Source organism: Prunus persica, chromosome G8 (genome assembly GCF_000346465.2).
Source record: "Prunus persica cultivar Lovell chromosome G8, Prunus_persica_NCBIv2, whole genome shotgun sequence".
Taxonomy (NCBI): domain Eukaryota; kingdom Viridiplantae; phylum Streptophyta; class Magnoliopsida; order Rosales; family Rosaceae; genus Prunus; species Prunus persica.
The window spans coordinates 18,597,585-18,658,788 of record NC_034016.1 but is presented as its reverse complement, the minus strand read 5'-3'; the positions used below and the strand labels follow the sequence as shown (position 1 = coordinate 18,658,788).

Sequence of the window (61,204 nt, the reverse complement as noted above, 5' to 3'; positions counted from 1 at the left end):
AATCCTTTTTCATTGATTTTTTGTCCAAAGATTTATGGTTTTATACAAAACAATTCTCCAAATGACAAAATTGGGCCTTGAGATTAGATATACTTCATTGAGGTTAATTTTGTCATTTACATAAGTTTAAAAAAAAAAAATTGAAATCAACAATTTTTGGACGATTAATCAACGAAAAGGGGTTTTGTGATAACAAATTGAAACCTCAGGGGGTGTTTGTGTAATTTTTGAGACTTGAAGGAATTTTGTGAAAACACAAGAAATCTCATGTTAGTGTAAATAACTCCTAAGAAGATCAATGTAAGGTGTCAAATTCAGGGCTTTTAGTCAATGTTTATAATTAACTTCTTATGGGATATAATTAAATGGTTTCTATATGATTCTATGTGTCAAAGATACATATACAAAATGTACCACATAACCATACTACTATAATATTTTATAATCACTCATTCAAATGACCCTGTGTGTCAAAGGTGAAAAAAAGGTAACCAAAGCACAAGGCATTTCACTGAAAATTATGCATTCTAGTCTCCTACAAATGGTCTCTTTCCTAATTCCCCCCTTGAAATTCAAAGGTGTCATACAAACCAATGGGCAGGCATTCAATGCAGGATGATCTCTGGAATCTGTTTCACTCCAACTGCATTGACAAAATTGTAATTAATTAGCATGCATTGTGACATTATACATGCAGGGTTTGGACACAAGTGTCTGCATAGCCTTTAGCCATATCCCCACAAAGTAAATAATTTTTTGCCTCAAAGTTGTTTCTAGCCTCAGTTTTCTTCTTCTTATATATTCCTTCTCATTTTACCATTCACAACTGATCAGCAACAAGCATATCACCTTTCCCCAACTTTTCTTCTTTTGGTTCATTTCTTCGAACCTTAGGGTTGATCATTTTGGTAAGTTCATCAGCCCACACCATCTCATGTAATTTGCGGTACAGATCGTAGGGAAATACCCACATCACCTAACACAACCCAAATTATATGTTTTCTACTCTGCTTCTTCTTTTGCAGAAACTTTTTGTTCTTCACTTTAATTTTCTGGCTTCTTGGTTTTGCTCATCATCAGCTGCAGGATTTTTCACTTGCAACTGGGTTGTTTAGAGATGAGTATAGAGAGAGATCAAAATGTTTTCAACCAGAAAGAAAGTGATGATCAATTTGTTGACTGGAAAGGAAGAAAGGCAAATCCTGGAAAGCATGGTGGAATTACAGCTGCTGCCTTTGCATGCGGTAAGTTGCAAGTGCAGGGATCTTAACCCTTTGGTTTTTTCCTTTAATAATATGAAAATGATACTTAGGATCTTTAATTGATGGTTAAATGGTCCCTTTTAAAGAGTAAGTTTTTTTTGTGGTCATTCCCTAGGGAGGGGGAGCGGGAGCGGGAAGTAATATATTGGGTTGCCTCAAGATTGTCGCCTAAGATTTTAAGTTCATGACTTTATCTCACTCAAATTCAAACCCTTTAACCCAGGTTCTGCATATATACCAGCCTATTTTACACTTTTCTTTTCCTTTTTTAGTTCATATTTTACAAACTAAATCAGGGATGCAGAAAAATTTTGATAATCAAGAGAAAGAATGTTCTATTATGAGGTGATTTGGTCATAATTTATTTTTTGTGTGCAGTTGTTGAGGTGTTTACCAACATGGTCTTCTTATCCAATGCCATTAACTTTATCACTTACTTCAATAAGTCAATGCATTATCCACATGCTACATCAGCAAATATGGTGACCAATTTCATGGGGACTTCTTTCTTGCTCTCCGTCCTGGGAGGCTTCATTGGTGACTCAATCTTCACAAGATTCACAACCTTTATCGTCTTCTGTACAATTGAGTTGCTGGTATTGTCTATATATATTGTTTTTGGGTTAATAAGACCTATCTTCGTATCAGTATGTGACATGAAATTGAACAAAATTTTTGGTACCAATTCTAGGGGCTAATCTTGCTGACAATCCAAGCTCAAAACCCGCAATTTCGACCGGCGTTGAATGAAAAGCCTTCTCAGTCTGAAGCAGCCATTTTGTACACTGGCCTTTATAGCATGGCTGCTGGTGTTGGTGGAATCAATGCCTCCTTGCCTGCCCATGGTGCTGATCAGCTTGATCACGGCAACCAGAGGCTCATCTCGGCCTTCTTCAATTGGTTTTTCTTTTCCCTCTGCCTTGGGGGCCTCATAAGCTGCACTGTTATGGTTTGGGTGGAAGAGAACGAAGGCTGGAACTGGAGTTTTACTATAACAGCCATAGTCTTGAGTTTGGCACTTTCAATTTTCATCAGTGGGAGCCCATTTTATAGACACAAACTTCCTGGTGGAAGTGCATTGACAAGAATCATTAAGGTAAAACTATACTTAACAAAATGCAATTGAAATATATATCAACTAGACTGCTCTGTTTGGATTTTAATTTATTTCTTTTTGGTGGTGTCAAAGGTACTAGCTTCTGCTGCTCGAAACTGTAAAGCCTCACCGGAAGAGAGAGTCGAAAACCAGTATGCAGTATCTGCAATCAATCCAAACACAGTTGATGGAAAATCCCATAACAAGTTCAAGTAACTCCTTCTTTTCCTCTCTCAATTAGTCCCTAATTAGTTAGGTTATTAATGTGTGGCAAATAGACCTACTATGAGTGTTTAAAGTTTGAGTGGGATTAAATTATAGTGTCACACTTTTGGACATGTATAAAGTAGTCCTGGCCTACCATATGAGACCACTCAAATTTTGAGAGGGAAGAAACAATAGACTCCGTATACCATTTTCATGTACTTTTGGTCTAATAATGCCTATAATTTCTCAGGTTCCTAGACAAGGCATTGATTGACAACACAATTAGTGAAGCTCACGTTGAGGAAACAAGAACTTTTCTTGGCCTTCTACCAATCTTTGCAAGCACAATCATGATGAACTGTTGCCTAGCACAACTTCAGACATACTCAGTGGTGCAAGGGGTCCTAATGAACCGAAAACTACACAATTTCAAAATTCCAACTCAGTCACTAAGTGTGCTCCCCCTCTCCATTATGCTTGCTTCTATTCCCTTATACGAAAAATTCCGACGAATCTTAAGTTCCAAGAAATCAGAAAAAATCCACATTTTCCAACCACTTTGGAGGATAGGCTTGGGGCTGGCTCTTGCATCAGGATCAATGGCTGTAGCTGCCCTAGTCGAAGCTAAGAGGCGCGAGGCGGCTCTGGACAATGCCACATTGTCTGTGTTCTGGCTTGCCTGGCAGTTCCTTTTGCTTGGAGTCTCAGACATGCTCACACTTGGAGGCATGCTTGAGTTCTTTTACTCAGAGGCACCCGATAGCATGAGAAGCATGTGCACTGCCTTGTCATGGTGCTCAACTTCCATGGGCTACTTTTTGAGCTCTGTGCTGGTGTCCATAGTAAATTCAGCCAGTGGAAGATTTGGAAGAGAATGGCTTGGAGGAAATGACATAAATCACTCACGTTTGGATCTTTTTTACACCCTTCTCAGCATTCTCAACACCCTCAATTTCCTCAACTACATGTATTGGGCTAAGCAGTACTAATTAGGAGTGACAAACTTTAATTAAAACTGTATGTAACATCTCATTATGAACTTAATTAAAATTTTAAAGTTTAAACCAAAGTTTAATGGGCCTCCCCCATTTTCTTCGTCATTGATTTTTTTTGGGGTCCTTGTGTCTTCAATCTGGTGCAGGCTGGGTTGGGTGTGTCAACATCATAAGTTGTAATCAAAATGGCTGTTGGGTGTGTTGAGGATTTGAAGTTGATGTGTTTTTGTTAAGGTCAAACACAATAATCACGGAAATATGCTCCTGGAATATGTACAAGGTATATCCACCTACCGGGACTTGATACGTTGTCGTTTTCTTCTGCTCGTTTTCTGCATGAATTTCGATCCTGTTTCAGCTGTCAACTCTCTAGGCTCCTACCAGTGATTCAACAAATCATTGTACCGTTTACTAGACTAAAACTCTTGGGTTTGAGAGTTCAAATTTTGAACGTCTTCTTATGTCACCGAAGTAAGTCGGCAATGATAACAAAACATATCAGACTGTTTTATCGATAAAATTTCTCTCTATTTTAGCTTGGCTCTTGAACAACAAGGATAGGTCCTTGTTTCCGATGCGTTACCATCAGATTCAAAACAAGAATTCTAGATAAAGCTTTCGCAATTGTCAACTTAAACTATTCACTGAATCTTATCAATTAGGAATCATTTTTTAATTCCTTGATCTGAATTGAAAAAACTAAAATGAATTCTTTTCTTGGCATCATCAAGCAAACTATTTGAATCCACTTAGCGGGAGCGATCAAAAGGCTAAATAGATCTTAATCTAATCTGCTTTGACTCAGCCCTCTTCCCTTTAAAACGTGCAAGTCATATAATTTTAAAGACAAGTTCCTTGGCCTGCGGGGGGTTAATAACTTAATGATGTTACTTTGACCATAGAAAGTTGTTTAAACTTCTCGAAAACCATAAAACAAAATAAATAAAGGAAGATAGTTTATTTGAATCAGACAAAAATAAGAGATAAAATCAGTAGAAAAAACAACTGAGAATGCAGAAATTAAGGTATGTTATTTTATAATACTCATTCTAAAAATAAAATAAAAAGATGTAGCATGGTGAATGAGGTGGTATACATCTCTCTTAAGAGCGATCTTTTTGTTATGGTAACAATGAAGATTCTGAACAACTCATTCTTTTATCGGTGTAAGCTTTTAGGATAGACTCCGATTACGTGTTTTAAACATACAAAGTTTGAATTTACAACTAATACATGATATTGCGATATTTAGAAAGGGGGAAGATATTATTGAATTCCATACCAATAATAGATTGGAATATATACAAAAAGAAGAAGAAAAAAATCCCAAAGATAATACTCTTTTGAGAATAATGACACCTTTGTCATCACTTGCAATAAAAAAACAATATAATACATTTGGAACCATATTGCACATTAATGACATTGATAGAAATAGTTTTAGTGGATGTATGTAGGGAGGGTATGTCTGATTTTGAACCAAATTAATACCAAAAAGGCAAAAACATACCTCACACAATCAAGAGCTTGAAAAAAAACCTTATTTTCTCTAATAATTTTGAGACTTGGGACACATCATGTTCAACTGAGGACAACATTTTGGTCCTCCCATAGCCATTTTGAGGAGCTTTTAGACTGTGACAACACAGAACGCCCATTCATATGTGGCCTGTGAAAAATTCACAGTGGAAATTGAATCAAATTCCAATTCCAAGTCTTTCCATGGATGTAAAGTCGTCTCCAACCTGAAGTGGAGAGAAAGCAAAGACTAAAAGAACCAAAAAAAAAAAAAAAACAAGTAATTCAACCATTCCCATTCACCAACCCAAAAGAAAAAGAGAGCTAATACATATGGCTCACTGCTCCAAGTGCCTCCCCCATATAACGGTACACTTTACATGTTGCACGCAGCCCACATGCTCCCCCAATTTTTTATTTCCCATTTTCCTTTTTTTTATTCGTGACCCATTTTTTCTTTATTTTTACAATCCTCGGTTGTATACAACTGTGTATTCATTAACTGTGATATGATTAATTATATATTAGTCTCTTTGTACTCGCTTCTATGTTTGCCAAAATTTTTCTGTTTTTTTAAAATTTATGTTATAATTAAAAAATATAATAGTTAGTTGTGTTTCATAAAAATATGATTCATTATTTGATTTTTCTTTTAATTTTAATTTTTTTAATATAAAAAAGTGTGAATTTACTATATTATTTTAATTTAATTAAAATTTTCAATTCTTAATGTTTACATTAATTAGTGACATTTTTTGATATTTTAAATGTTTCACAATTCTCTGCTTATTATAAATTTATATATATGAGAAAATTGATTGCATACAATTATTACGGGTTTATTTAGTTGTATGCAACCGGTTATAGCGAAACCATACAATCAAAACCGATACAAAAGAGAAATTATCTTGTACCTCCGCGGTATCAACATGACACGTGATGTATCGAATGCATCTAACAAATTTTTTTTCAATATATATTCCCCCACAACCTTTACATTCAGCAGAACATCTCTTCCCCTTTTTCTTTTGACAGTCACTCTCTCTCTCCATATTCTCCAATAATGGCTTCCTCTCTTCATCCCGTTCTTCTTGTCTCAGTCTCGTGGATCTCCCTCCTGGCTCTGCTAATCTCACCCGCGCAAGCAGCCACCTGCACCTCACAGACATTCAAGAAAAACAAGCTCTACGCCCACTGCAGCGACCTCCCCTTCCTCAGCTCCTACCTCCACTGGACCTACAATGCCTCCAACTCCTCTCTCTCCGTCGCCTTCGTGGCGAAGCCGGCCAAATCTGACGGCTGGGTCGCGTGGGCCATCAACCCCACCGAGACCAAGATGGCTGGGGCCCAGACCCTCTTAGCCTACAAGACCGAGAACGGGGCACCAGCCGTCAACACATTGAACATCTCCTCGTACAGCTCCATCGTGCCGGGAAAACTCTCGTTCGAAGTCTGGGACGTCAGCGCGGAGTTTTCCAACGACACCTTCACGATCTTCGCCACCGTCAAGGTCCCGAAGGACGCGGCATCAGTGAACCAGGTCTGGCAGGTGGGCTCCGCCGTCAACAAGACCTCCGGTTTCCCCGAGAAGCATGACGTCGCCCCACCCAATCTCAAGTCGTTTGGCACCTTGTCCTTGGGGGCCAATTCCACTACTACCACAAATTCCACTACGGGCACTCCCGCTGGTACTAATACCACTACCAATAGCACTGGTGGTGGTGGTAGCGGAGCCTTGAGGATTGGGAGTGGAGGAAACATGGGATTGTTCTCTGTTTCGCTTTTGGTTCTTGGAGCTCTCATTGCTCTCTAAATTTAGTTTTTTTTTTTAATTTATAAATTTTTTTTCTTATTGATGAGTCCAAGTGGGAGATGGAGATGTCAACACTTTTAGGTGGAAATATTTATTATATATTCCATGATATTTATGATTTCCCCATTGATTTAAATTATCTCTCCTCCTCATCTGCATCTTGGATCGATGAGAGAAAAAGAGATGGCTCTAGTTGGTCATTAATTAATAGGGTGGATCTTGATGAGAGGAAATGCTTGTACCATTTAATTTAGTTTAATATTTTCCTTTATTTTCACGTTGGTCTCTTTTTTCTTTCTTTTAATATTTGACATTTTGTTTTTAATTATAAAGCAAAATTTTAAATTATTATAATGTACCAAGAGGGGAATTAAACTCAAGTGCTAGACGCAGGTAGAATACTTTACCAATTCACCTAACCTTCGTCCGTCCATTTTTTAACATTGTTACTTGAGTAATTTTGGGGCCTCATTGTACCTTGATTTTTAAAAATAAAATAAAAATAAAGATAGTGATTATTGACAAACCAAAAAGGTCAATTAGATTAGAAAGGGAACGTTAAAGGGAAATGATTGCCATGTAAATATTTCGATCTTTATGGTATTTCAAAAACCAGTGATCTTTCCATTCGCATAATATTCACATGACAGTCAAATTAACACTATGCATGAACGATACAGACTTTGGGATTTTTTACCTTTGAGAAGTGTGGATGCTTAGTATCAATAGTTAAATTCTAGCCGACTATAAACGTGTGGACGACTCATGCTAACAAAATAATTTATTAATACTTGTCAATTAATTAAGCAGGGGTTTTGGGTCCGGAGTCTTCCACTAGTCCCACCGCCTTCGCTTTTGTGTCCTCCACGTACCCCACCTCATTTATCTTATAGTTAAAAGAAGGCTTCTTGCATAAATAATTGGAAAGCACAAAAACGACAAATTTTTTTTCGCGTTTTTTACGGGTTTGGTTTTAAACACCAAGATCATGTTTGGTATGCCTCATTGCATTGGATTGGGTTAAATAGCACTCGAAATCCTTGTTTAGTAAGAGACATGACTAACTTAAATGAGACTGTATAGGCCAATATTGAAAAACAAGTCTTACTCTCTCATCTAATATAGTGAGCCTGAAAAGTGGTTCGCTAAATAAAACACATGAGTCTGACGCCTCTCTTTAAAAAATATCATAATTTTATTTGTTTTCTTTTAATTATTGTTTTAGATCTTTGAATGGTTTTTTTTTTTGCAGCATTTATTTTTTTTAAAGATTAAAATCCTTAATTAAATTTAAATATTACAATAATTATTTTAAAATTGCATTTGGAAAATCGAACTATAGTAATTTACAAATGTTTGATTTTTTTTAATATTCAAACAAGTTTAATAATTCATGATGTGATGCTTTCTTTATCACAAGCAATTTTTACCTTGTTAAATTATATTTTTCAGTTTAAAGTCAAAAGTCAAATATACAAAAATTATACATATACATAAATATATAAAATTAATTATTATTTTACTTGGTCCCCGAAAAACTTAAGATTAATCTTGAGAAGTCAAAAAATAAATATCATAATTTTATTCTTCATAAAAAAAAAAATTATTTGTTTTCTTTTTATTATTGTTTTAATTCTTTCTTCTTTTTTTTACCAGATATTGTTATAAATCTTTGAATTGGGTTTCTTTATAGCATTTATTTATCTTTTAGGTCAAAACCCCCAATTAAATTTAAATATTATAAGAATTATTTTTTAGTCCGACACATCGCCAAGGTCTTCACTATTTTTACAATCTAGCTTCTTAGTCCGACGCAGCACTAAATGTAGGTCAGTACTTAATCCAGCTTAGGCCAATCCAAGCTAATATGAGACAGTCACATGATTTAGTCCAGTCCATGACAGTCCGCTATGCCAAACGACCCCTAATATTGTAGAGAATGTGGTACCAACCTTCGAACCCAAGACTACTAGGAATTAGTGCATGCGCACTTAACCACAAGGGCAGGTAGAAGGACAGTTTCAAACACAAATTTTTGTGGAGCAAGACATTACTCTTTAAAATTGAGGAGGAGTTTCTTTTTAAAACTAATGGAGTTTTGACATTTGTCAAAATTTGGCAACATTGACAAAATTTCAACAAAAAAAAAAAAGAATATTAAAATAATTTAACACTCGTCAAAATCACATTAGTTGTAAGAGGATCTCCTCCTCAATTTTAACGAGCCAAATTTTTTCTGTGTTTTCTTTGTTCCTTCTGGGCTGTCAATGTCATCATCAAAAATATATAATTCATTTGCAATTTGCACGAGGCAGAGTTGTACCCTATCTACCGGAAAAGAAAGAACTAATCTTTTATTATGAACCCTACGTAATGGAACAAGAACAACCTCAAGGGCATCAAGGTTCGTCTTCTTCTACTGGTTTTGTTTTTGTAGCTGTAGGTGTTCGATTTACGTACGCATATATTTGTACTACAAAAATAATATACTTTTCGTTTTAGAACATTGCACATGATTGAATAAGGTCGTATGTATGAGTAATCCTAATCTTATGAACACGTTGTTGTTTTTTTTTCATTGACTTTAAACAAATAATACAATATAAGAATTTTTTTTATCGAAATAGTTCCTTAACTTATACTTTCTTAATTTTTTATTTCTCATTTAGTGTGTGTGACTTATTTTTCTCCATTTTTTTCATCACTCGTTGTATACAACTGTACTGATTGACTGTGATATAAAATGAGCAGTTGCATATGAAAAAATGGGTTGCATACAACTACTATTGGTTTATTTACGTATAAAAAAATAATTGTATGCAACCGATTACAACGAAACCATACAATCAAAACCAATATGTAGAGAAATTATCCTGTACATCCGCAATATCAGCATATCACGTGATATATCGAATACATCTAACAATTTATTTTCAATATAAATTCTCCCACAACCTTTACATTCAGCAGAACATCTCTCTCCCTTTTTCAATTCACAGCCAATCTCTCTCTCCATATTCTCCAATAATGGCTTCCTCTCTTCATCTTCTTCTTCTTGTCTCAGTCTCATGGATCTCCCTCCTGGCTCTGGTAATATCACCAGCACAGGCAGCCACCTGCAGCTCACAGACATTCAAGAACAACAAGCTCTACCCCAACTGCAGCGACCTCCCCTTCCTCAGCTCCTACCTCCACTGGACCTACAATGCCTCCAATTCCTCTCTCTCCATCGCCTTCGTGGCGACGCCGTCCAAATCTGAAGGCTGGGTGGCGTGGGCCATCAACCCCACCGCCGCCAAGATGGCTGGGGCCCAGACCCTCCTGGCCTACAAAACCGAGGATGGAGCCCCAGTCGTCAAAACATTCAACATCACCTCGTACAGCTCCATTGTGCCGGGAAAACTCGCGTTCGACGTATGGGACGTCAGCGCGGAGTTCTCCAAAGGCACGTTCACGATATTCGCCTCCGTCAAGGTCCCAAAAGACGCAGCGTCCGTGAACCAGGTCTGGCAGTTGGGCCCCGCCATCAACAAGACCTCCGGCTTCCCCGTGAAGCATGACTTCGCCCCACCCAATCTCCAGTCGTTTAGCACCTTGTACTTGATGGCCAATTCCACCACGGGCACTCCCGTTGGTGCTAATTCCACCGCCAACAGCACTGGTGGTGGTGGTAGCGGAGCTTTGAGGATTGGGAGTGGAGGAAACATGGGTGTGTTGTCTGTTTCGGTTTTGGTTCTTGGAGCTCTCATTGCAATCTAAATTTAGTATTTCGGGTCGGGTTTTTATTCTTCCTTAATATTGTGATTGATTGTATCAAAGTGAGAGATGGAGGTCTCAGCACGTTTAAGTGGAATAATATTTTTATATATATATTCCATGATATTTATAAATTCCCAATTGATTTATAAAAAAAAAAGAAGGTGATAATTGACAAACCAAAAATGTCAATTAAATTAGAAAGTGAACGTTAAAAGGAAATGCTTGTCACGTCTAAATTTTAATATTTATGGTGAAAATCAGAGATTTTTCCATTGACACTATTCCCATAACCGTCGCATTAAAAGCGATTTCTAACCATTAAGACGTGTAGACTAACATTAATAGTTAAGTTTCGGATATGAAGCGTGTGGACAACTCACACTAGTAAAATTCTTTTTTTAAATAACTTAGGGCCTGTTTAGTATTCAACTTGAATTGAACTTTTTAAATTCAAAATAGAATTTGAGTTCAAAATAAAGAAAACTTGTTTGGTAGCCTTATTTTTAAAAACTCAAACTCAAGAACAACTAAAAAATACCCCAATTATTAAAAGCAAAAAATATATGTTTTTTTAGTTTTTTTTTTCTAACAACCCATAAGTTCTCAAATTTTTAAGATTTAAAAATAGTTTTCAAGTTGCATACCAAACAAGTTTTTGAACTCCTTGTTTTTAAGAAAAATCAAAGTTTTCAAGTTCCCTAATTTGAATAGGATACAAACGCCCCCTAAATACTCGTTTGTATTTAATTAGGCAAGGGTTAAATATGTCAAAAATAAAATACAAATTTGTCCGGTCCCGTGTCAACCACTGCCCTTGCTTTTGTGTACTCCACACGTACCCTACCCAGATAAACTTATACTTAGATGGCTAGCTACTAGTTCTTGCCCTCTTGCATAAATAATTGGAAGGAACGCACCAAAACGACACTTTCTTTTCTTCCCTTTTCACGCGTTTGCTTTCAAACACTCATTTTTGTGTGTTTTTTCTTTTTCTGGCCTCTCGTCATTTAAAAAAAAAAAAAAGGAATTCCATTTGTAATTTGCACAAGACTTTTCGTCGTTACCAGTTTCAAAACAATGACGACAAATCTGTGCAGAGTTGTACTCAATCTGCTACAAAAGAATTGAAGAAAGCATCTTTTATTATGAACCCTATATAATCGAATCAAAACGGAACAATCTCAAGGGCTTCGTCTTCTTCCTCGCTTCTATTTTTTTTTTCCTTTTACAGGTTTTGTTTTTGTAGGTGTTTGTTTCCTTGTTTTCGTTAGCTGTCGTTTTTGGTTGGGCTGTTTGTTGTCTTGTATATATTCAGATTGGTTTTTTTCGGTTTCGCGGTATAAGTAGGGATACATTCGTTTTAAGCATTGCACATGATTCAATAATGACGTATAAGTAATACTTAATTTTTTCAACATATACTAAACTCGTATACACTACACGGTACACGGATGCTTAGACTCGAACTAATACTTCCTAATAACTTTGATTTGTTAACTTATTCATCACCAATTGAACAATTTGTATGGGAGAAAAATCTGTCGCAATTTTATTTTCCTATACATAGACACAAGAATATTGATGTCACCATGACACAAGCCTTGCATCATCTCATCCCAGTCACATCTGGTAGGCCAAAAATCACTTTGGTTGGCATATAATTCCAAAATCTACAATTATAATCAGCCAGATTCTTTAGTAATAATAAATCCAACCGTGCAAAAATGGATAGGAAATTTGCAATTTTTCATTTTTGGGATTTTTTTATTTTCCCCAAATTTACTCCATTATCTATAAATAAAAAAATCTCCATAGTTAAAAATGCACGTTGCATGAAAGTGGACATGTTTACGGAATTTAAGCGAAGATTAAGTGAACATAATCCATTAATTTTTGTTGCTGATCTGTTTTTTATTTTGTATTAATCGTGTTTTCGTTCTCTCATGCAATCTCCATTCCTTTATTATTTAACGCGTCCATCACATGGTTTCTAAAATCCATTGAGTAGATCCACCCGCAAGCGATAATTACCCTTTGCTTCTCTCGCTGTCTCACTTCTCTCTTTATAAATTCCGCCAAAAATTAGTGGGAAGCCTTTGTTCTTCATCATCAGCATCAACTACTTAGCAGTTACTCATCTTCTTCTCCGTATTCATCCATGGCTTCTTCTTCTTCTTCTCCTCCTTCTCTGGCATTTCTGGGGCTAACGCTCGCTCTGGTTTTGTTAATCTCACCCGCGCATTCACTCACCTGCACCACCCAAACCTTCACCAACAACAAGCTCTACTCAAACTGCGTAGACCTCCCCACGCTCAAATCCTACCTCCACTGGACCTACGACTCGTCCAACTCCACTCTCTCAATCGCCTTCGTCGCGACTCCAGCCAAATCCGACGGCTGGATCGCGTGGGCCATCAATCCGACGAGCACCGGCATGAAGGGGGCCCAGACCCTGCTCACCTACAAGAAATCCGACGGCTCCATGGATGTCAAGACCTTCAACATCAGCTCCTACAACAATATCGTCGAGTCGAAGCTCGCTTTCGATGTCTGGGACACCAGCGCCGAGTCATCCGGCGGCGTTTTTAGGCTCTTTGCGAAGTTGAAGGTGGAGGAGATGGAGAGCGTGAACCAGGTTTGGCAAGTGGGGCCCTCTGTTTCAAATGGGTTTCCGGCGAAACATGATTTCAACACAGACAATCTCCAAGCCAAGGGGAGCCTGAGCTTGACCGGAGGCACCACAACCCCCACAACCACCACCGGAGACTCCAAGTTGAAGAAGAGGAATGTGAGTTAATTTAAATCCCTCTGAATTTCCATTTTCAAAAGTTGGGAAAATTAGAAGGAAAAGATAGTTGCTTTGCTTCGTTAGTGGCTTAAAGGTTAAGACTTTGAGTAAAGGGGAAGTGGGTATTCGTGAAAATTTGGTTTAAATTTTGTGCAAATAGTGGAAAACAGAACTGGATTTGAGATGGGTTTTGATCAAATTTGATAAGGTTTATTTCTTTTTTAATTGTGTTTGTGGGTTTGTTTCAGATTCATGGAATTTTGAATGCTGTGAGTTGGGGGTTGCTGTTTCCGATTGGGATCATCATAGCAAGGTACTTGAGGACGTTTCAGTCTGCGGATCCAGCATGGTTTTATCTTCATATATTCTGCCAGGTATCTGGTTATGCCATTGGGGTCGCCGGCTGGGCTACCGGAATTAAGCTCGGAAGTGAGTCCGAAGGGGTTGTATACTCTGCTCACCGGAAAATCGGAATCACCCTGTTCTCCCTTGCAACTGTCCAGGTAAATTCCCATCCAATTTTACCTACAGTAACTTCAAGAAATAATTTGATCCAAAAGTAACAAACTTTGATGTGCCTAAATGTTTTTTTGTTTTTTGTTTTTTTTGGGTGCTGTGTGATAAAGGGTAACTGGCAGTTTTTAATTATATACAGTACATAAACTAAGAATTAACATCCGAATTTAGCACATCTGTTGTTTGATGCCATCTTGATTCAATTTCGTATGAATCAGTCCATATTTGCAGTTACTGAAGGCATCATTGTCGAATCGAACCGAGGCTGAATATTTTTCCGTGGTATTTAATTTTGGATTGTTTTGTTCTAATGGGAATCTTCTTCTCTGGATGATCTTGCAGATTTTTGCATTGTTCTTGAGACCGAAGAAGGAGCACAAGTACCGGTTCTACTGGAACATCTACCACCACACCCTCGGATACGCCATTCTCATCCTCAGCATTCTGAATGTGTTCAAGGGCCTGGACATACTAAATCCTGCCAAGCATTGGAGATCCACTTACATAATTGTGATTATTGCCTTGGGTGCAATTGCCTTGTTATTGGAAGCAATTACTTGGGTTGTGGTCTTGAAGAGGAGGTCAACCAAGTCCACCAAGCCATATGATGGTTTCAACAATGGACAAGGCTGAGAAGCCTCTTAACATATTAAGATCGAACCCAACTGCAGCAGATCTCCTCCCATGGCAGATACCGATTTTTGTAATATTCTTGTGATCTCACTGGTTTGAGATTCCGAGGTTTATCTATATCACCAGCCCTCTCATTTTTCTTCTCTTGCTTGTATAATGGTTTTGATTTGTTTTCAGGGTTCTTGTTTAGTATATATACATACAGAGTGTTAAATTCCCCAGTTTGTTTAATTTATTACCTTCTCCTGGGTATTGAAACCAGAAAATCATTCATCGTTTATCTTAACAATTTGTGCTTGTGTGTTACGGTCATACTGAAAAATTTCTTGCAGGATCCGACCCAGCCTCGAACACTATGATAAAGACTTCCATAATGTGACATGCTTATTATGCTTATATGACTAATCACTCTAGTGCTTGCTAATTGTATTTAATCTGATCTGATAAGGGAAACAAAACCATCAGGAACACAGACATGATTTAAATTGTCAATTTGTTAGTAGGAAGTTTCTCAGGCTTGTCGAGAAACTATAGATGTGTGACTAGCTGATTAGCAAGATTTAATTTCTCCATATAATAATTAGTATCTCCGTGGATAAGGTCATCAGTGACACTTTGGCCTCAAGCATTATTTACCACAGCAACATTCAATTTAGAATCAATTATCAACTTGACTTTATTTAGGAGGGTCCCCCCACACCCCATGGATTGCTACTAGTCCCCACTGCTCTCATCACACTTCATTATTAATCATATGCTTTAATTTGTTCTCTAATGCAGAGCTGTTGTGTATGTCCCATGTGATGCATGGATTCTCTCTCTCCCTTATTACTTGGGAAGGAGATGCCCTAGCTAGCTTTTGCAGGGACAGTTGGCTTCTCACTAACAAAACATTATTATGATAATTCAATTTAAAACGGGCTTAAAAAAATAGGTTTCAAGAGTGTTTAGAGGAAGGTTCTTAGGCGCTTTAGCAAGGTTTTTACAGATTTGAACCGGTTTAAATGGGATAAATAACTTTTAAACTTACACATGCAACCCTTCATTGTAGATGTGAGTTAGACCAGTTGGTCAATGGAGTGTGCTTGCTCATTGATAATTGGCCAAGGCAATATACATGCCCCTTCACACGAGTTCAATCTCTTTTTCCGTACATTAAAGTTGATTTAGAATATTGATTTGTAAAAATAAAATAAAAAAACTTAACCCTCCATCACCCTCATTGAAAGAATAAGTAAAAGAAAAGAAAAGAAGGACCATTGTTGTTGTGGGTTCTAGATGGGCAGTTAACATTGAATTGAGGATCCACAAGCAAGGGTGAAAGGTAGGTGTGATTTATCTTAGAAAGCGCGGCGTGGAACTGTGGTTGATAAAGCAACGGTGACGCGAAAGTGCTTTTGCCCTGCTTTTTTCAAAAGCAACGTTTGATGATGACCAATGACCCACACGTAAAACGACGACTTCTCTCTCAACCTTTACAATGAGTCAATGAGCAGGTGCACACGAAAACGATCTTATGAAAATTCCCTAATAATAAAAAAATAAAATAAAATAAAATAAAGCTGAGTTTACTTAGACTGTAATTGAGTACACATACAGTTAAGTGGAGCATGTGAGTAAATTTAATTTGTGGAGCTCGTTTTTCGCTTTCATTCAGATTCTTCCATAGTTTTCTAGTTTCATTCAGATCCTTCATTTATTCGGACTGACAACGACCTAATATTCTAATCTGGCAAATTAAATAATCAATACTAATTTTGCATGGGGCATGTCATAGTGATGCAATGATGATTATATAAAAGAAATAATAAACCTTGTTCAGAGAAAAATATATAAATTAAGATCTCAGTATAAATTACTAATTATAATTAACAAAGTCTTGAATTAGAGTGTAATTCATGTCAGGTAAATGGTGACTTTTCGTCCATGCAGTTTGACGAATTTTATACTTTTATCTTTGTAGTCTCAATTATGACAATTTGGCCTATGTAATTTTTTGGTTAATTTCTTAATAGAATAGACACGTGTCTTTTATGTGAAAGGGTATTTTAGATGTGTTTTTGAATTGCGATAATATCAAATTATAAGAGTTAAATTGACAAAATTAAAACTACAAGACCAAAATAAAAAAACCGACAAACTATAAAGACCAAAAGTAACATTTTCCCTTAATGTTAATTAGGGTTTATGTAAATATAACATTGGTTGATTGAAGAGACGAGTCTCCCCTAGTGGTGAAAATCACTTGTGGATAAAAATGGTCCCTTTGCAAATTGCTTGGTGGGGCTTCTATCTTAGATATTACGACTTCTGGGTGTGTTTGTGCCACTCAATGATGTGCAATGTCATGAGTGTATATATATCTCTTTGAATTTGAGCCCATACATACCACAAAGACAAAGCTAGCGCATGCAATGATGTCAAACTCAATTCCCCCAACTTCCAAAAAAAACTTGGTGTCACCACCTTTCTTTTTGTTTCTTTTCTATATAGTCGGTGACTCACATAGAGAAAAATTGACATATACGCCAGCATAAATAAGTTCGTTTGAAACCCATAAAATAAAAGCTCTTACATAAACTATTAGGAGGAATTGTAATTAATATAGTAAACAAAGTAGCTAAGAGGTACAAAAAGAGGAAAAGAAAAAAGGGTTTCTATTTGAGCAATGGAGGGGGGGGGGCCGAAAGAACTAGTTGGTTGGTGCCATATTTATGTGATGAGAACAACTTAAATGGGGACCAACATGCAATGCGAGAAGATTAAATGACATGTCTTGTTCAATTAAAATATATCGCGTATTATAAAATTTTAATTATAAATTAAAATTATTACACGTGCTAGATTTTAACTAGACAGTGCTTGCCGCTCAACATGCTATACTAGGTATGGAAGTTCCTACTCGAAAATTTCTAGTATTTACATTAGCTCGTCCATTATCGACCACATTTCGATCACATATTAATTAATTTCCGGTATTTTTGTTAAAAGTTGTCAAACATTTCAGCCAACTTTTGGAAGCAACATTACCGAAAGAGCAGCCCATTCAATTTGGGTTATAGGATTTGAAATTTTCTAGGTCCACCGACACCGAAAGAGCAGGCCATTAAATCCAGCCCGGTTAAATTGCGTGGGCTATGGCTTACCTACCTACTTATCCAAAACTCAACCGAAATATTAATTATATCTAAACGAAGGTTTGCAAGAAAAGGAAAGTATATTAAGATAAATTTTCCATGAAAAAAATTAACTAAACATTTGCTAATTTCGCTTCTTCCATTTCAGAGATACAAATGGTGGTTTGCTAATCAATGTATTTTATGAGTTTAACTGGTTTACTATAAAGATTGTTTTGGAAACTCTTGCTCGTTTTGGAAATATTAATTTAAAAAATCAGAAAACTTTGTGATAAAATTTTCCCAAAGTTATAAATATAGCTCACAACATTTTATTAGGAGAATGGGCAACAACAGGGTGATTATAGAATAGTACGGTTACCTGATACATTTTGTACACGTGTTATAATATAAGTGACTATTTATTAATATTATTCTCTAAAAATATGAAAAATAAATCATATCGTCTACCCATATTATAAAATGTATACAAAATATACTATATGAACGTAGTATTCTATGATTTCTAACAACAACAATACTTGACTAGGCGAATGTGCTAATATTGTGAAAAACAACACTTGTTTAGGAGAATGTGTGCTAATCTTGTGAAAAGAGTAATCTAAAGATTAAAGAATAAAACATATTTAATTTTTAAACTTTCCTTTATTCGAAAGAGAGACCACTTTATGAAATAATGAAAAATAGAAATTAAAAAGAAAAGAAGAAAATATAAAATTGTACGTGTCGGATTCCATAGCATATGCCTTTACAGACCGGACACGATTCTCTCCCATACTCTATTTTCCCAAATCTCCGTTTAAATTTTTTGAGTGATAAAAATAAAATAAAATAATAATAGAAGAAACCGCCTCGTGATCTTCGTCGTTTTATGACGAACGAGCAAAAGAGCGCGATTAGCAAAGCGCAAATGGAGACGATACAGAGCCGAGTGGAGGCATGGATCAAGGAGCAGAGAGCCAAGCTCCTGAAGGTGTCGTGGGGCCCACTGCAGTGGAGGATGAAGTGGCCGTGGGTCGGCGGCGACGGCTACCGGGAACATCGCCGGAGGATCCACCAGGAGTACGAGCGCCGCCGCAAGCAGCTCCACGATCTCTGCGGCGCCGTCAAGGCCGACTCCGTCTCCGACCTCCAGGACATCCTCTGCTGCATGGTCCTCTCCGAGTGCGTTTACAAGGTCAGTGAAACAAGCTCTCTATCTCTCTCTCGTATTTGATCGAACATGTTGTGTGCAATGTTAATGTGTGTTGGATGCTTCGTGTAGAGACCTGCTTCGGACTTGGTTCGCGCTGTGAACAAGTTTAAGGCCGACTTCGGAGGACAAATTGTATCTCTCGAGCGTGTTCAGCCTTCTTCGGATCACGTTCCTCACAGGTGTTTGATTTTTTTGTTTGTTTGTTTGGGGTGTTTGATTCGAAAGTTTGTGTTCTGGGTTTGAATTGTTAGCTGTTTTGCGTTTTGGTGTTGCAGTTATTTATTGGCGGAAGCAGGTGATACGTTGTTTGCTTCCTTCATTGGTACGAAGCAGTACAAGTAAGAGAGCCATTTGAATTCGATGCAATTCAATCAGCATTGTTATCTTTGATTATTGTGAGTTCATTTATTTGTTTTTGAATATCATGAAGGGATGTGATGACCGATGCGAATATATTTCAAGGTGCTATATTTCATGAGGATGCCGTGGAGGTTACTAATGGGACCGAAAATAATAAATCAAATCGACCTCAAAATGGAAATGGAAATGTGGAGAATTTGTGGAACCCTCTTGAATCGAAATCGAAGCAAGTGAATGATAAAGCTAAACCGGCTGCTCATCGGGTATGATTGCAGTCCCAAGCACAAATGCATGTGCTCTTGTGTGCGCGCCCAAATGATTATCTAACATGCTATCCTTTCAAATTTTTATATTTAGGGGTTCTTGGCTCGTGCCAAAGGTATACCTGCTTTGGAATTGTACAGGCTTGCTCAAAAGAAAAAACGCAACCTTGTGTTATGCGGTCACTCACTTGGTGGAGCAGTAAGTTTGATTAGCTTCTTTGCTTGAGTGTCAGCGGTTGCTTTACTTGTTATTGATTATAATTTCATAGAGTCTACGTGCTTTTGCCAATGTAGGTGGCAGTACTAGCTACCCTTGCTATTTTAAGAGTGGTTGCTGCTTCTTCTTCTTCACTAAAGGAGAATGAAAATGTTAAAGTCAAATGCATAACATTTTCCCAGCCCCCTGTTGGGAATGCAGCTTTAAGAGAGTAGGTTTCTGGTCCTTTTTTCAACTGACTTTCTGTGGTCTTTCATAGTTAGTGAAGATTATTATTATTATTATTATTATTTTCCTTTTATCTTATTTAAACATAACTAAAGTCATATTTCTTTTAATCTCTTATAGTTATGTTAATAGAGAGGGGTGGCAGCATTACTTCAAGAGTTACTGCATTCCAGAAGATCTGGTGCCTCGCATCTTGTCTCCTGCTTATTTTCACCATTATAATGCACAACCTCCTTTAGTGCCCGCTGAAACTGAAAGTACTAGCATATCCATGTTAAAAAGTGAGGAAGCAGTAGGAAAACGTAAAGAGAATGAGGGGGAACAATTGGTTCTTGGTTTGGGACCTGTACAGACTTCTATCTGGAGACTTTCAAGGCTTGTTCCCTTAGAGGGCGTAAGAAGACAATTTAATAAATTTAGAGGAAAGAAAGTTAATTCTGTTGAGACATCTTCTCTGTCAGATTCTGTTGCAACAACTGTAGTAGATGATGACATTGTTGAAGCACAGTCTCTTGAAATCCAAGAGGGTTCTGATGGTATATCTCTTAAGCCTATCTCTGAAACTGATAAAGAGCCACCATATGTGTCACCAAATGAGAAGTCAGCTAAAACAAGCACTGCTAAAAATGGGGATGGCAGGACATGGCGTAGAGTGCCTTATTTACCTTCATATGTACCATTTGGGGAGGTATTGCAATACAAACTGGTTACCCTTTTGAATGATTTTTGAGCTTAGGGGCATGCATGAGAGGTTGGAAACTAGTCCAAACTTTACAATGCCTGATGGTTCTGTATGCTTATCATCAGGCTAATCGTTAAGTTCTTTATAGTTGCGAGCTCATCAGAAACTTTTTATTTTGTGCCAGCTTTATCTCTTGGAAAATTCATCAGTGAAGTCACTATCAGATGCAGAGTACTCAAAGTTGACATCGGTATGAGCTTCCTTTGCATGACCATCCCTTTTTTTGTTTTTTGAACTTTTATATTTTCTCCCGCATAAAGTTTTGGCTTTTAACAGTTTTTCTTGCTCAGCAGTAGTTATAAGTTGTAGTGGTGTCTGGAATTTCTCATTTTATTTGCTTTCTTTTGGCAAAGACATTTTCAGGTCGGATCTGTGATTGCGGAACTAAGGGAACGATTTCGATCGCATTCAATGAAGTCATATAGGTTTCGGTTCCAGAGGTAATAAATGAGATACATCCAAGAGTTTTTCTCTTTAATGCGCTAATCCCATTTTGAGTTGTGCTTCTGCAATATCCTTTCTTCCCAAATTGGTGTTACGTTGGTCTGAAGGACTTAGGTTGCATATTTCCGACCCATGATCAAGTCTTCAATAATGGTATAGATCTATCCAGGAATGAGACAAGCTGTTGTGGACTCTGCTCAGTGCATTTTGTTTGAAATCACTTCTCGCGGACTTCCTACCTGGGAATTCACTGTTATTATGAATAGAAATTGGTGCTTTCACATCTAGGCAGTCTCCATTACACTATCCTTGAGATAATATACTTTTTAAAATCTTCATAGTTTCTTGATGTGCCTGCTGAAAATAACGCCCTCAGAGATTGAGTTTTACCGGATCCTGCATCATGCCTTTAGATTAGCCATAACTTGATTCACATGATACCCAAATTTTGCAATCTTGGGCCATTATGGTTATTGAGAAGATACGCCCAGAACTTGTAATTTCTCCAAGTATGCTTTGAAAAATGAAAATGTTATCTCATGTACTTCATTCGCGCATTATTATCATGCAATTTTAAGTACTGTAAGTTTCTTACCTTATCTAACCTTGTTTCCTCTGCAGAATCTATGACCTGTGCATGAGAGATGATACCTCACCTTTTTCAGGCATAGAGCAACTGCAGCAGTTTCCGCATCTGCAGCAATGGCTTGGCCTTGCAGTTGCAGGAACTGTGGAGCTTGGGCATATTGTCGAGTCTCCAGTTATTCGGACTGCTACTTCAGTTGCTCCTCTTGGATGGAATGGCATACCTGGTGAGAAGAATGGAGATCCACTAAAAGTTGATATCACTGGTTTTGGATTGCATCTTTGTACACTTGTTCATGCCCAAGTGAATGGCAACTGGTACTGTTCTTTGTAACAATCTTCACGGATGTCTCTGCTCGCTGTGCATTCAATTCTTTTTATTAATGTGATTCCATATCTTCATTTAGGTGTTCAACAGCAGTAGAATCCTTTCCTGCTACCCCAACTTACTCTTCAAATTATGGAGAGAAGGTGGACCTACAAAAAATGCGAGTCTTAGTTGGAGCTCCGTTGAAACAACCACCAAAGCAACAGATGGTAGCAGATTCATTTATGCATGTGTTTCCTATTGATTCCAACACAGCTAATCTTAATAGGGAGCACACTTCAGGACCATCTCCTGAGGAAAAGTCCATCCGTCCTGAAGGATTAAGTGAATTTTTCATATTTTGTACCAGTGATTTTACCACCGTCTCAAAAGAGGTTCATGTGAGAACTCGTAGGGTGCGGTTACTTGGACTTGAGGTATTTATGTTTTAATTCTAGCTTGAAAACTTTCTTTATATATATTGTTTGCCATCTAGTGTGTAGCGACTCACATGATATATTTCCCATGTAGGGTGCTGGCAAGACTTCACTTTTTAAGGCTATATTATCCCAAGGCAGAATAACCAATATTTCCAATATTGAGAATCTGCTTCCAGAAACTGATGTCCAAGAAGGTATTTCTCGTGGTTTATGCTTCTGTGATTCAGCAGGGGTAAATTTGCAGGTATTTCCTCCTTGTTAAGGAATGTCCATATTGGCATGGAATATCTTATTCTTTCTCATGGTTTAAAGTCGTATATCTGGAATTCATATTACAGGAGCTGAATATGGAGGCCACTCGTTTCAGAGATGAACTATGGGCAGGAATTCGTGATCTTAATCGAAAGACAGACTTGATTGTTCTTGTTCATAACCTGTCTCATAGAATACCACGCTCTAACAACTCAAATGGATCCCCGCCAAAGCCAGCCCTTTCACTTCTACTGGATGAAGCTAAATCTCTGGGAATTCCTTGGGTTCTTGCCGTAACAAACAAATTTTCTGTCAGTGCTCATCAGCAAAAAGAAGCAATTGGTGCTGTTATCCAGTCATACCAAGCATCTCCGAGAACCACTTGCGTTATCAATTCCTGTCCATATGTCATGCCCAGTGCTGGTGCAAGGACTGGAGATGCTGATGAGAGGATGAGTGCTCAAAAGCTTATTTATGCTCCCATAAATCTTGTTAGGAGGCCTTTCCAGAAGAAAGAAATCATTCTCCCAGTGGAGGGTGTCAACTCTCTTCGTCAAGTAGTCCATCATGCGCTACAAACCCATGAAGAAGCCGCCTTTCAGGTAAACAAACGTCTCATCATCCTTATGTCACAGTGGCTGATGAAGGATAGTATTATCTTTTTGTTCTAAGTCTTTCATTCCTTACTGCTCTCTAGATTTATTGGCTACTGTTTCACTTCCATATTATAAGTTGTGGTCTCCAGTTATATCATTTCATTGTTGATGTGCTTTATTTGCATTTTTAAGGAACTTGCTAGAGATCGGCTTTTGGTGGAAATGGCACGAGAGCATGCAATGGCTATGGATGCAAGCCGCGATTCTCAAGCTAAGGCAAATTCACTTACATCTGCAGCTGTGGGTGCTTCCCTTGGAGCTGGCCTTGGGCTTGTCTTGGCTGTTGTCATGGGTGCAGCATCTGCCTTGAGGAAGCCTTAGAGAGCTCACTTCTGATATCTTCAACATTATCAGTGGTTGGGTATAGCATCTGCGTTGTTTCAAGTTACTGGTAGCGGATTACAGGCCATTTTTTCATTCTTGTTCTGTTAAATTTTCTTTTTTAGGCAAGAAAAATAGGTCTTCTTGTAGATGGGAAATGTTCCTGAATGCTTTATTTTCTTAGCTTGTTTTATTTTTTCTTATGTATAGATAAATTTTCTGGAACAGATATTTGGTTCATGTAACATTATTGTACAACTCCAATAGTCTTCTTGAAAGGGAAAAAAAATTATAATGCTTCAGATGATATATAACTATATATATGCTTTTGCTGATAATGATCATGCCAATTGGCCTCCAATGAATTTTTAAGGGTTAATCTCAATTTTGTACCTTAAATTCTCACCCAGAGCATTCACAATGGGCTTCCTAAACCACCTCCTTAGACAAATTTTAAGGAAGAATTGTAAAAATGCAACTCCATGCTCCCTATCCACCGCCTAAAATAGGGAGTCCTCTAGGAGCTCCTAAATCTGAGAGGAGAGAGAATTCTTAGTAGCTTCTTATAATTTAATGCTGTTTTATTTAATGAGTATTTCAAACTTTTAATTAATGCTAACTATTTTTTGTTTTATTTTTTAATAGTGATGGACTAATCAAAAAAGAGTTATAACATTTATGACTCTCCAAATTAGATAGTATGGTTGGAGTTGAAATTTTTTAGAGAGCTCCTAAAATAGCTTCTTATATTTTTTGCTAAATTTTAGCTAAGAAATAGAGAGCATCATTGTGAATGCTCTTAAGGCATTTTTGCTCATGAACTCTCAATTTTAACAATAATGCACCCCAAACTTCTCAATTTTTTGCAATTTGATTCTAACATTAACTTCACCATCAAAATTTTCATTAATTGCCTATGTGACATGTTTGGGTCCCAACTATTCACTTCTTTTGATGTTCGTTGAAGGGTATTTTCGGACAATTGGTGTCTTCCCGTCCAAACTTGCAAAAAATGTATCGTAGGTTTTTAACAACAGTACTTGCAGAAGACATCAATGACCCGAAAATACCCTTCAACTAAGATCTAAAGAAGCGAATAAGTAGGACCCAAGCTTGCCACATAGGCAATTAACAAAAATCTTAATTGTGAAATTAACGCCGAAACCAAATTATAAAAAATTAAAAAGATTAGGGTACTTGATTGTTAAAATTAAGAGTACAGGGACAAACATGCCTTAAGGATAAGAGTTTGGGGTACTAGACTGAAATGAACCCAATTTATAAAAAGTAATATACATCTCAAACATGCTTAAATTCCAATCCAACATAAAGAACTCAAATTGTTCAAAAATCAGATTTTGGAAGAAACATGTGGGTGTTTCCCATTCTCGTATGTTTACCTGCTCCTTCATCACTGAAACCTATTGTTGAATTTACTCCCAGGACTCACAACACAATAAGAACTTCAAATTAAATCAAAAAAATAGTCTTATTGATGGCTAATCCCCAAAGACAGATTTGTGAATGACAAGCTCAGACATCAATAACCCTAGCAACCACCCTAAAGATAACCAGGATAGAAATATTTGTTTAGGGCTGGGGAGAAAGAACAGTCTAAATAGAAATGTGAAACTTGAGTAATAGAGAGAGATCATCCAGCACAACACGAGAGATTCATCCGACTTTTCCTTGAGTCTGCCCCATTTTTCACCAGGTTTACTCGATTGACAGATAACTCGGCCTTGTAGGAATCGGAATTTAGGACTTTCCTGCTGACATTGCTGTAAATCTCCCGGATAACCATCTCGAAAGCCGTTTGAACGTTGGTAGCATTCAGTGCAGAAGTCTCCATGAAGAATAGGCCTTCTTCTTCTGCAAGGCTTTTGCCATCTTCCACGCTCACATCCCTGATATCCTCCAAATCACACTTATTTCCTACCAACATCCTTGCTACTGTTGTTTCGCAATGAGCTGCATAATCATTCAATTAAGCATTAACTACCTGACCCTTAATAGATTGGAGATATGAACATAAATTCTTCTTATCAATTCCAGGGATGGTAACTAGATGATAAAAATCAGCATAATAAAAAATAAAATAAAAAAGCTGAGCAACCACAAATCATAATGAAACTACAAAGATTACCATGTTGACATAAACCTTATATATTCAGTACTACGGCTCGTCACCTATCACTCAGAACTTTGTTGTGCCTTTGTTCCATTGACATTTAGTAAAGAGAAGAACACCTAAGCTAATGTAATGCAATAATAAAAGAGAGTGTATGCCTTCCCTGGTGATTGCGTATGTCAACAGTAACATGAGCATGTTTTCATCAAGAGTTAACCTATTTCCTAGCATGCTTGTGAAATTACCAATTAATGGGTTTTCCAAACTCAACGGACTTGCGTAAGAAGTATTACCAACCCAAAAAGTTTAAACAAATAAATGCAAACCAAGGGGTAGATACAACATGCTTTCTAAGCAGTTGTATAAATTAAGTATTAGCCACTTAATTAATACAAGTTCATCTATTATGTGCACACACAAAAATGCTACGAATTTGTATTTGTTGGATGGAATATTCTAGGCAAGCCTATCAAACACTAGAAAAGGAAATTATTTCATCCTTTTACATAAAAAGACATCACCCTGATGGTTCTAAGGTATGTTTAAGTTCTAACATTTATGAAAAGATGACAACTAGTTTGGAAACAGTTGCCTTTCAATATGAATAAACAAACTCCATGTTAGGCAGCCCACAAATCATAAAACCCTGAATTAGTACTTCAACGCTTTACCTAACCTCATAAATGTTCAACCAAAAAAGCATCCAAATTTTAGTCCCTAAGAAGATCAATATAAAACACATTCCCTCTTGACATTGGCACTAATATCAGCCACAAAAGTAGTAGCTGTTCCTCATTTGGGATTTTATGCACCCAGTTATTACAAGTTGTAACCAATGACCATTATCACCACCTATTGGGCACCCACATTAATCACCCATAAGAACCATCCATGAACACCACCAACATGAAGTCTGGCTTTATTCTCAGCAAAGCTGTATCCGGGGAAGCACATGTCCCCAACAAATTAGAAGCCTTTCTGTTCCCATTTATACAAAAGAAGTAAACAAGCAACACACAGACAACAAATTGTCGTTTCTTTATTTAATTGCATCATGTACAATCAGAACCAGAGCAACTGTGAAAAAAAGTTAGTGGACATGTAACAAACCAAATAAAGCATCCACAAATTCGCAAACCAAAGACAAACATAGCTAAAAAGAATCGCTCTGTTACTGAAAATTGCATATCATCCAATCCAAAACCCACAAACATCTCTTCGTTTTCCCCACATTTTCTCACCAACTAAACATAAAACGAGAAAGAAAAAACCAATCTTAACAAAAGGGGCAATCAAAAACTTACTGGTAAGCTCATCGAGCCAGCGCTTGACACTCTCAAAGGTGGTCTTCCTACTGATATCATAGACAATAAGAGCACCAACAGCGCCTCTATAGTAAGCAGAGGTCACAGCCCTGAAGCGTTCTTGACCAGCAGTGTCCCAGATCTGGGCCTTCACCATTTTTCCATCGATTTCCAATTCCTGGGTCAGAAACTCAACCCCAATTGTGGCCTTGTTGTTGGGGTCGAACTCGTTTCGAGCGAACCGCGAAAGCAGGTTCGACTTGCCCACTGCCGAGTCTCCTATCAGCACCACCTTGAACAAGTACTCTTCTCCTCCTACCTCTTCCTCCATTGGCCCGCTCTCTCTCTCTCTCTCTCTCTCTCTCTCTGAGTCTTCGAGACTCTGAATTGCTTGGCCTTCTTATGATAAGGAGAGGTTTTGTGTGTCTGTATGTGAGAAAGTGGAACTTCGGGTTAGTTTTATAGCGCAGGAAATTAGCTTTGGACAAAGCTGCGTAATTGGCGGGTTAATAAAATTTGGGTGATTTTTTTTATTTTTTCGGTTCTCTTTTATGGGTTTTGGGCTGGGCCTCAAACTCACTGAGTTGAGTGGGTTGTGGGCAACTCAGTGGTGAGTGAAAATATTTTATGCGACCGTCACATAAGAACGTAGTGTTATTTATTCAAATACGATATGAAACCTAATATAAATGGACTGTAACATTACGTGACGCTCTGTTAATCACCCAATAACTTTTCTTCAATGCCGGTGTTTGTTTGAGTTAAAAGTGGCTTTTATTGGCATGCGGATACAGGTTGCCTTTTTATCTATTGATATTGAAAGTCAAGACAGCTAGTTGTGGAGAATATTTAGCATGTCTCTTGGTTTAATGGTAACGTATATGATCATCATGTGGATCATTTTGATGAAAAAAGAACACAATTGCATTAGAAGGAAAAAAAAAATCATGAACAAAAAATAGAAAGAAAATGGTGTCTCAAACATTATCCTAGCTGCACTTGACCATCACTGTCAAATTTACGTAATTATATATTGTTTCAAGAAAGTATGCTTTACGATGCTTAGAAAGGGGTATTGAGGTGCATCCCAAGGACAAATCTTACATAATCATTTCATTTTATTTCTTTAGATCAATCTATCAAATAGTGATACTATAATATATGTGATTGAAAAACTTAAAAAGTGATTTTTTTGGGTCATGAAAACATTTTATGCATTTTCACTTGGTTTCTTAGTAAGGATTTCGACGTATTTATAATAAAAACGCTTATAAGCAGAATGTGTGATTGGGAAAATACATTTCTTGTTGAGCATCGAATTAGGAATTTAAATAAACAAAAAATAAAGATACACATACGATCTCAGAAATGGAAGTAAGGGCCAGTTTGGCATTGCTGTGTTGTAAAAATAATCACTGTAAGATTTGCTGTGAGATAAATCAACTGTGAGAGAAAGCAGTTTGGCGTTTGGTAAACTTTTTGTTAAACGTGTTGTTGGTACTAATTTCCGGCATAATCAGAAATTGATTGCCGCATAAACATTAAAACCAGCGTCTCTTTGAAAATAATTTCTGCATAATCAAAAAATAAAAGCACCTCATTAGCTGCTTTCACTTATAGCTTTCTCTCACAGCAATTTTTAATAGTAAGTGATTTTCTCATAGTTTACCAAACGGGTTGGGTTTCCCAAATTTTTTTAAAAATCACTTATCACCTCAAATAAATAATACCAAACGGGCACTAAATGGAAAAATAATATGGAACTTTCTTTCCCTTGATATATCATTTATTTTTGTCTATATACCTTTCTGGCAGTTCACAAGTAGAATCTTTCCAAGGAGAGAAGACCCATAAAGCAATTGAGAAGTCAATAATCAGTAATACAAGCCCAAAAAGTTGACCATGAAATGATCAGACATTTCTTCCCGCAGACCCGTGCTTCAGTTTAATGGAGACACTTTCGTTTCTTATGATTTCCCAAAAGCAATTACATTATAGCATGTTTAAGCTTTTTGTAAAAGTGATTTTCTAGTGCATTGGGCAACTAATCTAATACAATCAGATGTTTGTCAGTGCAGTGTAATCTTTCTGTCTGCTTGCTCCTATTTCTGTGTAGTGGGTATTGAGTGTAACAAAATAGGAACCAAGAAAAAATCATGTCTCCTTCTAGAAGCAATGCTTCTTTTTTCTTTTTGGTGGTGGAATGTAGTGCAAAACCAACAAAGTCAAAATGGTCTGCAATGCAATGGTTTCTTCATCCACATCCACCACTTGACTGCTTGGTGGCTAATAAAAACAGCCTCTCAAAATGAATCTTTCATCTCATGTAATGCAAGTAAGCTGAGCCACAATGAAGATTATTAACTTGGCATACCATATTCTTCTCTTGCTAGTTCTGATCTTCTTCTCTTGTTGCAGTGCAGAATCTCAAGACCCTTTGGGAGATTTCTGCAACGAAGATAGTACTAAAATAAGTAATGCTAGCCAAATATCAGCAAATATTGATACTTTATTGGCTCAATTGGTGCCCAAAACTGCTTCACTTGGTTTTTTTGCTACTTCCTATGGCAAAGGCCAAGACCGAGTCTTTGGCCTGGCTCAATGCAGAGGGGATGTTGTGGGCAGCAAAGACTGCTCTAGTTGCATCCAAGACGCTGCAAAGCAAATCCGCAAGCGCTGTCCAGACCAGGCAGATGCTCGAATTTGGTACGACTATTGCTTCTTGAGGTACAACAACAAGAGCTTCATTGGGAGGTATATTGTACGGGAATGTCGATAATGTGACCGATCCCGAGAGCTTCAACAAAGAACTAGGAGCTCTGGTGGACAAGATTGAGGAACAAGCTGTTGTGCCAAAGAATGGAGGACTTGGGAAAGGTGAGACCAAGCTGTCACCATTTTTGACACTATATGCTTTGGTGCAGTGCACAAGGGACTTGTCTCAGCTAGACTGTTCTCAGTGCTTGGCCATTGCAGTGGGAAATTTCGGAACCTTTTGTGACAACCGCAAGGGTTGTAGAGTTCTATATAGCAGCTGTTATGTCAGATATGAGCTCTATCCATTTTTCTTCCCTCTTGATTCAAACAATACCCTGCCTGTGGCTGATAATACTTTAATGGCTGTAGTTTATGATCCATAGATTATGTATTCATATATAGTATATGCTGGTTCAAAATAAGCCACAGCCAAAATAAGACAATCCAAAGGAAGATGCGGCACAACAAATTCCATTAACATGTATGTATGATGTATGTGTGTTTTCTATGATAAAATTACAGCTTTGATAAGTATGCATCTTGTATCTTTTGATAATTATGATTTCATTTGACTTTGCTAAAAAGAGATGCAATTATAGAGATGGGTTTACTTGTGATTGGAAAACCAATCTAAGAATAATTGGTTGTGAGGTCATTTTCATCTCATTGCAGTGGGATCTCAGCCTCTCACTGATGGGACCAATTGCCCCTTTAAGACGAGAAAAACTTAGTTGCAACGGGAATAACATTATTTTGCTATCGCCGACCAATAATACTATGCATCGTGGAATTGCTGTCACACATGTCACAACGTTATTAGTCGGAGATGGCAAAATAGTGTTGTCCCAGTTTCATAGAAGTCTTTCTCCTTAAAACACAACCATTTGTTCAATTTTGCTTCAAAGCCAATGGAATGCCATGTTCTGGTGGAAATGGGTTTAATGTGGGGCAAAGCGCAAGAAATTGTGTAAAGTTGGAATTATAATGATGGGTCAATTTTATAATGGTTGACATCAACATCCGCTAAAGATTTTATAGACTAATATTCAAAGACAGTTCCAATTGCCCTGCCAAACTTCAAAGAAGGAGTGCAGAAATTTTGTAAGGCTGCCATTCTGATTATAAATTTCCTTATTCATTTACATGTATTTATATGTTTGTACTCAATGTATATCTACGGTTTTGTCACCCTTTGAGTCATTTACATGTTTGCACTTAGAGTTTGGCTAGTAGTCGGCTTTGCCATAGCTTCTGGGGAAGGGGATAACATCTCTTACATCAGTCAGGCCAGTGGAAAAGAGAACCATAAGATCAAACTCAAGACTGAATCCAGAGTGCTTAACAGTTCCATGCCGGCGAAGATCCAAGTACCATTCGTACTGCTCTCTTGCTAAGCCTAATTCCTTAACCCTGCAAACAAGAAACAGCAAATATGAGATTTATGTTTCCATGTTCACAAGAAAAGTAAGAACAGCCTTTTGGCCATGAGACTATGAATGCTAAGACCTTGTAGTTAGAATAGTGATGCGCTCCTCATTTTGGCTGCCAGAAATCAACTTTCCAGCCTGCAAACAAAAATGTCTTTCAGCTTGAAAACCAATTTAAAATATATGTGGGATTTACAGGGATGGAGAAGTTCTGGTACAAGGGTCTTTCATGATTTCTTTTGAAAAGCAAGTATGAACTTACCTTCGGTACAACGATATCAAATGCTGCAACTGTCTTTCCATCATCATTCAGCCTTACATAAAATGGCTTGGCTTCTTTTGGATAATTGTATATGATTACAGGCTTCTTGAAGATCTCATCAGCCAAATAACTGCGATGCATGAAAAAATAGTTAGGAACCGCCACAACAGCCGGAGCTGATGTCCTTACCACATAACTGTGATATTGGCCTATTTAGATCATTATCACAATGTTTATATGCATACCTCAGATCTGCTTCTGTTAATGCAGCACCCCACTCTATTTTTGTATCAATTTTCTTCTCTGTAACCTGTCAGATTAAGATCAACAGAACTTCATAAATAATATTTGTGGAAAAAGAAACAATTGTCAGAATTACATCAAGGACCATTTTATGCAATCAACCTTCTTTATAGCATCTAATGCTTCAGTGTAGGAAATTCTTTCAAAGGAACTTGAAATCACCGAATGAAGACGATCAGCTCTGGTTTTGTCGATTCGTTGAGAAACAAATTTCATATCTTCAGGACAGTTTTCTAATACCCATTTGCAGAGGAACTTGAGAAAGTCATCTGCACAATTGATTGCATCCTGGAAGCTCCATAGGATATGGTCAGGTTTGATTAAAAGTATGTAACTCACAGGATCACATCAAACTATAGGAATCAAAGATAACAATTCAAAATGACAGATGATCTTCAAGAAATTTGTTTGCTTATAATCTGTATTAGACCAAAATTCAATCATGCCAAAAGCATTAGCTTATACCTCTAATTGTCTTGACCAAAAAAAAAAAATTACCTCTAATTGTGAAAATGCCAATTCAACTTCAAACATCCACATCTCTGCAGCATGTTTCGGGGACTCCTCTTTATCTGCTTGAAATCTGGGACCAAAGGAGTAAACATTTCCAAGGGCACAAGCATAGCTCTCCAGATGCATTCGACCAGAACAGGTTAGATAAGTTGGGCTGGAGAAGAAATCCTCAGAAGATTTAACATTGTCAACCTTTTGAGAAGTTTTTGGTTTTGTTTTTTCTCTTGCTTCCAACTGTGATGCTAATTCATTTGCTTTCCTTAAATCCTGCACTGCAGCATCCAATGCTTCCTTATTGCTATCAGTCCTCTTGAGTTCCTCTACCAAGTTACTTTTCTCCTTCACAGCAGCCTTAATAACATCTAGACTAACACCTTCAAGTTCAGCAATGGCCTTATGATGAGGCTCCTCCTTTTCACCTGCTTTGCCAAAAAGACTAGTAACCTGGAACTTTTCACTGAATCCTTTACAGTCTGTGGTCGTTAGAATCGGTACTTGCACACTAAGGAAACCATGGTTTTGACAAAATGTGTGAGCTGCAAAATCCAGCGCATTGCGGATTCGCATAACAGATGCCACCTAAATAAAGCAGAACATGTGTTAGACCCGAAAGACTTAAGCTACAAATCAACAATGTATACCAACGGAATATGTCAAACACTTACCTTCCACAACAGATCATAGTTAGAAAATTTAAACAAAGACAACCAAATAACAAAGAGATACAAATTACCGTGGTTGTTCGAGCTCGAATGTGGCAAAAATCCCTTAACTTATCCAACGGCACACGTTTTTTCGCTAATGAATACTTGCTGTAATCTACTGTTCCAATATGATGTACTGTATCCACTCTCAGCTCGATAACATTTGTGCCATGTACCAAAGACTGCTGGAGCAAACCTTCCACTATGATACAAGTTCCAGTATGCAAGAGCTGGCTTGGTGGAGCTAGTGAGGATTCAACAACCACCTGAGAGAGACATTCAAAATGTGCCACATTAAATTCACTATTGCCAATACAATTTCGTTATATATATATATATATATTGGGAGAATCCCCCAGAATAAGATTTATATACATATCAAATTTATTATTATTCACATTTACCTGAAGAGTTGCAACACAAGAACCATCACTGACTTTCAAGAAGACAGTGGAAGGAGGAGGGGGCTTATGAACCGCAGCCTCCAGCTTTTCGCCAAGAGGGTAATGGCCGCCGCTTCCTCCCAAGATCTTCACAATTGCTCTTAAAAATGGTATCCGAGACTGAAGAATTTCGGTACAGCTGACATCTGATCTGGGTTCAGGTTCATTCGGCCTATGATCACCAACTATAAGGGGCACAGGCTCTTTCCTGACCTCCTTGGAGGACTTCACCCACCCTCCAACCACAACTCTCTCACCAGCCAATTCTAGGCCACCATCCCTTCTCTCCAATATGGTTTTCAAGAGAACCCGGTTCGAGTACTTGAAAGTGGTCAATCGGGTTGAGACAGTAGCTGCCATTGCTTGTTCAGATTCCATTTTCAGAGAAAGAAAGATTGAGAGCTAAAAGAATGAAATGGTTAATGGGTTGCAGAGCTGAAATGAGATTAGAATGGTGAAGATGGGATTTGGACATGGTTGTTGGAGGTGATATAAGAGAAGAGGTTGGATGCTTTGCTTGGGAGGGTCATGAGTCTGAGGTTTTGAGTTTAGGAGAGGTTGGCATGAAGGAAAGGGATTGTCCCTCAGATTTGACTTGTGCAGGTTTTTTTAGATTGCAGAGAGAGGCAGAGAGGTAGAGAGGTGTGGGAGGCAAGGTATGGTATTCTTCAAAGTTGGGCATTCGCGGGAATTCCCAAACTTTGCTATAACCGACTTTAACCGTTTTCCAAATTTTTGATCACTTGTTAAAAGGAAACCTTAGTTGAAAGGAACATTTGTTTAGTAATTTGCTTAAGACAACCAAAGATTGTATCTACGTCCTAAATAATTGAATGTCTAATTTTCAAAACTTACACGATATAGATTAGTAACCGTCGTTTACCATGCAATGTTGATGTAGCGAACGTTGAAGAATATACAGAGTCCCACGTCAGAAACTTAAGAAAATAGAAAGTCTCATATAATGAATGGCTCCACACCTAATAACATCGAGGTCTTTTTGTATAAAATCTCAAATGGTTAAGTTAGGGACTATATTGATGTTGCTAATAGTGGGCCAAGAGTCCTTCCCTTTAAAATCTTACCTGAAAGTAAATCTTACATACATCAACAATGACCAATGTCAACTGCTGACAACATTTCTCTAATGGACAGTATGGTTGCCTCGTGCCAACGCAAATCTCGAAGTATACATAATAGGACTTCTGCCAGCACACCAAAGGGAAAAAGAAAGAAAAAAAAAGCCTGGTGAAGATGCTGCTTCCAAAATGTACAATCTATGCTAGTGGGGAAAAAGTTTACACGAGAAGCAAATCTAGAAACACCATTTCCCAAGTCTGAAACTTTTGGTTTCAAAATTGGTTCTTTGAGAATTGCACATTCAGTCAACATGTTTTATTTTACTTTCTTGTTGGGAAAATTCTGGTTCCTTCTGTGCCTTGGGGTCCAATAAAAAAAAGAAAGAAAAAAGAGACCTGGTAAATTCTAGTATGTGTAAACCACATGATTGGTATTAGAGTCCAGAGACTATACAGTGGGGTAAGATTTTTGCCACCACGCTTCTAAAGACAAACAAATGATTTGCCAACTTTAAATCCCCCTTTTACCCTTGAAAATATAATGTTTGATTATCATAATTTATGGTCATCTTGGTCATTCTTCAAAAGATTCCCTTATATAGGGACCAAATCTTAGGTGTGTCTCCTCTGAGTCTCTTCGTCAGTGCTACAGCCTATCTCTTGTAGTAGCTGAGTAGCTTAGCTGCTTTGCAAAACCTCTCCCTCTCCTTCCTTCCTCTCTCTCTTATCCTTCTAATATATTGACCACAAATATTTCATCTCTCCAATTCAAAGTTATTCCAAAACCAAAGGAAAAAAGAGAGAGAGAAGAAGAAATGGCCAAATCTACAACAAGACCTAAATTACTCTTACTATTCTTCACATTAATCTTTGCAGCATATGTTTTACAAGGTTAACCATTACTAGCTCTTTCCTTCTTACCCTTTTCTTTCTTTAAATCTTCCACATCTACACACACACATTTCTTCTTAGCTCTAATCTTTCATTACATGCACTTTTTTTCACCAAATTTTGCTGTCTTTTGAAAAGTGTATATATGTTGCATATTTCTCTCTCTCACACTGTTGGGTATTTTCCAAATTTGTTTGGATTCAAATGGGAGCCAATTGTCCAAAATTTTCTTCCCTTCTCTTTTCTTTTCTTTTCTTTTCTCCCAACCACCAAATCACCAAGCATTGATAGAGCATTATGTATGCCAACTTGCCAAGTTTGTTTTGAAAATGGCAACATTTTGATTCTATGTTAATTTTTGCTGCAGGATCCAGAACCCAAGTAGCAGCACTTCCACACCAGCAAAGGGTCTATGATTCTTCTCCACCACAAGAAGAACAACTACTTAAGCAGGTGAAGAATTTATTGACAAGCATATGCAAATTAACATTTTTCTACAATTCTGCTGATAATTGCTTATCATTTTGAGGGTATAGAGCAGGAAGGAAACCATGAACTACGCAAGGAGATTGATGATTGGATCCACAGCACCAACATGCACTTTTAATGAGTGCAGAGGGTGCAAGTTCAAGTGCAGAGCAGAGCAAGTGCCAGTGGAGGGAAACGACCCAATTAATAGTGCCTACCACTACAGATGTGTGTGCCATAGGTAAAAAAAAAAAAAAAAAAAAAATCTGATAGAGATGATTTCATCATCATCACATTGTGAGTTTGAGAGTCCCATTTTTGCTGGTATGGCCAGAATTAAGTTAGTGGGGGGAGTAGAGTGTTTAATTTGGATGTTGTTGTGTATGCTCTGAATTTCAATGATGAAAAGGCTCATGAATTTTTGTTAACCTTCTTCCTTCATCCTCCTCTTGTTTTTTTTTTTTTTTGGGTAGCATTGTATATCTGTTTCTCTTTGTGTTAAGCTGCCATACTCAGAACTCTTAAGTACTACTCAAGCAACGACCCAAAAATATCCATGAAGAGACAAGGAATATAGTTGTTCATTTCTTTCTATTTTCTAGTTCATGTTTTGTTTGTATTTCCCATATGTTGATGCTACATGGTAAATCGCCATTTTATATATCAGTAAATCCTCCAACTTTATATTCTCCCCCACTATGGAATTCTAAGCAAAAGAATCTTAGCTTCACGAGTTTTTAACTTTAATGGTAGAGCACTTATCTTATCTAGTATTAAATTTTAGCAAGAATTCAATTTTCGTCCCCATATACCCAAGAATCAGATTGCAGTCCAAGGGGGTAAAATTAGTGTACATGGTAAATTCCTTTTAAAATTTTACTTGGCAAATACAATCAACAAAGAGAGCCTAAACTCTTGTTTCTTTTAATTACAAATGGTTAATGAGGTTTGCGAAATTATCACCTTTGGTCCTTCATGTATTTTTCTGACATTATTTGTCCTTTATGTTACACCTCATACATTAATTTTGTCATGTAGTGAAGTTCCGTCAAATTTTATGTTAAATTGTTGACGTGGCCTGTATTTGGTGCCTGCATATCCAATGAGATAATGACATGTGAATCTAAATTATTAATGTGAACTAATAACGCCAGAAAAAAAAACATAAAGAACCAAATGTGATAATTTTGCAAATCTTAAGAATCATTTGTGATAAAAACCTTTTTTTTTTCTTTACGGGTTTTGAGTTTTGGACATTGAAAGGCAGGAGAGGCTGTCTGCAAATATACATATGTTACATGAAAGTGGTCCTAAAATTGGGGCAGAAGTCATGAAAGGTTCACATGGGAAATCTGTTAGTATCCTTTTCATCTGCACAAAATAACAAAACTGGATTCAATAATAAGGCACGAGATGCTAAAGGGGCTTGGAGGACCCATTTTGCACTGTGTACAAAAACACAAGCATATATGCTTTGCTTTGATGATTTGATGCACTTGTTGTCCTTCTTGCTGTTGTTATTACTTCACCAGTTTCTTCTTTTGGGCTATTTTCCATCAACTGCCCGTTTTGGGTGATTCTCGGCTGCCTCGGCAAATATTGCATGCACATCAATGAATGAATCTTTGTTTACCACTGATATTGATCTCACATTCAGTATGGTCACATCTTTTACTTTTCTTTGTCCAATATCCTGTAAAATTTTAAATTTACTTTTCTTTCACTGTTTCGCAACAACATTCAATTCGAACTATCGGAAGAGGTTTTAAATTCAAATGCACCTCTGTTTTGAACCCCAAAAAAAAAAAACATCTTTCTGCCATGCACATTTTAATTGAAGATGAAAATTTAAAGAAATCTAGGCCCAATGCATGCATGGTAATAGAGTATGAAAGGAAATATCAAGAGGAGAGGAGACTTTTTTTGAACAAAGCGATATTCTAATTGTTTTAATGTACGAGGAGAGGAGAGGGATCGAATTCGGCTCCAATGCTCAATGAGAGGCACAACACAAGGTATTCATTTGTGGAGATAAAGTAAGAGTTTAAATTGTCATGTGGGCCTGGCCAAATCACTGTCAGCTTTGGGCAAGCATATAGATTGGAGCTTGGCTCTTTCCTTACAACGCAAGTGATTGGGCCAGATAAGACTTGGCATAGAAGTCAAAAGTCTGCAAAACCCTACCTCCCAAATTCCCAATACCAGCCCAAACAAGATAGCTGTATTATTTGATTGATCATTAGGACAAATCGTGCTATGTTGACAGTCAATCAACGACTAATCGTCCAAAGCGAGCTCAACATTCCTTCTTGTAAGACAACTTTTGTTATTGGAAGAAGTTATAATTGATATGTCTAGTTGATTATCAACACATGATTGCACTCTTGTTTGTATTTTAATTCATCGAGTTGTGCATACTAGGGGCTACCTACTTAGAGAACGTGTCAAGGCCAAGACAGTCTAAAAAGGGAAAATTATTATTACTACTTAAACAAATCAATTTTAGGTGCATAATCATGAGTACCCTTCATATCAAAGAGAAACTCCGTTGTGTCGAATGTAATGTTCTTTTTTTTCTATCTCTCTCTTCATGTGATTACCGACAATACTCACATGTGACACACAAGTGTATTCTTTTCTCTCTATTTCTCTCTTCATGTGATTACCGACAATAATCACCCGTGATAGGCGGGCGTTTCTCCTCAACACCGTTCTAGTACTACTACTGTGGCTTCACAAGTACCGACCCAAACTCTGTGGGAGTCAAAGTCTCCTAGATTTGGATTTGATACCACGCTTTTAACTGCTAACTTTGTTATAAAGCAAAACCAGCCACACATTCCAATCCCAATACCAATCTTTGAAAACTTTGATGATGATGATGATGTTAATTCGTTTGCTTTCGGTATATTTGACGGTGACGGTGACCCAAAAGTTTTATATTTCCCCTAAAGGCATATGACTATGACTAAAAGGGCAAGGTTTTGTGAAAAAGCCAGAGACCAGTGATTAATTTGTCAAAGGGCTCACAGTTTTGATGCATTTTCTTCCATGAACATGTGAATCCTTATCTCTCCATAGATTCTTTTTAATTTGGTCCATTCCGTATCTCTGCATATTCAAATCTAACATGTATGCATGATTGATGATTGTGTTGGGATCTAAGTCTATATTTGACTCTCTTTTTAAGTGTTTATATGAATCATGCTGGCAAATATTTTTGAATTATGATCTCTAGATCCTACTCTTTCAGAGAAGAAGCTTCCACTAGGAAATCATGAAAATAAACGAATTGGGTTGACTGTCGGAAAATAAAAACCGATAATCAAATTTAAACTTGTCATTTTTTTTCTTAATTAGATTGTTTTACCACTCTACACTGTCACATAAAAATAAACAACCAAATAATAGTTTTTCTTCTTCTTCTTCTTCTATCCCCTCTCTTATTTCTCTTACCGAATATATCTATATATATAAAGCAAAAGGCAGAGAATGGTGAAACATTCAAAATACCAGAAAATGCCCTTGGTTAATGCAAACATTAAGAATTCAAATTATTAATTAAATGAGGATAATATGGTAAATTCACACTTTTTCATATTTAAAAAAATTAAAAGAAAAAAAAAGCAGATAATGGATCATATTTTTATGGAACACAACTACCTATTATCTTTTTTAATTCTAAAATAAATTTACTTATTTTTTTAAAAAAACCTCTCGCAAGCGCGGAAGCGCGTGCAGAGAGACTAGTGTCTAGAAAAGAACAAGATAATTTCTCAATAATATGGGATTAATTGTTGTATTATCTCTCTATCATAATGATTTCATTTCCAAGGTGACCAATGTATTAGCAACATAGAAAAAGGATCATTGGTTTGGTAATAGTTTGCTTTGGGCCTTTAGTCAACTTCTTTCTATGGTCAACTTTGTTACCCCGAAAAACGATAATCATTGTCTTAGGGAGGGGTGTTTAATTAGCATGCCTAATACGCATGGATTAATTGATTAATGACCCCAAAAATGCAGAGAGAAAAACACATATATTATATGGTGGGAATGGAAAAAGCAAAAGATTAGATTTTTTTTTGGGTTAATCGTTTTCTTAGTCCCTGAATTTAGACCCAATTTGCATTTGAATACCTCAATTTCCAAAATGGTTCACGTGGTTCTTTAACTTCACTTTCGTTAGGACAAATGGTTCTACGGTCAATTTTGTTAACTTTTTCTGTTAAATGTAGGGGCAAAATAGTATTTTTTATATTAAAACAAAAAAAATTGAATAAAAAATCATATATTTAAAATAACAATAAAATCAAATCAAATAAAAAATCAACAAAAAAGAAAAGAAAAATTAAGTTTGGGGTGAGTAGAAATCGGGATAGAGGGGTAGAGAGAGTTTAATTTTAATTTTTTATTCATATTTTAATCAATTTTGATACAAAAATACCATTTTGCCCTTGCATTTAGCACAAAAGTTAACAAAATTAACGGCATGACCATTTGTCCTAATGAAAGTGAAATTGAAGAACCACGAGAATCATTTTGGAAATTGAGGTACTCAAATACAAATCGGATCTAAATTCAGAGACTAATAAAACGATTAACCCTTTTATTTTATTTTATATAATATTATATTAATTACATGCATGCCATTAGACATTGCAAATTAAAAGTGTGACAAGGTGGAGAAAATGACACTTTGGATAGCTAGAGGAAGCATCATATATTACATTTAGAGCCGAACGTATGTTGGGACAAGAGGGATCTCAACCCCTTGGAATACCTGAAATGTGGCTGTGTACTCCATAGACGACCCCTTAGAAAACTGCGAAGCGACCCCTTTTGTGCACACCAGGTGCTCCACGAAAGGCCCAGCCTGTTTGTGTCTTGTGTTGGTCAAACATGGAATCAATAGACCATTTGTTTTTAAATTGTGGACTGATGCAAAAGCCAAACCAACGCAAGGAACAATTAATATTTTTTTTCCTTTTTTAATTTCCTGCTGCTCTTATTTGTGAAACAATGAAAGAAAGCCTCTTCATTTAGTTAGCAGCGGGGGAGTGGCCGAGGAGGCTGGGAAGAAAGAAACAGAGAGAGAAAGAAAGAATAAAAAAAGAGAGGGGGAGGCTGGAAGAAGAAGGAAAATAATAAAGAAAGATGAGGAAATATTAAATAAAAAGAAAAAAAAATAGAGAATAGAAAAAAATAATAATAATAAAGAAGATGGATCTATCTTCTACTCACTCTCTTTTTCTTTCTTTTTTTTTTCTACCCACTTTTATAGTTATATTTATTTTGTTGTTGGCAATGGCATATGTGATTAAAATCAACTTATCTTTCATTATGTAATATCACAATTGGAATAAAGAAATTGGAGAATTTGAAAGAGAAAAAATAGATAAGAAAAAGAGAAAATTCTCTATTTTTTTTTTGTGTGGAAACATTTACACTATGATCTGTTGGGTTACGGATCCTGAATCCGCCACTAATTACATTATTTATATAGTATCGTTAGAAATGCGATTCTATTTTTTAAATTATCTTATAAACCAAACATATAAAGTATTGCATATCAAACAAAACTTCGTAGGAATATTACACATATAATATGTTGTAGGGTTTATAAATTCTTATAGATAAACTTATAATTGGATAAACAATCTAAAGCAAAGATTCAGTTGCGACTAAATAAGATCTGCACTTTGTTGTCTCTATCACTACAATGATTGCACCTTTGGACGAAGAATGAAATATTTACACCTTGTAATGTCACATTAATAAGACGTTTAATTTTACCGTTACACATAATAATTCTATGCATCATTTCATGTATAATGTATTGGCATAAGTTCACAAGCATTCAAACCTTGAGCATGTCTTGCGTCTTCATCAAAGTCAAGTTTGGGAGATTCGTCTTCTATTCTTTTCTTTCACATGTCTTGTGAAGTCACCAAATCATGCTAGTTTGGTGTGTTTACATCATGCCCTTGATGTTAGTTTTGGGCATGTATTACAGGTTCATGTGTTGCTGGTTAGGTATTTGAATGAGGGATCGATAGTGTATATTGTGTGTGGACGTGTGACACTAACTAAATTTATCGTTGGTTCATTAGTAAGTCTCACAAACATCAATTTCAAAAACACATTTGAGTATTGTAGTACAAAAGGCGTAATAATTTGAATAAAAAATGTGTTAATCATGCACGACTAACACTTGCATAGTTTGTCATAGGAATGGGCACAGTCCGGTTCTCACTCCAAACTAATACCGGAACTATTCATATGGTATGGTTCGGTCTGATTTTAACGAAAAAATTACGCAGTCTAATTTGCTTATAAGCCGATTCGGTTTCCGATTTTCAGTGAGAAATGTTTTTTGAATTTTTGAATTATTATTTTTTTACATAACCAACTAAAATTTTATTTTTTGGACTTAAAAATTTACAAATGGTCTAATTTCATGCAAAAAGAAGTTATTTGGAGTTGGGTTTGAGAAAAGATTACTTATGGGTTTAGAAATTCAACATTGAAGTTAAATATTTTATTAAAAAATAAAAAGATACACGTCCGAACCAATTTTTTCACTACAAGAATTGAAATTGAAACCGGACCAAACTAATCCAGTCTAATTTTTGGTCAATACAGTCCAGTTTTTTATCAACCCGAATTTTCTTATTTTTTAAATCTAATTCGACTCAATTTTTTGGTTTGAATCCCACACCTAGTTTGCCATGTCACAGGATCATAGCTTTATAAAGCTTGGGGATGAAAAAGAAAATTGGCATGAACGTGATTCTCATGGTAGTTTTGTAGTGCTTACTGAATTGACTGGAACTCTTAATGGTGACATGGCAGGCTCAAATGTCTCGTGATGTCACTAACACGTTGGCAGGATGTGTGTGAGGACGAGCCAAGTTTCTAGGAGAAAAAAAGAAAACTATATAATTAATTAAAATCAGGCTTTTGCATCCATGAGAATTATTTAATAGAATTTAAAGTTGAAATTCACCCCTTCCATTATTATTATTTTTTTTCAACAGTGAAATTTCTATATTTTTTTTAATCCAAACGTGAAAACTTAAGCAAAAAAAAAAACAAAGAATCCAAACGTGAGAATTGGTGTATGTCTAAATCCCAAATTAATTTTCCCTATTTAAACGCACCGTAACACCCAATCTTTTCTTATCATGAATTCTATTTATATTAAAAAATGACCTGAGGCCCTGACCAAGAGTAATTGCACACAGCACAGCCTTTTCTGGTATTTGGGCCTAAGGTCTTAGCTGTTTCTCACCTCATTCTTATCCCTCTTGCCCCTCCTCCTCCTCTTTAAATTGGTTCTCTTGCTTTGTCATTCTCAAGAGATCTTTTTGTTTGTCTGATTGAGAGAGAGAGAGAGAGAGAGAGAGAGAGAACTAGAAAATGACTGGGTTTGCAGGAGGTGAAAGCGTTACTCTTGATCTTCTCAAGAAGAAAATGGCGGAGTTTGCCAAAGAAAGAGACTGGGATCAGTTCCACAGCCCCAGAAACCTTCTCTTAGCTCTGGTTTGTTCATCTTTCAAAACCCATAAACATGTCTTCTTGTCTTCTCTCATGTCATTTTGTGTTTGGCCTTTACTGTTTGATAGGTGTTTTTCTTTATTAATAATTTGTGTGATCCATGAAATAGGGAAGATCCAAATAATTTTTTTAGTTTCTGTGCTATTCCCATATTTTCTTTCACTTTCATCATGGGCTTGTGAAGATTTGACCGAAATAAACATAGCTGACTCACTCTAGCTGGATTGTTAAACAAATGGGTTTGCATGCGCTGCAAATGGGCTTCTTTTTTTGTATGTTTTCAATTATTTTTAACCTTCTTCTTATTAAAACCAAGTTTAAGATTTTAAAGTTTTGAACTTTTGGCTTGAGTATTAGTGAATCATGTTTAACCAGAGTCAAACTTGACTTGCTTTGCAAACAGATGTTCCTTTTTGTTTTTGTCATGGTTTTGAGGCAAATGTCTTAGCAGCCCACATTTTTGTGTTTTCTTGCCCCCTTGTGCTTTTTTTTTTGTGCTTTTTAAATTGTTGTCATTCACAGAAAGTTAAAACAATCAGAAGGCTAAATTTTTTTTGTTCATGTTGAGTTGATGTAATAAAGGTTGGGCCTTTCTGATGAAATCTCAGGTGGGTGAAGTTGGAGAGCTATCTGAGATATTCCAATGGAAAGGGGAGGTTCCAAAGGGACTCCCTGACTGGAAAGAGGAGGAGAAAGAACACCTGGGGGAAGAGCTCTCTGATGTTCTGCTTTATTTGGTCAGGCTTTCTGACATCTGTGGTGTTGATCTTGGCAAAGCTGCTCTTCGCAAGGTTGGGCTCAATGCCATCAAGTACCCTGTTAAACAGAGCCAAATGAATATCACAAGCAACAACACCACCATCAACAGTGATGAAAATGCACAGAGGGTTTAACTTTCTTTGCTTGGAAACACCCACCACCACAGGTTTTTCTTTGCTGAGCTGCTAATACTATATTTGGGTGTTTATGGGATATGTGGCCTGGGCCTTAGTATAGGAGCTTTTTAGGGATGGTTTTCATTTCATGAGTCAGAGACTAGTAATGGTGTGGGCAATTGATTCTCAGAGATTTCATACTGTTTTGGCTTCTGAATCAAATCCCTCTGACAGTTGTGAGATATGGTGTGCTTCTATTATAATATTTTCCTTTTTTCTTCATAGATATTTGTGACCTGCCTTTTTATCCGTTGTGTACTGGTTTTACTTTCCAAGGGTCACCATGATCTGTTATGAATTTGAAAATACTTGATTTGAATTTAGTAGTTTAATGAAACAATTTATGCAGAATCTGCATGAACTGAACTGAACTGAATATTTGAACTGGTCAATCAACAGTGTTTACCAACTGCACCTCACTTTCGTCTAGCGGTGATTGTCTCCTACTTGACTCACTTTAGTCTAGTGGCGGTGTTTGTCTCTATCATTATAGTTTTATTGTAGGGATGTTGCTAAAATTCTCTATTGTTTGTAAAGAAAAAATCATATCACTTGGTATCTTATCAACAACTTGTTGATAAGATTATGAGTTGTCATGGTTGTGATTAAATTCCACAACATTAATAGATTCGTACGTAAATCATTAATTGCGTGATTTGAACGTGTGATTCAAATTTATTATTTGATACATAAATCTCAAGCATTATGTACTTAAATCTGTTGTAAGTGTAATTAATTTCAATCAAAACTACATATTTGCTTGATAATACGTTTCGAATTGATATGAGACTCGGATTAGCATGGTGACTTGTTAGGTAAGGAGGCAATCATAGCACACAGGGCCAGTGGCACTGTCCAGCTGGGTCCTATAGCCTTGCTTGGCAAACCAGTAACATGTGAATTCTTGTATCTTCCTGCTGTCTGATATTGAAAAAAAATACCACAAAGTCGTGTAGTGCCCAAACAATGTAAGTTACGTATCAACTTTTCAGGAAGAAAGAAAATTTTGGATAGAAAGTGTCGGATTAAAGTCATAAACAGTGGGACTAATGCACGTAAACTTATCCCATCACAGATGGGTCTGCATCAAGTCTTGATATATCTTGTGTAACCTAATGTTCTGAAAATGTAGGGAAGCTTTTTCCATGCACTGAGAATGCTACCAAGAGCATCTACAATCGTACTTCTTATTTTTTAGTTAAATTCTAGCTAAAAGCACACGAAAGTTAGTTGAGGAATTCTCTATAAAATTTGAACTTTAATCATACTCTTTAATTTAGGGAGTTATAAATACCGTAATTCTTTTTTAGTTCAATATAATTAATCATCTCTATTTAAAAGAAAAAAGAAAAAAGGTTAACGTTAATTGGAAGTTTAAAATATACATAAAATAAAGCAACATTAAATTACAGGAGTCACGGGAGTGCTTTTTCTCTCTTCAGATTTGGGTCTCACTATTTTAAGTGGTGGATAAGGAGCATTATTGGAGTTGTATTTTTTCAATTTCTCTTTAAAATTTGTCTAAGAAGATAATTTAAAGAGTCCATTGTAAATACTCTAAGTTCGGTCGTGCACACCAAGTGAGTGACATTCAGTCATCAATACCCAACTTCTTGCTATTAATACAATATGAGTTCAACGTACATAAACGATTGAAAGTCAATTATGGTCGGTAAGTGACTCATCAAAAAAAAAGAGAAGGAAAACATTAGAGCCCCATATATAGACATGTGCTAAAGCTGTCTGCAATAGGGCAAATAACATGCATGTTTGTGGGACCAAAGCTTATAGCATACAAAAAAAGCTTGACTATGTGAAAGAGGCAGCTCAACAAAAGTGAAGGTAACTTAACATAAGATTTTAATGCGGGATAAGTTAGGTGTGCATAATTGTACGCATTAAACCATTGGCACCGATCCCTTTCCCTTTGCTGAAGAGTGTGTGACCACAATCACCCATTTGTCTATAGTGGGGGTATTTCGAGATGTTTGTATTGAGTACATTAAAAAGAAAAAAAGAAAGAAAGAAAAAAAGGATCTCCGAACTTGTAATTGAGATGATTTTTTTGTTTTGGATATATATCTCGCAGTAATGAATCACGTGATCAGTGTATGATTAGAGTCGAATATAAGAGTGTATTATTCAACAATTGTATGAGAAAAAATTGACTGCAACAAGTGTATACACCTCGGAATATGAGAAAAACCTCTACACTACAAGAACAAATAACACTGTTTTGTTATCATCAATTAAAAAAGCAATCATGTTCCGCCATTTGTAATAAGAACTTTACATGATGTAGCGTGATTGAATGAAAAGAATAAAATAATGCTATTCTAACCCCATCACATGTAAATCTTTCTTTTCTTCGGAAGTAGGTAAGTTTTTCCTCGATTCATGTACAAGAATTTTGGTTGAGATGGTCAAATTCAGTTACCCCTATCTGATTTTCGACAACTCATTGCCTACCCTTCAAAGACGTCATGCGAGTGACGTCAATATATAACTTGCTATAAGTTTTCAGGCAATATGTGTAACACGAGTGAAGTTTGAATTGTAGGAATTTGGAAGCTTTTGGGGCTTCATGTTCTCCTTTTCATCTTTTCATGTCAAATGGGCTGTTTACCTCCCATACTTATCCCTCTCAGCTCAAAATTATTTGGATTGGGCTTTTGATGAGCTGTGGATAACTACTTGTAGGGAACGACATTGGGCTTGTTCAATTCGAACTGACAAAATTATATACGACATTATCAGGTCCATAACGTGTAAATAAAATTATTGACAAGTCATGTTAGTGTAGTGTTTATTTTTATGAAACACTATAGTAACTTGTTATATTATTGTATTCGATAACATTTGGTAAACATTTTATATCTTGGAATTTTGTTGAACAAAAAATAGAGCAACGGGATAAACGGGTGAATAAGTGACACGAAAGATTTATGAATGAATTCAAATTTATATATTTGAACACGATAAATTAATGGGTGGAATTTGAATTTAAGATAATTTCATACCGCAAGAAACTAACAACACAAGTTACCAAATCTATATGCAAGCCCCACTCTCCTATCTCAGCTCGAAATTAAGGTGTTGGTAGACTATCATAAGGCGCATGCAGCATAAAACTAATGAAAGCTACCGCCTGTTGTAATCCAATCATATCCCTATATTTTAAATGGTTTTTCTTTCTTAACCAAATCATGACATTTCAAACTTTCGATCCCATCCGGACACAGTAACAAGTCTCACCTACAAGTTCCTTTAAACTGATTGTCTTTTGAACATAAAGAAAGTGTTATTCTAATCATGGCGGCTATGATACCGTAAGAGTGCTCGCGATGACGTTTTGAAGAGTTAGAGATTTTGTGTTTGCTCGAATAGATTTGAGGGTTTTGCAAAATTGTTTGTCGACGATAACTAGTTAGCCTCAATCGCAGGCCTGAAATCATCATTTCCTATCCTTTAATATTGTAGATATATTCGAATATTTTAAAAATATAGCCAAGGGGCTATATCTATACTCTTTAAATATACTCGAATGTTTTAAAGAGATACATTGACCTCAACCTTGGAGTGTCTTAGGATAATATCTTTTGCGTTTTCAGCCTTTTCGTAATCAAAGACAACCCAATTTTATCCTCACATGTAAATGTTTCATAAAGATAAGATCTCTCAAATCTTATTGGATGCATGAATCTCTTCCTATCTTGCCACTTTTGTCTCAGTGTAAAATATCTGCAATCCTTGATGCACATATCTCCGGATTATCCTCTAATAATTCTTTCTTTCTTCTATGTTTTAAATGCAGTGCCGCATAAACAATAACCTGCACAATGCCAAGAATGAAAATGTAGGGGCAAGATTGAAACCATGGCCAGAGATTCGGTTGCTTTCAAACGACCGAAAACAAAACAAGTAGAGATAAAAACTGAAGGTGCACACCTCCCTTGTTCCGGGACCAGTATTGACAGCACAATGGATGCAAACTTTTCCATCTTGAAATCCTACTTACTTCCGAAGTCATACCATCATCTTCGACATTCAACTCTGATTCAGGTGGTGATATCAAAGAGGCAAGATTATCCAATTCATCATACGATTGTTGAGCAACACCAACCTGCGAACTCCAAAGAGCTGAAATCCTAAGCTACTAAAAGCATGGACTAGAATATTTTGTACTGTAGGTAGCGGATCCTCTTGCCTGGCGCCATATACAACCTTGTTGTAACTCAGTATCCACAGGGATATCTACATTTAACTGTATGCTAACTCTGCCTGTTACACAGACAATAAAACTCCAGGATCAAAGAAGCACCAAAACAGCTTACTCTACATGTGAGAACTAATGTTGGGAAAGGAATTAGCAACGACTGGCAGACAGTTGTTTATCTGCATGATTGGCAAAATCATTTTTCTTTCTCTCTGGGTCCAGCATGTTGACTTGATGCCAATAACAAGATGCGTGGAAGCTAAGACAAACAACTATAACATTCCATCAATCTCTCCCCGATGCCCACCACCAGCACTGTTAAATCAGCCAAAAATATGAAGAAAAACATGGAGTTCGTGAGAAAGCAATTCAGCCATTCATTGTCACATAATCAGAACATGGAAAGTATACAAGAAAATTGGAATGATAAGGAAACTAGTTAGCAATGCACATTTTTGTCTTTATAATTCGAACCGGAAACAAAGTAGAGATAACAATTTTTCCCGCTGATAAGGGTCTTCGCGGGGATTCGACCCTAATGGGTCGGGTATGAAGGATAAAAAATGGGTATGGGAATGGGTACGGAGAATTTTTTGAGTATGGTGTTCGAAGAGGGTATTATAATCATCAACTCAAACCCTTCCCGTTTAGAATATATATATATATATATATATTATAATATATATATATATGATATTAAAGTGACTGTGCCGACAATATTTTATATTTTATATTATTATATTATATATTTATATAAATATTCTTAAGCCACACTACTAATATTAGTTAAGTTCTAGTCAATATGTAAACATTTTTATATTGTCTTATACGTATATATTATATAGATTAACAGTCCTGATCTCTTAATCTTATTTTTTTTTCTTTCAACAAACTAGTTTTATATTGATTTTTTCTTCCGTAATGAGGCGGGTCGGGAAACCCATTCCCCAACGAAGATGGGTATGGGAAATCCCTGATATAAATATTATGGCTATGAAAGCAAGGATGAGAAAAAAAGCTTAACGATGATTGGAGATGGAAATGCATTCCCATCCCCGATTCCACCCATTGCCATCCTAAAACGAAGCAGGTTGGGAGCAATTCGCCAAATGGGTTTTACCAAGATGAGACAAAATCCACTCTCTCCTCAGTTTTGAAGTGGACCCCACCTTCTTTTGCATTGACCAAATTTTCTCCTCTCATTTAGCCAACAGACAAATGCGAAAAGCATAAATCAAGCCGCAAATCATAAAACAATGCGATTTAACAAGACTATTCCCGGTATTTTCTCGACAACCAAACACAACGCAAAAGTCCGAAATCTTTGGTACCTTGGACGAAGGAATCGGCCTCTCTGTGTAAAGAAATTAGGAAGACGAAGGAAAATTTTCTCATTCAGTAGTGAGGAATATACAAAGATTACAACACTAGGAAACAAATCTCTAGTTATAACAGGACTAACAAAAAAAAGGAAAGTAAAAATACACCAGAGAAAATTTTCAATTTCCTAGAGGAACCAGAGAAAAAAAACAACTTGCACAACTAGGAACATCTTGAAAAAACCTATAAATATGAGGCCAATTTTAGAGAGACTTCACCATCACAACAAGGCGCAATGGCAAACAACCTCCCTTCTTCTTTCACTTTTGCTCTCATCCTCTGTGTTTCAGCTCTTTCACTAATTCCGCACACCACCTCATTATCCTCCTCATTCCAATTCCCTCCAACCCAATCCACAATCCTCCCTGACCCTTCAAGCTTCTTCTCTGCAAACCTCCTCTCCACCCCTCTCCCCACCAATTCTTTTTTTCAGAACTTTGCTCTCAACAATGGTGACAAACCAGAGTACTTCCACCCCTACAGCATCAACTCATCCTCCTACTCTCTATCTATCTCCTACCCATCTCTCTCCTCCACCTCTGCTTTCATCTCCCAAACCTTTGTCCCTGACCTCACCATCTCCGCCTCCCAAACCAGCGCCAACTTAGCTACAGCAAATAACAGCGGCCGTGTAATCTCTGCCTTCACTGATCTCAGTGTCACCTTGGACTTTCCCTCCTCCAACCTTCGTTTCTTCCTCGCTCGAGGAAGCCCCTATGTCACCTGCAATGTGTCTAGCCCCACTGCGGTTTCTGTCTCAACCATTCACGCAATCCTCGAATCCTATTCGAGCAACTCAAAGACCAAGTTCACCTTCCAGCTTAACAACAATCAAACATGGGTTATGTACACCTCCTCCCCAGCTAATTTGATTAGAAGCAGCCCATCAACCTTAACTTTTGATGGCTATTCTGGGAATATTCGGATTGCATTGGTGCCGGGTTCTGATCCAAAATACGTGGCAATCCTTGACCGGTTTAGTTCTGCTTACCCGATTTCTGGTGAGGCTGTGTTCACAAAGCCATTCACTCTGGAATATAAATGGGAAAAGTATGGACTGGGAAATTTGCTTATGCTAGCTCATCCTCTCCATCTTCACCTTCTGTCTAATGCTACTGTTTTGGAGGATTTCAAGTACAAGGGCATTGATGGCGATCTGGTTGGCATCGTTGGCGATTTGTGGGAGTTGAAATCTCATAATATATCAGTCACTTGGCATTCAATCGGAGGTGTCAAACAAGCCTCACACCCTGAAATTGTTTATGCGCTTCGTCGTGATGTTAAGGCTCTTAGTTCGACGCCAATAACAACTGAATCGTCATACTTTTATGGGAAATTGGTTGCCAGAGCAGCAAGGTTGGCTGTGATTGCTGAGGAGGTGAATTGTCTTGATGTGGTTCCAGCAATTAGGAAGTACTTGGCGGACGCCATTGAGCCATGGTTGGATGGTACTTTAAGTGGGAATGGTTTTTTGTATGATCCTAAATGGGGTGGACTTGTCACCCAACAAGGATCAACTGATCGCGGTGCAGATTTTGGGTTTGGAGTTTATAATGATCACCATTATCATCTTGGATATTTTGTTTATGGTATTTCAGTGCTTGCAAAGATTGACCGTGCATGGGGGAGCAAGTACAAGCCTCAAGCTTACTCTCTTGCAGCAGATTTCATCAACATTGGCAACCGATCGAATTCAAACTATCTGCGGTTGAGATGCTTTGATCTGTACAAACTGCACTCATGGGCTGGAGGACTGACTGAATTTGGAGATGGAAGGGACCAAGAGAGCACAAGTGAGGCAGTGAATGCTTACTACTCAGCTGCATTGATGGGATTAGCCTATGGAGACACCAATCTTTTCAATAGTGGATCAATGCTTACATCTCTGGAAATTCAAGCAGCTCAAATGTGGTGGCATGTAAGAGAAGGAGATACACTTTATGAGGAAAAGTTCACAAAGGAAAATAGGATTGTGGGAATTTTATGGGCAAACAAGAGAGACAGTGGACTTTGGTTTGCTCCTCCAGAGGCAAAAGAAATAAGGCTTGGAATTCAGTTGCTGCCCATATCCCCAATCACTGAGATCTTGTTCTCTGATGATGGCTTTGCTAAGGAAATTGTGGAATGGGCATTGCCAGCCCTGAGTAGAGAAGGAGTTGAGGAAGGATGGAAAGGCTTTGTCTATGCCTTGCAAGGGATTTATGATAAGGATGGTGCTTCGGAGAAGATTAAGAGCTTGAAGGGTTTTGATGATGGAAACTCTCTCACTAATCTCCTATGGTGGATTCATAGTAGGAACTTAGGTTCACAGTAGGATCTTTGACTTCATTTTCGTTGATTAGTTTTTAGGTTGCGTTTTTTCATTAATATTATTATTTTAGTTGGTAGAATGCAAATTTAACAAATTCTTATGTATGTAACTTAACAAATCAATTACAAGTTCAATTTATAGCAATGGTCATGAACTAGACATCCACCTCCTCCTCCTCTCTCTCTCTCTCTTACCCTTCTCGCTTTTCCAACTCTGCTTTCTTATACCAAATTTTCAAAACTAACTTCACTATCTATATAGGTTTTCAATTCCTTTTCATGCCAAGAAAGATAAGCGTTCCAAATAACAAGCTATAATGTTTTGGTTAATCTGCTGTTCACACAGGAGAGACGTGCTCACAAGGAAGCATTATCTTTAAGTAAAAACAACCACTATTGTGTTTTCACAGCATGAAAAAAGAACTGAACGAAAATGCCATTGTAAAGAAAAAGGCTATCTACTTCTATAATCTCATGTGCAAAAAGTTCTTTATCTTTTCCAGACACCTTCATAAGCAGTTTTTTCAAGTCCATGATTTTTATATAAATACGAATCTCTCCCGTAAACAGTGTTTTCGGGTGTAATTGATCAATACTCGTTGAGTCTTCTTGAAAGTCTCTCACACTTAATTATGGGTGGGCATGGTCCGATTTTGTTTGAACTAAGATCATGGAAGAAATCAAACTAAACTAAACCATACCACTCAAACTGAGTTGTTCAAATCTGTTGATCCAGTTGATGCTTAATTATGCAAATTTACAAGAGCGGTCCACATGTGATTTAAATAAACTTTCATACATACACAGTCCCGAATCTTTCCGTTTCCATCAAATACAATAATCCGGTGATGATTAGGAAGCTTATCCCTGGGAAGTATAATAGTAAATTCCTCAAAGAACAGAAATATGGCTCCTTGATGATCTCAGATTGCTTCAACCAAGTGATTTTCAAGTTATTGAGTGGCTTGATATTCCCATCATCTTATCTTGCACATACAACTCCTCAACAACTGCACATACAACTCCTCAACAAGGGCATTAACACGTATCGTGGAATATATGCATATGCCCCACATTAAAACTCATTGAACTCTATATATTCAGTCAACCGACATACTAAAAAACAATTAACAACAACAGAGGGGTAAGAGAAGCTTAACAGGCGAGTAGTTTTTCATGTTACTAGAGATCATGATCTTTCTCCCACCAAGTGTAACCAAGAAGTAACAGAAGGGGGGGAGGCAGAAGAATCAACAGAGATATAAGACAACTACTGAAGTTCATCAAATACTTAAAAAAGATCCCCCCAACTACTAAATTAAACTTTAGGACATCTACCGCTAAAAAAATCAGCACGCTACATAGACACTTAGCAAACCGTAAGAGGAAGTCTGACTATACAGATCCCTTTGCCTCACAGCCACAGTTTCTGTTGTACATTGTTTCTTCAATATTTTTATTTTTCTTTTTGCGGAGGGCCAGAGTTGGGAGGGGGTGTCTGGTAATATCAAGTCATCAACACTTGATTGTTCAAAATCTCATGATAATATTAAGTCATCAACACTTATTTGTTGAAAATGCCATGATAATATTAAGTCATCAACACTTATCAGATGAAGAAACGTATTCTTATCTCGAATAAACTTTTAACAAATCTATAGAGGGATAACATGTGTGCGTTTTTTAAGAACTTTGAGGTCCATATCCTTCTCATGGTAAACCAGTGGACTCATAAAATCTTTCCACAGCTAAGCATTTTTGTAAGAGTGAAAGTGCTACAATTCACAAATACTACAGGGTCAGAAAATCTCTGTCCCCATATATTTCACAAAAATAAAAACCAGATTTACTTAAGTTTCCCTCAAGAACCTTGTGGAGCAATATATTTCTTCTCAAGTATCGAACCATATATCCTCTACTTTCCGAAACTAGAACTTAGAGTTTGAAATACATCTCAGTTATACAAGAACAAAGAATTACACCAAACATGGGAAAGCTTTTTAAAACACTAAATTAAGATACCAATATCACAGTGACTCAAAGCAATCTATCAATCAGAACCTGAAGGAACTAGGCTGCTACTAACTAACTTGTAGACCTTGCAGCTTTTGGTGTTCTGGAACAAAAATGATAAAGGTGACATTTTTTTAAATAGGGAACTTTCAAGGAGCCAAAACTAAGGAGGTCTCTAACCCTAATTGAGGGAAGACAACCTAAAGTGAAAGAACTAACACCACCAATCTCTTCGAACTAAATACATGCAACTGTATAGATGATAAATTAAATACATGTAAGAGCAACAAAAAATAATAGAGATACCAATCTTAAAACTAATAGACCCCAGAGGTCATCTGAAAACTCACTTCTTGGTTTCATCAATTCAAACATTTTAAATTTAATTTTCTTTAATTAATTTCATGGCTCTGCCATTGCTGTGAGGAGTGTTACTGGGTAATCTTTCTTTAATTTCATGGTTCCAATAAATTATTGAATTTATATCACATAAAACATAGCCAAAATAACAACAACAAGAAGGAAACCAAATCAAGACGAAATTGTATATTTGGAAAATAAAAATAAAAAGAAACGATCTTTTAAACCAGTTAGATATAATAGGCACAAATTTGATAGTTTAGAAGCTAGTATTTACCTACTTTTGGACAAATTGGGACCATGGTAGTGCATTTCCCCTCTTGTTACTCATCTGACTGAGGTGCCATGGCGGCTATGGCACCGTAGGAGGGCTGGCGACGGCTATACTTTTTATAAATAAATAAAATTAATCCTGGAATTTTTGCCCTTTTTTGTTTTAAAAAATATATAATTAGTTTCTTTAATTTTTTTTTTGTGGCCTACTTCTTTAATTTATTATATGTAATTAAGTAATATCTTATCCTCTTTGAATTAATTTAATTGGTAATTATATTTTAATTACTATTTAATACAAAAAAATTAAAGAAAAAGTGCACAAAATAATTAATTTATGTTTATTAAGTGTTTTGTGAAATCGTTTGGGTGTCCTAATTAAATTTCTCCATCGCCCAAGAGGCCTCTCCGTTATTATTAGGCCATTACTCGAGTAACTATTGTACCCTTTCGATTTTTTACTTTTCCAAAATTGCTATATGTATAAAGATCTTGGTACTTTCACTTTTAATAATGTATTATATATGTCTGCACGTATTTCTCATGTTTAAATACACATATTTTTTACAAAAATTTCAATAAGACACACAAAATTCAAGTACTATATTCATATTCTCACATATTATTGAATAAAAATAATATATATACATATATATACAATTTTTTAGTATAGCCGCACGGCTATACTCAGTTTTCCCTTAATTGTTTTTAAAAATAGTATAGCCGTTCGGCTCTACTTGTTGTCACGTGGCGCACATGGCGCCTGGGCTGGGCTGCACCATATTTTTTTCATTTTTCCCCCCCCTAAGAAATAGTATAGCCGGGCGGCTATACGCGTTTTACTTTTTAAAAAAAATAGTATAGCCGCCCGGCTCTACCGTTTTGACACGTGGTACCTATGCTGTGGGCTGGTCTTTTTATATTACAAATAGTATAGCCGCGCGGCTATACTCTTTAAAAATAAAAAAATTAATCCTGGAATTTTCTCCCTTTTTTTGTTTTAAAAAATTTTCATAATATAAAATTAGTTTCTTGACCTACTTCTTTAGTTTATTATATGTAATTAAGTCATATCTTACCCTTTTTGAATTACTTTAATTGGTAATTATATCGTAATTACTATTTAATGCAAAAAAATTAAAGAAAATGTGCACAAAATAATTAATTTCGATTTATTAAGTGTTTTGCGAAATTGTTTGGGTGTCGTAATTAAATTTCTCCATCGCCCAAGAGCCCTCTCCGTTACTATTAGGCTACTACTCGAGTAACTATTGTCCCCTTTCGATTTTTTACTTTTCCATCATTATTATACGTATAAAGATCTTGGTACTTTCACATTTAACAATGTACTATACACGTCCGCACGTATTTCCCAAGTTTAATACACGTATTTTTTTATTACCCTTTTTGACAAGGCACACAAAATTCAAGTATTATATTCATATTCTCACATATTATTGAATAAAAATAATATATATATTTTTTTAGACAGTATCGCCGCACGGCTATACGCAGCTTTCCTTAATTGTTTTTAAAAATAGTATAGCCGTTCGGCTTTACTTGTTTGCCACGTGGCGCACATGGCGCCTGGGCCGGGCTGTACCAGATTCTTTTTTTTTTTCAATAGACAGTATAGCCGTGCGGCTATACTCAGTTTTCCCTTAATTGTTCAAAAAAAGGGTATAGCCGTTCGGCTCTACTGGCTTGCCAGGTGGCGCACATGGTCCCTGGGCCGGGCTGTACCAGATTCTTTTTTATTTTTTTTACAAGAAATAGTATAGCCGCACGGCTATACTCACCTTTCCTTTTTGACACGTGGCGCCGGTGCTGTGGGCTGGTCTGGTCTTTTTATATTACAAATAGTATAGCCGCACGGCTATACTCTTTTCCTGGAATTTTCTCCCTTTTTTTGTTTTAAAAAATTTTCATAATATAAAATTAGTTTCTTGACCTACTTCTTTAGTTTATTATATGTAATTAAGTCATATCTTACCCTTTTTGAATTACTTTAATTGGTAATTATATCGTAATTACTATTTAATGCAAAAAAATTAAAGAAAATGTGCACAAAATAATTAATTTCTATTTATTAAGTGTTTTGCGAAATTGTTTGGGTGTCGTAATTAAATTTCTCCATCGCCCAAGAGCCCTCTCCGTTACTATTAGGCTACTACTCGAGTAACTATTGTCTCCTTTCAATTTTTTACTTTTCCATCATTATTATACGTATAAAGATCTTGGTACTTTCACGCTTAACAATGTACTATACACGTCCGCACGTATTTCTCAAGTTTAATACACGTATTTTTTTATTAAAATTTCAATAAGGCACACAAAATTCAAGTATTATATTCATATTCTCACATATTATTGAATAAAAATAATATATATATAATTTTAAACAGTATAGCCGCACGGCTATACTCAGTTTTCCCTTAATTGTTTTCAAAAATAGTATAGCCGTTCGGCTTTACTTGTTTGCCACGTGGCGCACATGGCGCCTGGGCCGGGCTTTACCAGATTCTTTTTTTTTTTTCAATAAATAGTATAGCCGTGCGGCTATACTCAGTTTTCCCTTAATTGTTCAAATAAAGGGTATAGCCGTTCGGCTCTACTTGCTTGCCACGTGGCGCACATGGTCCCTGGGCCGGGCTGTACCAGATTCTTTTTTATTTTTTTACAAGAAATAGTATAGTCGCACGGCGATACTCGTTTTAACTTTTAAAAAAAAAAGTACCGTACCTTTTTGACACGTGGCGCCTGTGCTGTGGGCTGGTCTGGTCTTTTAATATTACAAATAGTATAGCCGCGCGGCTATACTCTTTTCCTGGAATTTTCTCCCTTTTTTTGTTTTAAAAAATTTTCATAATATAAAATTAGTTTCTTGACCTACTTCTTTAGTTTATTATATGTAATTAAGTCATATCTTACCCTTTTTGAATTACTTTAATTGGTAATTATATCGTAATTACTATTTAATGCAAAAAAATTAAAGAAAATGTGCACAAAATAATTAATTTCTATTTATTAAGTGTTTTGCGAAATTGTTTGGGTGTCGTAATTAAATTTCTCCATCGCCCAAGAGCCCTCTCCGTTACTATTAGGCTACTACTCGAGTAACTATTGTCCCCTTTCGATTTTTTACTTTTCCAGAATTATTATACGTATAAAGATCTTGGTACTTTCACGTTTAACAATGTACTATACACGTCCGCACGTATTTCTCAAGTTTAATACACGTATTTTTTTATTAAAATTTCAATAAGGCACACAAAATTCAAGTATTATATTCATATTCTCACATATTATTGAATAAAAATAATATATATATATTTTTAAACAGTATAGCCGCACGGCTATACTCAGTTTCCCCTTAATTGTTTTCAAAAATAGTATAGCCGTTCGGCTTTACTTGTTTGCCACGTGGCGCACATGGCGCCTGGGCCGGGCTGTACCAGATTCTTTTTTTTTTTCAATAAATAGTATAGCCGTGCGGCTATACTCAGTTTTCCCTTAATTGTTCAAAAAAAGGGTATAGCCGTTCGGCTCTACTTGCTTGCCACGTGGCGCACATGATCCCTGGGCCGGGCTGTACCAGATTCTTTTTTATTTTTTTTACAAGAAATCGTATAGCCGCACGGCTATACTCGTTTTACCTTTTAAAAAAAAAGTACCGTACCTTTTTCACACGTGGCGCCTGTGCTGTGGGCTGGTCTGGTCTTTTAATATTACAAATAGTATAGCCGCGCGGCTATACTCTTTTCCTGGAATTTTCTCCCTTTTTTTGTTTTAAAAAATTTTCATAATATAAAATTAGTTTCTTGACCTACTTCTTTAGTTTATTATATGCAATTAAGTCATATCTTACCCTTTTTGAATTACTTTAATTGGTAATTATATCGTAATTACTATTTAATGCAAAAAAATTAAAGAAAATGTGCACAAAATAATTAATTTCTATTTATTAAGTGTTTTGCGAAATTGTTTGGGTGTCGTAATTAAATTTCTCCATCGCCCAAGAGCCCTCTCCGTTACTATTAGGCTACTACTCGAGTAACTATTGTCCCCTTTCGATTTTTTACTTTTCCAGAATTATTATACGTATAAAGATCTTGGTACTTTCACGTTTAACAATGTACTATACACGTCCGCACGTATTTCTCAAGTTTAATACACGTATTTTTTTATTAAAATTTCAATAAGGCACACAAAATTCAAGTATTATATTCATATTCTCACATATTATTGAATAAAAATAATATATATATATTTTTAAACAGTATAGCCGCACGGCTATACTGTTTAAATATATATATATATATATATATTATTTTCAAAAATAGTATAGCCGTTCGGCTTTACTTGTTTGCCACGTGGCGCACATGGCGCCTGGGCCGGGCTGTACCAGATTATTATTATTTTTTTCAATAAATAGTATAGCCGTGCGGCTATACGCAGTTTTCCCTTAATTGTTCAAAAAAAAGGGTATAGCCGTTCGGCTCTACTTGCTTGCCACGTGGCAGACATGGTCCCTGGGCCGGGCTGTACCAGATTCTTTTTTATTTTTTTTACAAGAAATAGTATAGCCGCACAGCTATACTCGTTTTACCTTTTAAAAAAAAAGTACCGTACCTTTTTGACACGTGGCGCCTGTGCTGTGGGCTGGTCTGGTCTTTTAATATTACAAATAGTATAGCCGCTCGGCTATACTCTTTTCCTGGAATTTTCTCCCTTTTTTTGTTTTAAAAAATTTTCATAATATAAAATTAGTTTCTTGACCTACTTCTTTAGTTTATTATATGTAATTAAGTCATATCTTACCCTTTTTGAATTACTTTATTTGGTAATTATATCGTAATTACTATTTAATGCAAAAAAATTAAAGAAAATGTGCACAAAATAATTAATTTCTGTTTATTAAGTGTTTTGCGAAATTGTTTGGGTGTCGTAATTAAATTTCTCCATCGCCCAAGAGCCCTCTCCGTTACTATTAGGCTACTACTCGAGTAACTATTGTCCCCTTTCGATTTTTTACTTTTCCATCATTATTATACGTATAAAGATCTTGGTACTTTCACGTTTAACAATGTACTATACACGTCCGCACGTATTTATCAAATTTAATACACGTATTTTTTTATTAAAATTTCAATAAGGCACACAAAATTCAAGTATTATATTCATATTCTCACATATTATTGAATAAAAATAATATATATATTTTTTTAGACAGTATCGCCGCACGGCTATACGCAGCTTTCCTTAATTGTTTTTAAAAATAGTATAGCCGTTCGGCTTTACTTGTTTGCCACGTGGCGCACATGGCGCCTGGGCCGGGCTGTACCAGATTCTTTTTTTTTTCAATAAATAGTATAGCCGTGCGGCTATACTCAGTTTTCCCTTAATTGTTCAAAAAAAAGGGTATAGCCGTTCGGCTCTACTTGCTTGCCACGTGGCAGACATGGTCCCTGGGCCGGGCTGTACCAGATTCTTTTTTATTTTTTTTACAAGAAATAGTATAGCCGCACAGCTATACTCGTTTTACCTTTTAAAAAAAAAGTACCGTACCTTTTTGACACGTGGCGCCTGTGCTGTGGGCTGGTCTGGTCTTTTAATATTACAAATAGTATAGCCGCTCGGCTATACTCTTTTCCTGGAATTTTCTCCCTTTTTTTGTTTTAAAAAATTTTCATAATATAAAATTAGTTTCTTGACCTACTTCTTTAGTTTATTATATGTAATTAAGTCATATCTTACCCTTTTTGAATTACTTTATTTGGTAATTATATCGTAATTACTATTTAATGCAAAAAAATTAAAGAAAATGTGCACAAAATAATTAATTTCTGTTTATTAAGTGTTTTGCGAAATTGTTTGGGTGTCGTAATTAAATTTCTCCATCGCCCAAGAGCCCTCTCCGTTACTATTAGGCTACTACTCGAGTAACTATTGTCCCCTTTCGATTTTTTACTTTTCCATCATTATTATACGTATAAAGATCTTGGTACTTTCACGTTTAACAATGTACTATACACGTCCGCACGTATTTCTCAAGTTTAATACACGTATTTTTTTTATTAAAATTTCAATAAGGCACACAAAATTCAAGTATTATATTCATATTCTCACATATTATTGAAC

General features: G+C 36.4%; 11 protein-coding genes across 12 annotated transcripts; 9 read left to right on the top strand and 2 right to left on the bottom strand.

The window, feature by feature from the left end:
* LOC18766571 (protein NRT1/ PTR FAMILY 4.2) lies at positions 832-3,804 on the top strand. 2 transcript variants are annotated; one of them, XM_007200099.2, is made up of 6 exons: positions 832-908; positions 1,081-1,244; positions 1,641-1,858; positions 1,954-2,358; positions 2,452-2,570; positions 2,816-3,804. In XM_007200099.2, exons 2-6 carry the CDS (start codon positions 1,118-1,120, stop codon positions 3,552-3,554), a joined length of 1,608 nt encoding a protein of 535 aa, XP_007200161.1. In that variant the 5' UTR covers positions 832-908; positions 1,081-1,117; the 3' UTR covers positions 3,555-3,804. The 2 variants fall into 2 exon arrangements, with proteins under 2 accessions (XP_007200161.1, XP_020425368.1); XM_020569779.1 differs by lacking the exons at positions 832-908; positions 1,081-1,244 and adding an exon at positions 1,380-1,485.
* LOC18766708 (auxin-induced in root cultures protein 12) lies at positions 6,065-7,168 on the top strand. The gene has a single exon (XM_007200276.2). The coding sequence runs from the start codon at positions 6,142-6,144 to the stop codon at positions 6,889-6,891; it is 750 nt and encodes a 249-aa protein (XP_007200338.1). The 5' UTR covers positions 6,065-6,141; the 3' UTR covers positions 6,892-7,168.
* On the top strand, positions 9,659-10,788 carry LOC18766168 (auxin-induced in root cultures protein 12). The gene has a single exon (XM_007201584.2). The coding sequence runs from the start codon at positions 9,709-9,711 to the stop codon at positions 10,648-10,650; it is 942 nt and encodes a 313-aa protein (XP_007201646.2). The 5' UTR covers positions 9,659-9,708; the 3' UTR covers positions 10,651-10,788.
* Positions 12,622-14,873, top strand: LOC18768827 (cytochrome b561 and DOMON domain-containing protein At3g25290). The gene is made up of 3 exons (XM_007199856.2): positions 12,622-13,438; positions 13,687-13,941; positions 14,297-14,873. The coding sequence occupies exons 1-3, from the start codon at positions 12,809-12,811 to the stop codon at positions 14,585-14,587; spliced, it is 1,176 nt and encodes a 391-aa protein (XP_007199918.1). The 5' UTR covers positions 12,622-12,808; the 3' UTR covers positions 14,588-14,873.
* LOC18766684 lies at positions 18,449-24,066 on the top strand. Its single transcript, XM_007199634.2, has 14 exons — positions 18,449-18,901; positions 18,989-19,098; positions 19,195-19,257; positions 19,350-19,542; positions 19,637-19,741; positions 19,837-19,970; positions 20,108-20,675; positions 20,854-20,919; positions 21,093-21,169; positions 21,795-22,076; positions 22,166-22,502; positions 22,597-22,749; positions 22,844-23,359; positions 23,546-24,066. The coding sequence occupies exons 1-14, from the start codon at positions 18,596-18,598 to the stop codon at positions 23,732-23,734; spliced, it is 3,099 nt and encodes a 1,032-aa protein (XP_007199696.2). The 5' UTR covers positions 18,449-18,595; the 3' UTR covers positions 23,735-24,066.
* Positions 25,003-27,797, bottom strand: LOC18768437 (ras-related protein RABA5b). Its single transcript, XM_007200396.2, has 2 exons — positions 27,170-27,797; positions 25,003-25,705 (listed from the first exon to the last, which is right to left on the bottom strand). The coding sequence occupies exons 1-2, from the start codon at positions 27,498-27,500 to the stop codon at positions 25,386-25,388; spliced, it is 651 nt and encodes a 216-aa protein (XP_007200458.1). The 5' UTR covers positions 27,501-27,797; the 3' UTR covers positions 25,003-25,385.
* On the top strand, positions 29,415-30,451 carry LOC18767875 (cysteine-rich repeat secretory protein 55). Its single transcript, XM_020570074.1, is given in 2 exon segments — positions 29,415-29,923; positions 29,925-30,451. Coding segments are annotated over 2 exon segments (789 nt in total). The 5' UTR covers positions 29,415-29,519; the 3' UTR covers positions 30,310-30,451.
* Positions 30,975-34,433, bottom strand: LOC18768613 (asparagine--tRNA ligase, cytoplasmic 2). Its single transcript, XM_007200689.2, has 8 exons — positions 33,540-34,433; positions 33,165-33,401; positions 32,417-33,010; positions 32,021-32,206; positions 31,861-31,925; positions 31,616-31,745; positions 31,433-31,491; positions 30,975-31,336 (listed from the first exon to the last, which is right to left on the bottom strand). Exons 1-8 carry the CDS (start codon positions 33,954-33,956, stop codon positions 31,153-31,155), a joined length of 1,872 nt encoding a protein of 623 aa, XP_007200751.1. The 5' UTR covers positions 33,957-34,433; the 3' UTR covers positions 30,975-31,152.
* LOC109950601 (EPIDERMAL PATTERNING FACTOR-like protein 9) lies at positions 35,293-36,444 on the top strand. The gene is made up of 3 exons (XM_020570075.1): positions 35,293-35,548; positions 35,916-36,001; positions 36,085-36,444. Exons 1-3 carry the CDS (start codon positions 35,473-35,475, stop codon positions 36,259-36,261), a joined length of 339 nt encoding a protein of 112 aa, XP_020425664.1. The 5' UTR covers positions 35,293-35,472; the 3' UTR covers positions 36,262-36,444.
* On the top strand, positions 43,221-44,834 carry LOC18767882 (dCTP pyrophosphatase 1). The gene is made up of 2 exons (XM_007200546.2): positions 43,221-43,561; positions 44,185-44,834. The coding sequence occupies exons 1-2, from the start codon at positions 43,439-43,441 to the stop codon at positions 44,467-44,469; spliced, it is 408 nt and encodes a 135-aa protein (XP_007200608.1). The 5' UTR covers positions 43,221-43,438; the 3' UTR covers positions 44,470-44,834.
* On the top strand, positions 50,070-52,562 carry LOC18767995 (probable endo-1,3(4)-beta-glucanase ARB_01444). Its single transcript, XM_007200696.2, has one exon. It carries the CDS (start codon positions 50,343-50,345, stop codon positions 52,419-52,421), a length of 2,079 nt encoding a protein of 692 aa, XP_007200758.2. The 5' UTR covers positions 50,070-50,342; the 3' UTR covers positions 52,422-52,562.

Coding starts and splice junctions, on each gene's coding strand:
- LOC18766684 (XM_007199634.2), top strand. CDS start 18,596: ATGACGAACGAGCAAAAGAGCGCGATTAGCAAAGCGCAAATGGAGACG. Junction 18,902..18,988: donor TCTCCGAGTGCGTTTACAAG/GTCAGTGAAACA, acceptor TGCTTCGTGTAG/AGACCTGCTTCGGACTTGGT. Junction 23,360..23,545: donor ATGAAGAAGCCGCCTTTCAG/GTAAACAAACGT, acceptor TGCATTTTTAAG/GAACTTGCTAGAGATCGGCT.
- LOC18767995 (XM_007200696.2), top strand. CDS start 50,343: ATGGCAAACAACCTCCCTTCTTCTTTCACTTTTGCTCTCATCCTCTGT.
- LOC18768827 (XM_007199856.2), top strand. CDS start 12,809: ATGGCTTCTTCTTCTTCTTCTCCTCCTTCTCTGGCATTTCTGGGGCTA. Junction 13,439..13,686: donor CCAAGTTGAAGAAGAGGAAT/GTGAGTTAATTT, acceptor GGTTTGTTTCAG/ATTCATGGAATTTTGAATGC. Junction 13,942..14,296: donor TCTCCCTTGCAACTGTCCAG/GTAAATTCCCAT, acceptor ATGATCTTGCAG/ATTTTTGCATTGTTCTTGAG.
- LOC18766708 (XM_007200276.2), top strand. CDS start 6,142: ATGGCTTCCTCTCTTCATCCCGTTCTTCTTGTCTCAGTCTCGTGGATC.
- LOC18767882 (XM_007200546.2), top strand. CDS start 43,439: ATGACTGGGTTTGCAGGAGGTGAAAGCGTTACTCTTGATCTTCTCAAG. Junction 43,562..44,184: donor GAAACCTTCTCTTAGCTCTG/GTTTGTTCATCT, acceptor ATGAAATCTCAG/GTGGGTGAAGTTGGAGAGCT.
- LOC18766168 (XM_007201584.2), top strand. CDS start 9,709: ATGCAACCGATTACAACGAAACCATACAATCAAAACCAATATGTAGAG.
- LOC18766571 (XM_007200099.2), top strand. CDS start 1,118: ATGAGTATAGAGAGAGATCAAAATGTTTTCAACCAGAAAGAAAGTGAT. Junction 2,359..2,451: donor CATTGACAAGAATCATTAAG/GTAAAACTATAC, acceptor GTGGTGTCAAAG/GTACTAGCTTCTGCTGCTCG. Junction 2,571..2,815: donor AAATCCCATAACAAGTTCAA/GTAACTCCTTCT, acceptor ATAATTTCTCAG/GTTCCTAGACAAGGCATTGA.
- LOC109950601 (XM_020570075.1), top strand. CDS start 35,473: ATGGCCAAATCTACAACAAGACCTAAATTACTCTTACTATTCTTCACA. Junction 35,549..35,915: donor TGCAGCATATGTTTTACAAG/GTTAACCATTAC, acceptor TTTTTGCTGCAG/GATCCAGAACCCAAGTAGCA. Junction 36,002..36,084: donor AAGAACAACTACTTAAGCAG/GTGAAGAATTTA, acceptor TTGAGGGTATAG/AGCAGGAAGGAAACCATGAA.
- LOC18768613 (XM_007200689.2), bottom strand. CDS start 33,956: ATGGAATCTGAACAAGCAATGGCAGCTACTGTCTCAACCCGATTGACC. Junction 33,011..33,164: donor TTCGAGCTCGAACAACCACG/GTAATTTGTATC, acceptor TGCTTTATTTAG/GTGGCATCTGTTATGCGAAT. Junction 31,746..31,860: donor TTAACAGAAGCAGATCTGAG/GTATGCATATAA, acceptor CATGCATCGCAG/TTATTTGGCTGATGAGATCT.
- LOC18768437 (XM_007200396.2), bottom strand. CDS start 27,500: ATGGAGGAAGAGGTAGGAGGAGAAGAGTACTTGTTCAAGGTGGTGCTG. Junction 25,706..27,169: donor CTGGCTCGATGAGCTTACCA/GTAAGTTTTTGA, acceptor ATGATTATGCAG/CTCATTGCGAAACAACAGTA.